Source organism: Sorghum bicolor, chromosome 2 (assembly GCF_000003195.3).
Source record: "Sorghum bicolor cultivar BTx623 chromosome 2, Sorghum_bicolor_NCBIv3, whole genome shotgun sequence".
NCBI lineage: Eukaryota > Viridiplantae > Streptophyta > Magnoliopsida > Poales > Poaceae > Sorghum > Sorghum bicolor.
The window spans coordinates 75142225-75210920 of record NC_012871.2 but is presented as its reverse complement, the minus strand read 5'-3'; the positions used below and the strand labels follow the sequence as shown (position 1 = coordinate 75210920).

Below are 68696 nucleotides of genomic sequence, written 5' to 3'. Positions count from 1 at the left end.
ACTGGCTCGGGGCCATCTTTTTGTTCCTGATGAGAAGAGATCAGGTGCACTGCAAGTGGCAGCCAGCGTAGAGCCGAATCATGCCTGCCTGCTCCAGCGCGAGGTGGCAAAGGCTCCTCTTGAAACTTGCACTCGTCGCTTCACCTGATTGTTTTTGTTTAGCATTCCGAGAGCTATTTTACACGGTCCAAAACACACAGCTACTAGTAACATTTGTGTGTGTGTGTGTTGTTTTGTATCCAACGAGCACTGTAGAAAGAAAAGATTGGCATTGACAATGTGCAGTGCAGGTTCGTTCATTCCTGCACGGAATGGAAATCAAGTTCTGAAAGTACATTGGACATGCCTTGCTGGGGCTGCTGCAGGTCGTCCTGTTTGACCCTTTTCTCAGCTCTGTTTGTCAAGCATCTATTATATCTTCAACATTAGTATTTTCTCTCTCCGTACGGTAGTAATTAAACTGCTTGACCATCCAATCCACCAGTGAGATTCCTAGATATTCATTAGATGGCTAGAATGGATGGATCATGGGGAAGGAAATCCAAGTGCCATTACAATAGCCGTCTCCTCCAAGCTGCCGCATGTGGCCTTCATGTGCCATCCATCCATCATCAATCCACTGTGGTAAGGCCTTGTTTAGTTCTGAAAAATTTTGGGAAATCGACACTGTAGCACTTTCGTTTGTATTTGACAAATATTGTCCAATTATAGACTAACTAGGCTCAAAAGATTCGTCTCGTCAATTCCGACTAAACTGTGCAATTAGTTTTTATTTTCGTCTATATTTAATATTCTATGTATGCGTCTAAAGATTCGATGTGACGGGAAATGTGAAAAATTTTGCAAAATTTTCTGGAAACTAAACAAGGCCTAAGTGCATCTGCAATTGCAACGACGCCTCTGACAACCTGACACCATGTTAACCAGCATATGAGAATTCCTCAAAGATTGTTAACAAGTCAAAACTGTACTACCACTCGCGCTTAACTGCTTTGGGATCCAGGACTTCACTGGAGGAGGGAGGGAGGGAGCACTTTTGCTGCAAGCAACCGAGTTGTTGGTGTGCTAAACCTAAAATATTCTCCCCGAGCAGCATGCCCGGCTAGTACTGTGTGGTACTGCCATGCCATGCCAATGCCATGCATGGCCATCAATCTGCCTGCTCCGCTGCAGCTAAGCATCACTGTTGGGTGTTTGTTACCAGCTACTACAGCTGATGAGTGCCCAGGTTCTGCAGCAATCCAGTATGGTGAGGTATGGTAGGGGCAGCCGGGACCGGTGGTTGAGCTGAAGCCAAGATGATAAACAAGTGTTGTACAGGTTGGAGCTGAGGAGGACGAGGAGATCAGGATTATTCAGGAGCCCGATCGAGAGGAGATAGATAGATGATCCCTGTGGCTGTGACGTCACGCTCATCATCAATGCTAATCACGATGCTTATTATTAGCGCTTGATGCTGGAGCATCGTGTCATGTAATAAAATAATGGGCGGCTATACTCGGAGGACGGAATATTCATATTACACCGTTTAGAAAACACAATTTGTTAGGAAGGTACTCCCTCAGTTCGAAATAGAATGCATTGTGACTTCTAAAATTTGTATTAAAATACAATACATTCTACATAATGACTATATTTTAATTTGGCAAAGTTTATTAAAAAGGAAGTCATAATTTGAGGAGAACTCTATAATTGAAATAATCTATAGATGCATACGTCATTTGAAGTTATCTTAAAATTCATAGAACGCATTGTACAGTACAAAGCGAGTAGAGTATTATTACAGATACATCCAACCATCCAAAAAAGAAGAAATTCTAAGTTTGGATTGAATCAAACTTTCTTAAAGTTAAAAATATTTATTATTTATGACTAGCGTAATATGAAAATATGTTTTATAGTTACTGGTTTACTGGTTACTTGTCTAGTATTATGAATGCCAGTGTTTTAAGAATTCTTGATTCTCAAAAAATAAGAATCGTTTTTTTTTTCTTTGAACAACGAGGTAGCAGTATGAAGCTGGTACAGTGGTACTAGACTAGTTCATGGGTTTGGATGGGGCTGATGACACATAAACCTGATTAGAGAGAGCCGACCTAACGCTGCCACCGGTGAGGCCTGGCCTGCACTGTACATGACATGACATGGAAGCGGGGGGATTGGATTGGATTGCACCATCTGCCTGCAAATAATTGGCTGTGGGGATCAGGATAATCTGGTGGCTTATTGGGTGGTGGTTCCTGGCTGGGGGTTGCTAAGCTGTTATTAGTAGATGATGGCTTGGCTGCTTGTGCTTGGCCCAGTTGGTTTGGTCCCCCCATCGCTTGGATTTGGATAGGTAGGAGACGTAGGAGGACAGTTGAAACCACCGGCGAGGTCGCAGCAGCTTTCTGTACTGCTCCGGTGGCCGGTGGGGGCTACCGCTCCTGCTGGTGTCTGCCTGCCGGCGGCTGCAGATTCTCCTTCTCCCTTTTGGCTTTTGTTGGCATAACAATGGTGCAATGCAACTGAAAGACTGTCCAACATAGCAATCAGATCAATTGATGACTACATACGAAAATGGAATCAGAGAGTATATATATAGTAGCTGACAGGCAGCTGCACTTGCACTTGCAGTCAGCAGTGGTGGTCTTGTGGTCAATGGATATTCACAGTCCAGTTGGACAATTATCAGGCCAGGCCATATTAGCATTGATCAGAAATGAGAGCCTGATGTGGATTCATCCTTCCTCCTTATGGTAGGGGCAAAAGAAAAAAAAGAAAGATGAGAACATAGTTTAGATTCTAGATCGGATCATTACGAAATTATGGTAGCAAAGCAAATAGAGAACTGGAGCCCCCTATCAGTGTGTCTCCCGGCCTACGACTATCTGCATCATCGTCACGGGTATCTGCATATTTCTGTTGCCGTTAAGCACCAGACAGCAGCCAGTGTTTCCCTTCACAGGTGCAGGTACACCAACACGAATAATGCCTGATGATGATGATGATAATTAAGCACAGGCGGCCAGAGTACTAGGCAGCTCGGTCATGGCATGGCATCGGTATCCTCAACGGGTAGGGAATTGGCTGTCACTAACCGACTAATCTAACGCAAGTGCATTAGCGAAGAATGCCAGACTGAATAGGCCAACTGGCAGCTAGCGCACATGCTATGCCACGCTAGCTCATGTAGCTACAGCCTACTGACCTACAGTACAGGGGTGCTAACAGAAACTTCTCTGAGCTGCATCAAGCATCGAAATCGCTGGGAACGCGTTTTATGATTTGCAAGCAGCAGTAATCAGTAAAAAAAAAGCTACAGTTTTTGCTCTTGGAGCAGCGGACGGCGACTTCCTTTTGCATTGGGTGCTTGGGCCTCCCGGGTGGTTCGTTCGTGGAGCAGGGAGCAAGCAACGACGCGCGCACGCCGAGGGCCGAGGCGGTGGTGGCCCGGTGGAAGGGGCGCCAGCGCCATGTGAAGCGGCCGTGGAGGACGGCCGGTGGTGGTGGCCGAGGAGAGAAGTGCCTCGTGCTGTCGGAAGTTGACCGGAGCACATTCGCGACGCGCAATCATTCGGCAACTCGGATTTGCAAATTTAACGGTCATTTGCTCGTGTGATGTGACGCCCGCAGGAAGTCAACGGCTGCGTTCTGAGTGAGAGCAGTCAATATGTCTGTGATCCGAAGTGGGAGTCTAACGTACACCTCTAGCAGTGGTGTAAACGAACTTTTGAACATCAATTCATCTAGATTTGAAATTGAACCTATACATTGAAAAAATGAGCAACAAGAGAGAAGATTATGGGCACTGTTAATCGTCAGGTTATTGCAGGGTTTTTTTTCCCTGGACCACCAAACTCAAATTCGCAATAGTGCAATTTGATTAGTCAGTTCGGCTTCGGCAAGCTCTAATAACCGCAACTAAAGAAACTCCCTTGCCGCAACTGAAAGAACATTCACGGAATAACAGTAAACCGCCGGGACCATGACAACAACACGCGATTGGCCAGAACATGTAAATAAACCAGAAAATGGACTTAAGAACACAATCCGCACGTCCAACAGCAATACTGATTCAAGATTACAGAAATTTATTCGTTTCTGTTGACGGTACAAAAAACAAGCCACTGTCACTCGTATTAACCATCAAGAGTTCTTTGAATGTACGAACTGACGAATTCTAAGTGAAAAAAATTGATAAAGGTGATCCATCAGCTATAACAGACAAAGTGGCCTCTTACAATTACCATTCAGAATAGAGAACAACCCAGCAACAGGTCACCTTACAGCAGAAGTCGAAAAACAAAACTATTATCGAAATGTATAAGAGAACCGAAGTATCAGGCCAATTTCACCACCGCCACTAGGCAGAATCAATCAAGATCCGAGAACAAAGAAGCAGGATAACACCACTGTGCTGGCGAACCCTCTGAACTGCTAACGCTATCATTCCTGCCAAGTGGCAAGCAGCAGAAAAGGTGTGTACAGAACTGGTGCTGCAGGAGAAGGCCACAAGGTTTACATTCTGAAATTCTGCCTTGTATTGATCATCCGCTTCAATGCCGCAAGCCATAAGTTGCACTCATCCCAGTCACTTGTTGTTAAGAGTACCTGACACCAACATTGTGCAGTTGCAGATAGTTAGAAGTCAAGGAAGAACTGATATCCAAACTTTCAAAAGAACATGGAGAAGACAGACGCTACAGAGCCTAAAAGATCAACCTCCAATCTACCTGGAGGTGCATCGCAGTGGCAAAATCACTAGCATCAATTGCACTGCACAATTGGTTTTGATCAAACATTTGGCGATATGTCGCGCCACTATTTAGTTTTGAAAACAATGCCCCTACTTTCCTTGAATTGTCCTAGATTTCACGCTTTTTTGCTTGAAAGTAGCTTGTGATCCTCCAAGAGTTTTTTGGACGTCGCATCGAATAGTCTGGTTAGTGTGAGACGAATGCAACTCCAACTTCTGATGACGATGGATGCAGTAGTAGTGGTTCCACAATCCAGATTCTCACCTTTCAGTGCATGATCGAGGCTGTTGTTCGCAAGGTATTCATACACCATGATGCTGTTTTTCCTTTGCACGCAGCAGCCCAGCAGCCTAGAGGTCCATTCCATGTGCCTCACTTCGCTCTCGATTTCAGCTAGGACCTATGAATTCCTTGATCCCCTCCTCGGATTGCAAATTAAAGACAGAACCTCTAATTCAGTGCTCTCTCAAAACTCACAAAAACAGGTACATGGTTTCAGCAAAACGTGCACCGGACACACGCATTAAGCACATGCGTACAGTGCGTACAGAATTGAAACAGTCAATTCGGTATACAGATCCATGTAGAATCATTCTTATCTGCATTTGTACCATGTGTCGGTCTCTACTAGTCAACGAAAAAAATCTAACCGAACACGAGACGCACCCAAACAATGGACCATCCGGTAAAAAAAAAAGAAAGAAAGGGACGGATGACAAAAAAAAAACAATTCCGCTCCTCTACCCAAGATGGCACCAACAAAAAAAAAGGAACCTTTCCATCAACACGGTAGCTCAAACCATACCTAGACAAGTCATTTTATTCCCTTGCATCCAAAGGATGCACATTACTGCAAGTAGTCCTTGCATCATGCAAAGTAGTTCATAGCAAACTTTTTCAAAGACAAGATTAACTTGCAGAAGATCCACACTACAGAGAATATATATGCATTAAGCACATGTGTATGAAAAATTTCCATCCTGACAAACCAAATTGTTTAGCTGCAAGAGGCTCTAGCCACATCAGTTGAGCATGGACAGTCTTGGTCCTCAGGCATCTCCAGTAGTTCATCAGCTTCATGCGCCCCTTTATGAACCTCTTTATCTTTCTTTTCATCAGCTTCATGCACCCCTTCATGAACCTCTTTATCTTTCTTAACCAAGGAGGACAAACTAGGGCCTTGTTTAGATGCGAAAAGATTTTGGATTTCACCACTGAACAGCCAGCTCTACCACTGGACCACAGTTTTGTTCCCTGGAGCCCCAAACTCAAATACGCACGAGCACGATTTGATTAGTCAGTTCGGCAAGCTCTAATAACCACAACGAAAGGAACTCCCTTGCCGCGGAACTAAGAACGCTCACAGAATAATAGTAAACCGCCAGGACCATGACAACAACACGATATAGGCCAGAACATGTACACAAGAAAATGGTCTACGCTGAGAGCAAAACCCGCACGTCCATCATGCAATACCGATTCAAGATTACAGAAATTTATTGATTGCTGTTGACGGTACAAAAAAACAAGCGACTGCCACTCGTTTTAACCATCTAGAGTTCTCCGAATGTCCAAGGTGACAGAATTCTAAGTGCAAGAATTGAAAACGGTGATCCACCAACTATAACGAACTAAGTGGCCTTACAATTACCATTCAGAATAACCAACCCAGCAACATGTCACCTTACAGTGTCAAAAACCAAAACTATTATCAAAATGTATAAGAGAACCAAAGTATCAGACCAATTTCACCAACACGCCGAGGCAGAATCAAGAGCCAAGAACAAAGAAGCAGGATAACACCGCTGTGCTGGCGAACCCTCTGAACTGCTAACACTATGATTGCTGGCAAGCAGCAGAAAAGGTGTGTACAGAACTGGCTGCATGAGAAGACCACAAGGTTTACATTCTGAAATTCTGCCTTGTCTTGATCATCCGCTTCAATGCCGCAAGCCAGAAGTTGCACTCATCCCAGTCACTTGTTGTTAAGAGTACCTGACACCAACATTGTGCAGTTGCAGATAGTTAGAAGTCAAGAACTGATATCCAAACTTTTAAAAGAACATGGAGAAGACAGACACTACAGAGCCTAAAAGAACAATGTCCAATCTACCTGGAGGTGCATCGCAGTGGCAAAATCACTAGCATCAATTGCACTGCACAATTGAATGAGTTTAGATGAAACATTTGAAGATATGTCGCCACTATTTAGTTTTGAAAACAATGCCCCTATTTTCCTTGAATTGTCCTCAATTTCACGCTTTTTTGCTTGAGTAGCTTGTGATCCTCCCAGAGCTTTGGATGTCTCATCAAATAGTCTGGTTAGTGTACCAATAACAGGTCTCAGCTCAGCTGCAAAGACAACAAGAGTGTAAGATATTTGGTAGACTTCATATGAAATCACAAGGAGTCAGTAAAAAAAATCCTTGGAACCAGAATAGAACAGGTGAGACAAGATAGTGTAATAGCAAAAAGATGGAAGCCTTTTAGCCTTGCATTTGCAACATACCAGACACTTTTGTCGTATCAGCTGTCTGCACAGTCGGGGGAGGTGCAGGAGGAGTGGGCTGTGCCTGCACCTGCGTCGGACTTGAGGGCTGTGCAGGACTTAAACCTGGCCTGGGAGCAAAGCTTTGATTGTTCGATGGCATAAACCTAGAAGTTGAGTTAGTAGCAGCAGAATGGGGAAACATCTGGTTAGGGACTGTTCCTGGTACAGGGGCGCTCGGACCAAAAGAAGATACTGGTGGAGCAGCAGGCTGATATTGAACAGGCGATACAGGCTGATGAAATGTTGTTGGAGGTCCGCTTGGATAAGGAGCAGATGGTCCAGAAGAATACGGTTGATTTGCAGCACCCTGTTAAGACCAGAGAGACCAGTTTGGAACAAATATCATAGAAAAACTAGTACATATAAGTCACCAGTATACCTACCGTGTAAAGCTGGGAACCTAAGGTATTAGGTTGATGATATTGTCCAGGATTTTTTAGACCAGTTGGGTTCGCAGGAGTAAATGTCTTCACTGTTTGCTGAGGCACTGGTACAGGTGAAGGGCCTGGCTGTTGCTGCAAAAAAATCAAAATAAACAGTGAGTGTAATAATTTTGCATTGCCTTAAATGGAAAAGGACACAAAACACTCATTAATTTCAGATGAGGCAAAATTCTGCTGGTCAACACTCAAAAGTAGCATATACTTGAGCAAGAAAAACTTCAAATACATGGGGGAGGGGCTACATGTTCAGACATACCACAATATATCCAACATTACATTTTTTTTTCAAACACAGCACCAAAACAAGGGAAACCAAATATGTGCTATTTTGAATTTGAACTGTCATAACGGCACAAGGGCGTGCAAGTGAGGTGGTAAGTTCAAAAAATTCCAACATAATGTACCAAATACTTGCTGCAACAAACTGGGCACTCAAACTACAAACCACTGAAAAGCTTCTCAAAGCACAACTGGCCTATAGTGTTGTTCACGTACATGTGATGCTAAAAAAAGGACTTCCTGAATCACAAATACCTGAGAGTTGGCAGGTGTGCTAGGTGGAACAAACATATTGGCTGGTTGTGGAGGTTGATATGCATTGTTGTATCCATAAGGTCCAGTAGGTTGTGGGTAAGCTTCTGAATATGTACTTGGTACATTGTATGGTTGAGGTACCTGCTGTTAGCAGTGGTCAGAACATTATACAACAAAACCAATAGAGCAAAAATGCCACTGCCATTATCACAAATGATAGAGGTTTAAGACATTGTCACGGTCTTACAAGATGACACTGACTTTAGTTTTATGATAATATGACATTTTAAATATGTTCAAATATTGTGAAATTGTTTTTATGATGACCTAGCAACATCAATATTACAATGTAAATCTACTATAAGCAACTCTATAGGTTTGACAGAAAGAAAACCTAAAACGGCACATTTGTCAGGGAGTATTAGTTTATTCTGACAAACATTGAACTGGTAAATCAAATGGCAATTTTAAGTATGAAATGATGGTACAAGAGGGAACCTGGTAAACATTCTGAGGATGTTCTGGGGTAGTATATGGTTGATTTGGGACATAGGGGGAAGGAGTGCTGGTGTTTTCAGAAACAGAACTCCTAGCATTATCATTTTCTGCAAAACAAAACTCTAATAAATACTACGGTATAAAATCCATGTGTAATTACCAACATTTTCGGACAGCAGCATGAAGAAAAGTGATTTTACTCTGGATACAAAAAGGCAAAACAAAAGACAGTTGCTGCAAGTTCAAATGTGAATATTCACAGCGTACATGCTAAAGGACGAATTAAATCGATACACCAAATTTAAACAAAGGAATACTTCATTTACATGTAAGCAACAACAACAATGAAAAGTTAATTAAACAAAGATAGGGAAAAAAAGGATAATATAATGTTGCTATACAGATCTTAGATGTACAAGTTCTGGATAGAGGCTCAAGGTTATTGAATATTTGCATGGAAGAGTAGCCAAAAGCTGAATGTAGTTGCGAGATATTTGGTAGTAAATAACAATTAGAAACATCAAACATAACAGGATAAAAAACTTTACTTTGTTACAGTATTAAATGGGATTGGTGGTGCAAGGTGTGAGATGGCCAGTACTTCAATATGCACAGGCACCAACGGGAACACAGAACCCATTCAGTTCAACAATGTGTGGTCACATCATAGCAAACAAATATATAGACTGGAAAAAATGGATCAAAAGATTTCAAACCAATGAAAGACAGAATAACGGAAGACAAAATTTTGTGATGTAAGTTTGGAGCAACCTTCTGTAGAACATGCAATTCGATCTCTCAAAATTGCCAGCTCTTGCGAATGTTCATCTGATCCCAACAGTTTTAAATACTCCATTGCAGTTTTAAGAAGACCTTGACTAGCCAGCAATTCAGCATAGTTCTCAACAAGCTTAGACAGTGACGCGCTAAATCTCTTGTGGCCCGTAGCAAGGGCAAGAGTAATGGTTTTTTCCATCAAATCCTGCATTTCCACAGTGGTCAAGAACTGTTTGGGAGCAATGCTATAGAATGTGAACTACTATTATGCAACCGTACCTGGAGAAGATCAACATAAGTCTTCCCACCATCTTCAGATTTCAAGGTGCGGGACCATATTTCAACAGCTTTGTCAATATTTCCAGCACAAATATAACAGAGAGTTGCCGCTAGTGTATCTCCAACGTTCACAAGTCTAGACGCAAGTGTGTCACACAAAATATGCCACTCCTCTTTCCGTGCAAACTGTTTTGAGTTCACAGTTAAGTTAGATTTCATAAACAAGCTCATATCAAATTTATACATAGATAAGGAATATGAGAAGACACCAACCCAGATAAAAAACAGTTTCACTGGGACAACAGCCAGTCCACTGGTTAGAGAAACAGTTTTCTAAACAACAATCTAAGAAAATGCAGGTAATTAAAGTTTGTTCAGTAAGGTTCTATTACAGCTTGACGGATATTGGACAAAGTTAAGTTTTGCGAGCTGGTCAGATAATACAGCTTATCCTCTGAGACATCAGCATGAGTTCAAGCATCCAGTCCCCAACAAAAATACATGGTGGTCAGCACTCATGTGTGCAATATCAGATTACCTGTTATGGCTCTAACTCTGCTACTCTGGTTTGATCCTTTGAGGTCACCCATTACATGGGCACCCAAATAATGAAGCAGGCCAGGCCTGAGCAATAAGTTTCAAATGGCAACTATATTTCTATTGAACTACCACTCTACTAGTCCAAAGACTGGACACTGCGACCAAATCAGTTCAGTCTATAGTGAATATAAACAAGATATAACAAAGAATAAAAATCCAATGCCACTTTAGGACCAATGTGGCCATGTTAGAGTACATAAGGGGCCTATTGGGCCTGGGCTGGCCGTATAGCCCGTTAGTGTTAGCGTTAATTAGAGATAAAGGTCGCTTGCTTAGGGGTCAAGTAAGCCTTGCTTGTAAGTTAAGTAAACCTCTCTATATAAGGAGAGGAGATGTATCAATCTAATCAAGCAAGAATTAAGAAGGAAATCCTTCCCTTGGAAATCAGTGGCTCGTGTAACTTCTGTGCTGAACAAGAATCTATTTGCCATCTTTTCTTTGATTGTTGTATTGCTATTAACACTTGGAAAGTGGTCTCTGAGCACCTGGGTATTGATGTAGGGTCGGATTTTGTATCAGTGGTTCATTTTTGGCTTGCTCATAAGAGATATATATACTGACGAATGCCATTTCTTCAGCTATACTGTGACTGATTTGGAAATTACGGAATGAAATTTACTTTCAGGGAGTAAGGTGGACAGGTTTGTCAATGTTGCTCCTGAAGATTGTCAGAATGCTGCAGCAATGGATCCAACTGTTCAAGCAGGAGATGGGAGCACAAGTGAGGACTTTGCAAGGCGTTTGGAGACTCAGCAAGCTCTCCGCCTCAACTACAATGGAAGACGGACATGGCGATATCATCATCAGAGTTGGCACCATCGGCTGCTCGGCTTTTGGATACAAATGTTCAGTTACCGCAGAATGAAGTAGTTTCTTCTGGGAGATGTAATGTTGCAAGTAGTTCTTCCATGTTCCTGGATGGCCATACGGCCTGAATTTGCTGGCACTAAGCCAATATTGTGCTGTAAAACCGTATTTGCTTTTTGAGATATAAAGGCAGGGGAAACCTTTATGTCAAAAAAAAAAAACTTCCCTCTTGCTCGGCCACGGGCAAAGGCCCTGCGGCCAGCCCTCTCTCGCCCTCGCAGCCAGCCCATGAACAGTACCCGCGGGTACTGTAGCACAGCAGTTCCGCCGCTCCCTTAACTCTTCCTCCTCAATCCCAATAGGCCCCTTACGTACTCTAACAACCCATCTATCAAAGCTTGAAAGTTAAACCAGTCGAATCACCATCAAGGTAATCCTAGATTAGAAGACATGGAAAAAGAACACACAAACTGACTTTACAAAAAGAATAGAATTGTAGTTTTCACTTACTGTGCAAAGCAGAGCAAGAGTTTCCTTCCATGAACTTAGTGGCCAGGTACTCACAAAACTCATTAAATCATTGCCCACCATAGCAGAGACAACCTATACTTGAAACAGTACAACAATGAATAATGGTGATTATAAAAATTACTATGTACAAATAAATACATATATTCAAAACCAGAAATAAAATGAAACCTTTAAGTAGGGCGAGATACTGTTCTTAAGATAATGATTTCTTGTGCTTTCCCAGAGAGCAGAACCACCGGCATGGGCTATAACCAAAGCATCAGCCATACGATTAGCAGCAAGACACTGGTTAACTGCCCCTTTGTAGTCTCCAACCACCAGTGCATGTTGAATGCTTTTGTCAATGGATGGATCTGATGGCACAACATCTCCAGACACTTCCTGCTCTATCTGTTGACCATTTGTAGAAACTGGTTCTTCAGGCAAGCTAGCCTCTGAAGGTTGAGGATTGTTGAAAAAATCATCCCCATTATCAATAAGAAACTGGGCATCCGTATTATCAGTTACTGTGGCATGATCCAGATTAAGTGTATCTGCCAATGTTTGGCTCAATTCATCAGTTGAACTTGCAGGTGGTTCCTGAGGTGGTTCGAAGCCAAGATGAGTAAGCAATTTTGTCCTTGCAAAATCGCCGTCCTCAAACATAACCCTTAAGAAGCCCCATGTTTCTCTCTCCTCGTCAGATCTGATCAAACATGCATCGCATAAAGTTAGTCTTCATGCAAACACCAGGAGTAGTTCTACTAAAGGAGAAGTACATACAAAGATTCTTGTGATTTTTTTTCACACAGAGCACGAAGCGAACTTTTGTCGCCATTCTGAATAGCAGCTTCAAATTCAGTTGATCGGCTCACCAGACTTTGCTCAATCACCAAATTGTGCACATGCACCTATAAAAAAACATAATATAAACACAGGTACTTGAACAGTTGCAGAAAGCAGGGCACTGATAAAGGATACTTACCTCAGATGTAGATGCTTGTGCACCTTGGGTGGGTGCCACCGGATGGAAAGAAACAAGTTTACCACCGAAGCCAAAAGATGCACCAGTGGGGCATTTCAACCATTTTGGAGCCGGAGCCCTTGGACGTGCTGAGCATAATTTAGTTCTTATCAGACAAATTGTATCAGAGAAAAGGTGCGCACACTAGTGTAATTAGTGACTAACTAGTAAAGTTGTTCAATTGGTACTCTAAAGTGAAGAAATAGATGTTTGATCTAAACAGCAATCTTAATCAAATGGTCACCACAACTAAACCACCAGTTCACCATATACAGACAAGATAGTATCTAGATAACAGAGTGTAACGCTGCGGGAAAATAAACCAGCTAGTAATAATCTCAAACATAAAACAAATCCGATATAAAGGGCATTTTCATAGAAAGAAACATCACATTTGTCCTTGTTATGAAATGGAGGTCAATATTGTTGAAGAGTAATTTAAGATAATGCAAGGGCTGTACATAAAACCAGAGGCAACAATCTAACTGAATATGTAAATATGTATCAAATCTAATTATCACAGAAACTTGAGCAAGAGGCAATATGGTAATTCACCTGGGGCACCAACAGCATCACCAGCAGCATAAAGACCAGAGAACTGTAAAAGATAATAAATAAATAAATAAATAAATAAATAAATAAATAAAGGGGTTAAATACTTTGTATGCATTATGCAAGCAGTAAACATGAAAGTGTGGAACAACATATACTAGTGATGGGTAAAATAAACCTTGTGCAACCAACCAACTCATTTTATAAGATGCAAAGGACCAAGCATAAAATTTAATTCACACTGAATAAATAAATGAGGAAATTTGATTTCCAAACATATGTGCACAAAAGATATGATTATAATGAAGCTGAATCAGTCAGCCTAGTCCTGGCTCAACTTTTAGTAACAAGTCCCATAAAAAAGAGAATCTTAAGATAGAGCTTAGAGGCTTGAGGACCCATTTAGTCAATCTTAAACGCACAATCATAATAGTAGATTAATCCTTCCAATTCACATTGTTGGCTAACCTGTGCACCACCACCCCCAACACAAACACACACACACACACACTCAAATCATAAGGTTGATCTGGATCTCTAAATATCTTCGGCTGTTCTCTCCAGGCATCCATGGACCTTGCCACATGTTCTCACCTTACTGTACGATCTACATTCAAAACAATATGTAGCTCTAACCCACTATGCAAACCTCATTCCTTCCACAGGCACACACATTCACGGATCCATTTGACTGCTCCACTGGGGCATCAGCACCTTAACTTCTGAGCAATTCAGAATTCACAACCTCACCGGTCACCAATTCCCGGCTCCTGCTTAAGTGGTCGCTGTTACCACAAGGTTGCGCTTAAATATTACTGGATAATGCCTCACAATACATTATGTACTTCCAGTCTGATAACCAATTCTAATAGTGAACTTTATTGCCCTAATCGCACATTTTCCAGGTCACAAACTCTGCCGAAACAAAAACATTGACATGCTCACTTGTTGGCTGTCAAGAAGTCAATGACAAATCAAAGTGTCATGTGCTCTTTAACACTTTATAAAAGAAACATATACCATAATACTCTCCATCTGAAAGTTGAGACAAACAGCACTAGAATGTCCTACTTCAACGATACCAATGACTTCTATACCACAATCGACCTATATGACAAATATATGTTCAACACAGTTTTTATAGGAAATCCTCGACCAGGCCTCAAAAGCTGGATGACAGTTCTGAGTGCAAGGAAGCTGAAGTACATTCAAATCCACATAAATTTTAACAAACAGTATCCAACATATATTCTGAAGTGGGAAAATATAAGCATCATTACCTCTAGGTTGTATATGCCAATTTTCCCATCAAATGAGGATGCTGCAATGACACCTGGTATTTTCCGGTACCAGTGAAGGTCAAAGTTCCAATTAGCACTTGCAGGTAGTTCACTAATAATCTGTAAGATAACACGATGAAAAGGGCATGATAAGAAAAAAAAACATGTTTCAGAAAATAAGAACATAATATATCTCTGCAGTTTGCTTTTAGATGTTTAAGTTATAATATACCTCTCCACTAACAGTATCCCAGCAAATTGTTCTATTGTCTTTTGAACATGTAAGCAAGAATGAACTATCATAGGGGCACCACGACATAGCAATTACACCTGCTCAAAAGAGAATACATCAATATAATAATAAGTACATGCGATTTAAGTACATTGGCAAGCAATAGATAGGAAACAAACAAGATTAGGAGAGAAATGAAACCTTTTGAATGGCCAACGAATTCTCTTACTGGTGAGATGGTCTTCCTCACATCCCAAACCTGTGAAAATAGTGTATGAGCAGTGATATTGATAAAAATGAGAAAAAAAACACTTAATAGAATGAATGTGTGATGTGAACTTGATGGAACATCACTGTATAACCACCCTTTTCTTCAAAAAGTACTGATTGTCGTATTTAAAGAAGCCTAAAACAAAAATGAACAGCTTTGTCTATGTAATTATAGGTGCTATGATCTTACATAGAGAAACAAGTAAACTAGATTGTTATTTTGGGGGATTGGGTGTGTAGAGGTAAGGGGATTTAGAAAAGGTAATTACTCTCAGTGAGGGAGAGTTGTCATCATCTGATGCAACAATCAGCTGGGTGGACATATCTGGATTCCATTGGAGAACAGAGCATTTCCTTCGATTTGAATCTGAAAAACTGTTCAACAGTTGAAAATTAATCAATCCAAATCACAAATTGTATCAAAAGAGATCCTGAAAGTGCATAACTAACTCTAGCAACTACTGTAATTACCTAGTCAGTGGTTTCTGATTCCTTAAATCCCAAACAACTGCAAGGAAACAGAATTAGTCAGACAGAACAATCAGAAGTCCAAGTGATGGTAACTGATAAGCCAGAATCAACCAAAATTTAATTTACCTGTCATCCCATTACTCGAAGTTGAAGCAACTATATGTTGAAACTTGGGATTCCAGGATAAACAAGAGATTTCAGCTTGAGCATGGGACCCAACACTCTGTGAAAATTCTTATTTTAAAAAATGATTACATACTATAAAAGGTTGAACAGAAGAATGTAGCCAGAACGTAGTAACATAACTGAAATATCCAAATACATCCTGCTTTACAACTATGTCACGTGCCCTAAACCTCAACTTTATTTTTTTCATTAACAGCAGCTCACATCGATCATATGAAAGAACAAGCATGGAAACGCAGCAAGATAACATAAAGGATTCTACAGGGGAAAAACTTGGTTTGCATTCAACGGACTAGTGTAGCACAGGCACAAACATCCAGATCATAAAGGACGACTATAATCTTACACAAACATCTAAAGTCCCTCAGTTTCATCCCTGCATCAAATAGTGTAGCCAGTTCTGCTCATACTGAATGAAAATTAAAAATGAGAATGCACTACACTCAAAACATGACCCTCTGGAATGGCAAAAAACATGCTAGGGTCATCGTAGGCACACAAGATGACAGCATGTTTACCATGGAATGAAAAGCAGCACTGAATCATTACAGGCCGTGAATAGTAGAAACCATGCATCTCATGAATAACCGTTAACCAATCAAGCAAATCCTTTAATCCTCTTGTATGACAATAAGCTCTCTGTACAGAACTGCAAGTACCTTGAGTGGTGGGTACACAATTGGCTCAATAGGGTTCTTGAGATCCCAGATGCAAAGCTCCCCCTGCTCAGCCCCAGAAGCGAGCCGATTCGGCGTGAGCTCACTGAACTCCAGTCCACAAACCTGGCAGACCGAACACAGACGCAATCAGCACACGACACCAACCCCGTCAGAACGCCAGGCGCGTAAAACTAACTAGCCAACCCCGCGCCACTCACCGGCCCGGTGTGCTTCTCCAGACGCGCGACCATGGCGTCCTCCGCTTTCCCCTCGGAGCTGAAACAGCGGCGCAATTCAGTCAGAACGGGAGCAGATCTCAAGTGCGAAGCGGGGCGAGGGAGGCGGATCCGGACCTGATCATGCTCAGCGGGTTCCACACGGCGACGGAGCCATCGCTGAGGCCACCGGCGAGGAGTCCGAGGGCGAAGGAGTCGCCCTCGACGGCGCCCGGGCGCGACCAGGAGAGGCGGTTGAAGCGGTCCGGGGCGGGCGCCGAGGCGAGGAGCGGCAGGTCCGGGGAGTCCGACTGGAAGTCGAGGCGGAAGATCTCGATGTTGGCAGAGTTGGAGAAGCTCAGGTCGACGGCGCCGGTCATGGTGCCCGCGGCGAGGTACGGCGCGTCCGGCGCCAGCGCCGTCAGCGCCGCCCGCTGCGCGCTCTTGATGCACGCCATCGCCGGCGAGACCGCGCAGATCTGGGCGCGCGCGCTCTCTCTAGCTCGCCCAGGGCAGGGGCGCTGCACGGATGAATTGGAAGGGCGATCTGGAGATCGAGGGAGGGCAGAGAAGAGAGGTGGTGGTGATGCGGCGGGAGAGGGGTTGGGGACTTGGCTGAATCGCTGCGGATCTGATCGGGTTAAAGCGGGGGTTTGCGCTTACCCTGCTGCGTGCCAGCGTGCTGGCACGCGTGATTTGGAAGCCTTCGGCCGCGTCATTACGAGAGATCAAGGCCGTTGTTTACTCGAATGGGATTAGTCTGAACCGTTAGATTTGAACATGCAATAGCGGATGTGTGATATAACTTCAAACAAAAAGACAGATTAATCCAGTTTCTAAGTGTCTTAATCTAGAATCCAGATATAAATTGTTATTCCAATTTACTACCTTCATCCTAGAAAAAATATAGATTTGCTGAAAGTCAAACACTTTTAAGTTTAACTATGTTTATAGAAAAAAGTATATCGCTTCAGAAAATATACATGGAAATATATTTCGCAACGTATTTACTAATACTTATCTAGTATAATGATTTAGTGATTAGTATCATTTTATATAACTTTGGTCAAATTTCAAAATCATTTGACTTAGCACTATTACATAATTGCATCTCTCCTGGGATGAAGGAGTGCGTTTTTATACTTTATACTTAGATAAATTGGTACTTCTTTCGTGGTGTCTCACCTTCATAATTGTGGGTGGAGGCCGGCTACAAGACTTTGTCAGTTGTTTGTATTGTTTGATCACAAAATTTGTCACCTTTGTAATAGGAAACTTTAGACTCCATGATGGTGTCTCATCTTTGTTTTTGTCCCGCCGTGTAACGTTTTACCTCTTTTTTCTCTTAATGAAATATGGGCTCAAAGTGAGAAAAAATAAAAAGTTGGGCTGATGTATGTTGTAACCAATGCCTCATCAAACACGTTTACAAGATTAGCATGAAGTCTTAGTTCAGTTTTTATAGAACCATTGTGCTATGTACATGTACTATGGCATGCCACTACCGATGGGCAATCAACCCTCTCTTTATAGATTTGTTGTTGTCCATATAAGTAACATGCTAGCATATATTTGACACTCAAAGTGTAGTTGATTTCGAGCATGTTTGGATATTTAGCCAGACATTGCCAAAAGCAAGGAAATCAAATGTAGTTAAGTGTTTAGATCTCTGGCGCATTTTCTTGTTTTGCTACCGTACGTAGGTAGCCAACTTGGCTCTTTGACCCTGGCAAGGTAAATCTATCTCGGACTGGCAAGGTGAGGCAAGGCAAGCAAAGGAACCAAATTGACTCGAATTGTCATCTATTTATTCATCGATGATGCAACTATAGAGACACCTAATCATGGCACTAGGGCGCCAGAGCTAAAATGCAAACATCATTGATCTCAAGTTTTGTCGGATCGGCCTTATGCGGAAAAAGCTAACATAAATTAAAAGCTAAAATATTACAATCCACATCTCTAGATAAAATCCTAGCTCCACATCTGTCCATGTCATCTGAGGCCATATCTAATGGCACCGCCACTGTTGATGCCATGTGTCACAAGCTGTGCGAGCCTCTACTTTTATATGCTCTTTTTTGGTGAGAAGATCTTGACAAATAGAATAGGACGAAGGAAAAGGCCATTTAAAGAGAAAAAAGGACTCGAGCTCTATATAAAAATAAAACAAAAAGAGAACAAAGAACGACCGAGCCCATTTCGATAATTCAGGCCTGCCATACGACACGTTGACGAGTACAGCCCGGGCCAGAAGCCCACAAACTGCAGGCCTTCCTGGTCGGGGTCCGGCCCATTATTCAACCATCAGTAGCACTGTAGCAGAACACAAGGCGCTGAACATGGCGGTGGCGGTGGCACGTTTCCCAGACTTCAGTTGTTGCATCAATGCATCTGCGTTGCACCGTGGCGGCATGGCACAAGCTCAGCGCGTGCATTGGGTGGCATGGCGGTGGCGCTCACAAGTCACAATTCACGCATGTCCGCTCGGACTCCAGGAGCATGCATGCATGTCTGCGCAGCAGTCAGCAGAGTGTAGCAGACAGCGTCAGCATGCCACCTCGCCGGCCACAGGATGGACGATGCCGACCTGACAGGGGCGCGCGCTCTCGAGTCCCAGGCTACTGCCGTGGCGTGGCCAGCCGCGCAGCCGCCACGCGTCGGCCGGGCCGAGGCCACCCATTCATGCAAGCGGCGCACGGGAACGTGGCATGCCGGCGCGCCGGCACGAGCGCGCCCCCGTGCCATGCGTCGCGCGGGCGCGCCGAGCCCCGCTCGCTTTCTATAAAGCAGCGCCGCGCGGGTGACCTCGTTTCTGGTCTGTGGCGGATCGGATCGAGAGCCAGCGAGAACTGACCATGGGAGAAGCGTGCAGGGACGCGGCGGCTGCGGGCCGGCAGGACGAAGCGGGCGGCGGCGGAGGTCGTCATCACGCGGAGAATGAGGTCGTCGGCGACCTGGCCGCCTCAGCGAAGCTGTACGAGGACGTGCCGGCGTTTCCGATGATGGCGCTCAACCACATCTCCCGCCTGTGCGAGTCCGTCGACGCTTCCGTCCGGTTCTACGTCAAGGCGCTCGGCTTCGTGCTCATCCACCGCCCGCCGGCGCTCGACTTCTCCGGCGCATGGTACGTACGTACGTTAGCTTCTCCGGCGGGCCGCCGGCAGACAGACTTGTCCGATCGAAACTCCTATGTTGCAGGCTCTTCAACTACGGCGTGGGGATCCACCTCGTGCAGCGCGACGACGCGCGGAGGGCCCCCGACGTGAGGCCGGAGACGGAGCTGGACCCCATGGACAACCACGTGTCGTTCCAGTGCGAGGACATGGGGGCAATGGAGCGGAGGCTCCAGGAGTTGCACATCCGGTACATGAAACGGACCATCAACGAGGAGGAAGGGTCGCCCATCGACCAGCTCTTCTTCAGGGACCCCGACGGCTTCATGATCGAGATCTGCAACTGCGAGAACCTCGAGCTCGTCCCCGCCGGCGCGCTCGGCCGCCTCAGGCTGCCCCGCGACCGCCACAACCCGCCTGTGCGCACCGGCACCGGCGGCGCCGAGTAGGCTAGGAGGCGTGCGCGCGTGTTCGTGACCCACCGGGGCCAGCAGCTCAACCAAGTTTGAGTCGCCGTAGGCCCGTAGCGGGGGCTTATGCTGGGTTTTGGCTCTTGTTTCGCGCCGAGAGTTCAAGTTTTGAATTCGAATTTGTACTAGTTTGGCTTTGATTTAGTTATCAGGAGACTAGTAACTAGGAGCGATCGAAGCAGTTTTGGTATGTGCGTTTGGCTTCAAATCTTGCATTTCCAATGTTAATTTCAATTCAGTATGCATCGCGAGTTTGTTCTTACGTTCCTATAGAATCTGAGGCATTGTTGCTATCTGAATCTGAACCTGATTGGGATTTAGTCTCCGTTTGAGAAAACGCGTTTACAATTTTTGCACCCCTGCAAAACAAATCACCTTCCGATCAGCGCCGTTCGAAGATGAAACATGCATGGAGCATGGTTGGTGACGCACACGATGCTCGTTCGCCATATACAACCGCCAACAGAATTTGTGCGAGGTGGATGGTTTCTTTTATTGAGGAAACTTTTTTTTTGACGAATTGGTTGATTGATTCTTCATTCCTTCCAGTGGGACCAGAGTCCAATTAACGGCGCATATATATACGTGTGCAATTCACCTGATTCCGCTCGGTCGTGCGTGGACCCAAAACCTCCCAACCGCCGCAGCCATGCAAACCCTCGTCCTCCCCGACGCCATGGCCGTGGCAGCGGCGGCGGCGGCCGACGTGCCATCGCGCACGCAAACTCTTCCCCGCCGCGTGTCGGTGTCGATGGCGCGGGCGCCACGGCGGGAGTCGGACCCAAAGAAGCGGGTGGTGATCACGGGGATGGGCGTGGTGTCGGTGTTCGGCAACGACGTGGGCGCGTACTACGACCGCCTCCTCGCCGGGAGCAGCGGGGTCGGCCTCATCGACCGCTTCGACGCCTCCGGGTTCTCCACCCGCTTCGCCGCCCAGATCCGCGGATTCTCCTGCGAGGGCCACATCGACGACGAGAGTGACCGCCGCCTCGACGACTGCCAGCGCTACGCCCTCGTCGCCGCCAGGAAGGCCCTCGCGTCCGCCGGGCTCGCCATCGGCTCCAGAGCGATGTACAAGGTCGGCAGATCACACGCCACGCACGCGGTTTGCCGACCCTACCAATCTGTTTTAACCATCGCAGCGGCCCCCGCAGATCGACAAGGAACGCGCCGGCGTGGTCGTGGGCTCCGGCATCGGCGGCGCGACGGCGTTCACGGCGGGGGCCGAGGACCTCATGAGGAAGGGGCCGAGGGGAATCTCCCCCTGCACGATACCGTTCGCGATGCCCAACGCGGCGTCGGCGCTGGTCTCCATCGACGCCGGGATCGGCTTCCTTGGCCCCAACTACTCCATCTCCACGGCCTGCGCCACGTCCAACCACTGCCTCCACAGCGCCGCGGACCAGATCCGGTTGGGCCGCGCGGACGTCATGGTCGCCGGCGGCGCCGAGGCCGCCGTCGCGCCCGTCTGCCTCGGCGGTTTCGCGGCTCTGCGGGCGCTGTCGCGGCGGAACGAAGACCCCGGCGCGGCGTCCCGGCCGTGGGACAGGGACCGCGACGGCTTCGTCTTGGGCGAAGGCGCCGGGATACTGGTACGCCTGCGCGCGCGGCTCGTGCCACGTTGCGAGTTGATGACGAGGATGGATGGATGATGCTTTGGTTGTCAGGTGATGGAGAGCCTCGAGCACGCGAGGCGGCGCGGCGCCCCGATCTTCGCGGAGTACCTGGGCGGCTCGGCGACCTGTGACGCTCACCACCTGATGGACGCGAGGCCCGACGGCCGTGGCGCGGCGGCGTGCATCAGGCGGAGCCTGGAAGACGCCGGCGTGGCGCCGGAGGAGGTAGTAGGGTGTGCCTGCCAAAATGCTTCGCCCAATGCATTGTTGTGAAAGGTGGATGCACTAAGATCTCTGCATGCATGCGCTGCAGGTGAACTACGTGAACGCTCACGCGACGTCCTCGCTTGCCGGGGACCTGGCAGAGGTGAAGGCACTGAAGCAGGTGTTTAAGAACCCGTCCCAGATCAAAATGAACGCGACCAAGGTGCACGGTTGCACCATATATGATGATTACTACTATCTGTTTTTGGTGCTAACAACTTGGCTGTGCATGATGGCGCAACTGATGTCTGTTGTGTCGGTGTCTTTCTTCTCGCAGTCCATGATCGGGCATTGCCTTGGCGCGGCCGGCGGGCTGGAAGCCATTGCTACTGTCAAAGCCATAACCACCGGCTGGGTGCATCCGACTATAAACCAATTTGTAAGGCCTTGTTTAGTTCGCAAAAATTTTGGTTTTTGGCTACTGTATCACTTTTTGTTTTTATTTGACAAACATTGTCCAATCACAAAGTAACTAGGCTCAAAATATTCATCTCACAAATTACAGATAAACTATGCAATTAGTTTTTATTTTTGTCTATATTTAATGCTCTTTTCGAACTAAATAAGGCCTAAGTTTGCATGAGAGTTTAGTAAATTTTACTTCTTCGAAGTTAATTGCCCTGCGATCGAGAAACTAGCTAGATTCAGCTTTGAATGAATTTCTCTCTTTTGTTATTATATACAAAAATAATGTGATGTCTGTACGTGACATGTAGCATTTTTTTTTCTTTGAACTGTCGACTGCAGAATCCTGAGCCGGCGGTTGGTGAATTTGACACTGTGCGTGGGGTGAAACAGCTGCACGAGGTACACGTCGGTGAGTGGCCAAGAGCGTCAATGGCTCAATGCCTGAAACGATCCTTCCCTGGTACAGTACTGGTAGTGATGAGTTCCTCCCTCTGGCATGCATGCAGGTATCTCCAATTCGTTTGGATTTGGTGGGCACAACTCGGTGGCAGTGTTCGCACCGTTCAAGCCCATATCCTGGTGAATGACCAAGACGGTGCGTCGCACGTTTCTGCAGCAACACCACTATAGTACATGTTTTGCTAGAACACGATATAGGCCTTGTTTAGTTTCGAAAAGATTTCGGATTTCGGTACTGTAGCATTTTCGTTTGTTTGTGACAAATATTGTCCAATCATAAACTAACTAGGCTTGAAAGATTCGTCTCGTAAATTACAAACAAACTGTGCAATTAGTTTTTGTTTTCTTCTATATTTAGTGCTTCATACATGTGCGACAAGATTTGATATGACAGGAATCTTGAAAAAATTTTGGATTTCGGGGTGAACTAAACAAGGCCATATATGCCTTCCTTGATGTTTTCTTGCCATAGCGAAAAGTTCCCATACAGAAATGCTTCTTTGTGTTTGTGTAATTCGTTGTGTAAAACGGCAAGCATCAAGGAAAAACGAAATTTTGGTCTCCCATTGTCATATCGCAGTAGACAACAGAGCTATTTGGGCCTTTTGTCATGCATGTATATAAAATATATGGACCGGATGCTTGGCAAGGTGCCACTGCAACCTTACTGGGCCTTTTGTTAGAGAAAAAAACGATCACTAGTGCCGTAGTGCGGCAGCGTTGTGGGATGATTTTTGGCCTGTTCCCACCGTTTTTGCCTGACTTTGGACGTGTTTAATTGATTGCCTTTGTATACCTGTATCGTATATCGACCCAAAGATGAGCAAAAACCTTAGTGCCACCAGTAACGCGACTGACCGTGTTTGTTGAACAAGCACTACATTATTCCATTTGCTTTTACGACGTGTTTGCTGGAGGGCGTTTGGTGGTCCTGTTAGCACAACTTACTATTTATATTTTTTGTTTGGTTAGGTTGGTTGGAGAGTTGAATGGAATGATCACACCTCACTCGCTTCTCACGTGCTCGTGATGAGCTTAAGGTTGAGCAATAGGTTCTCCATCCAAATTTCATGGAATCGTCCATGATGGATTGTAACAGTCGTTTCTCAAACCAAACAACCATTAATAAAATAAACAAATAAAAAAGTTTATATAAACTCAAGCGAAAAGTATTGTTGACTAATTTATTATGAGAGAAAAATAATGTTGAATGATTGGTAGATTCGGCTGATAATCTCAAGCGACCAGACTGAAAAATCATATTCTCGGGAAGACTGAAAAATCATATTCTCGAGATGACAGGAAGTAGATTACTTCATCATGGGCTGCATTTGTTGTTGGCCTAGAGGCCTACTTAGATATAAGGGTTTGCAATGCCTATGTAGACATTATTAAGCTAGCATGAATGGCTGAATATTGTATAAGGGGGGACAATCGTGATAATGCCTTCGTTTTCAACTCTAATCGCATATTTGAACTCATTTTTTTAACTTTGCAAAATTGCTCTCATTTTTTAATCCAAAGCTTCACATTGCCCCTAGTCCGCGAAGGAGACTTAACAGTGTTAAATGAAATTTGAAAAGACACAAATGGTCTTGGCATCAATGACCTAATAATCAATAGAATTTTCTATTTGCAACTTGTTATGGATATATTGTAGACAAAACACAGTCCAAATGTAATAGAATGCTTATATAGATGATCTAGACATTTACAAAATATTATTTGGGCATATCATATTAGTCTAGTTTGACACCCTCAGAAACTAAAATTTGTATTTATGTTTTAGTTTTTAACCCTTTTGTTTTTGCAGGTGCTTGACTCATATACTTGTTTAGTAACCGTTATACGCTATGTATTAGCTTTAGAGGGTTTTTTCTCCACTTTGGTATTTTTGAGAAACTGAAAAACCTTACTCTAATGGCTTCTACATTTTAAGTTGTAAAATAAAATTTTTATATTCACCTGTTCCCCCCTCTAGGTGAAGTCCTTTCACTATTGTAGCTAGAGCGATGAATTTTTGTGTGTCATTGTACAAGGCATGCATTTTTGTTAAAATCAAGTTTCAAGAAAATCTATCTTCTAATTTACCACAATTATTGGAAGTCCACAAAATTCTATATGCAGTAGATACACCATGATACGATTTAGCCGTTTGAGAAAAGTCAAAATGTCATAAGTTCTCATATATATTTTTTACGGAAAGCTTGGAGTAACTTAAGTTCCATTCTTCACAAGTCAGTACTGTCAATGTCCAAGATGCAATGAATAAAAAATAACATGTATCAGAATCCAAAAATCACGGGTCAAAAATAATTGGTATGAAAGAAACCTTGATCGATGGAATTTAATTTCAAATAGAAAGCTTGTGTGTGGAAGCATTGGAGGATTAATAGGAGACGTGAGAGGTAGAGGGTTGCAGGAGTTGTAAATTTATTTGTGGAGCTGAAAGGTGGTGGATTGGTCATTGGAGACTAGTATAAAAATTGCTAGGATTGGTCATGGAGAGAGGTTTTTATCGATTCATGAGACTAGTATAAAAATTGATAGTACTAATTTGTAGTACTACTAACCATTTTACTTAAGATAAATCGGGGGTCTTAATTTTTCGGAGGCTCGGTACGTCGCGCAGATTGAACTTGCCTCGTCTCCATATATATGTTGAGGTTTTCATCAATATGTGAATATAAATCGCTGACGGAAAAACACCTACTTTCAGTAAAAACATTGAGAAAATCATAAATTTGATAGCATGAGTGCATGTCACATGAGTGGAACAAACCTGAATAATTTATGTTAAATTATATTAGGACCAAATAGTATAATATCCGTGCAATTTGCCTGAATCACCTGAGTAGTTTTTAGTCGAACTGGAGGAGAAAAAACTGGAGGGAATGGAACGGAAGGTATTGATTTCTATGGGCTTGATACAATTTGAGATGGCGCCGGGATTGGGCATCAGCAGACCAGCTAACTGCCTCAACGGATTTCTAGAAAATCTCGTCGACGTGCGCCGCCAAACAGCAACTTGGACGTTCTCCTGTCCTGTCAAATCATACGCCTACCTCCTTCTACCGCCTCGTGTCTCGAAAAGAGATGCCGCCGGTGCCGGTCCGGTAACCACCGGAAAGTTTAGAGCGCAGGAAGCTTCCAATGTGCCAATGTCAATAGGACGGCCGGGAACGGACACGGCCGAGCCGACAAGGCCGCCAGCTTTACACGACGGCTCTAGGACGCTGGCTTCGTACCGCTCTATATGGGTGTAACGGTCGGAACACCATCCGATCCATAGCTGAGAAACGTAGGGGCATAAACACGAGTACCGTGTTATTCTAAATCTCGGTATGTTGGATGACACAACATATAACTCGTAATTTGAATCAGACTGGACTGGCACGACACGAAATGACACATAAGTATATCTACATTGCTACAATATAATTTTCAAATTGTAAGTATATCTACATTGCTACAATATAATTTTCAAATTTCAAGTATGCTACACTACCACTTACATGACTATTGAGCATACTATAAAAATTATTGAAGTTTGAAGAAAACAAACAAAAAAAATTCGATGGCTCAACCATTTTAACTTGAAGGTGTGATGATGTGCAATGGATCCTTTTTTTGAACCGAAGCAAAGAGTTCTATGACATGCTGTATTGGCACCAATCCTACTTGTCTAGTGTTCTTGTCAAAAAAAAACTTGTCTAGCGTGCTTAGAGATTATGATCTAGAGCAGCACAAAGCATGAAAGGGCTCGAATCTAAGTCCTACTTCTAGTCTCATCCGGTCCCAATGACTCTGCTTCTCGTGCTCCCTCCTCCTCCTCCTTCTATGCTCCATCGCCTTTACCATTGTCTATCCTGATCCTGGCGTGCCATCATTGTTGACTTGCATCTCCATGACCATAATTACCACTAATTAACAGATACAAAGATATCTAATTGTCCCACCTTCATTGTCGTTATCCCTTCTGATATGGTGGCGTCGTCGTCATTATATTTGCTACCCCTGCTAACTAGTACGATTAAGCTAGCAAGAACCATCCTCCCCTTCCTTATCATCCATTGCCATCGCCATCGTCCCTCCCAATTGGCGACACCGTCGCCGCCAAAGCAACAACCACCCGTCATCGCACGATTAACTGCTACAGATCTGATGCCCCCACCAACCAACCCCCTTTTCAACCGACCTCCACCACTATTCCGGTGGTGGTGCCAACGCCGACATCCGTTTTGCCCACACACCACCATTAGTGTGGGTCCATCCCTTTTAAAACCAATAGACACATATTCCTTACCCAACCCCATACTCGAAGCCGTAATTGATCCCCTTAACCCTAATTTAAACTGGAGTTTGCCAAAGTTGGAGGATCGTCAAAGCTCTAGCGACGTGGATTATGGTCCCATTTGTTACTTCCATCACCCTCACTCGTTATTCTGTTTTTAGGGTATTTGTTGGTTGTGATAGTTGTCTTGTTCTTGGCCAAATTGGGGGCCGTCAAGTTAAACTTAACTTGAGATGTAGGCTTAGCTTTTACCTTCTCATATATCTAGTCATTTTCTTAGATCTCGAATAACTCGGTTTGCTAAGGTGATATTAGATGTGGATAGTTCTGTTAGGATTGGACTAGGATGATTTTCAGCTAAAAAATGGCAAATCTAAAGTATATAGATGTATGAAGTATGAACTGAGTACAAATTCAACTTTGCTAAATTTATAATAAACTCAAAGTAAATTGAGAAAATGAAACCTAGCCGACACAATCCGGACATAATTTCGTGGCTCTAAGGAGAGAAATACAATATTCAATCCAATTACACCAAAATCAATATATATATATTCTTACCCTATCAATTAATCAGCCGAAAGCTAGATCTGTAGTAATGAATGGTTGGATGTAAAATTCTTGCAGTGGCCAGAATAAAATTTTATTTTATTTTATTTTAAAAAGAGAGAAAGCTTATCTGTCTCTCTCTACTCTTCGAACGAAAGCCTATCAATCACACAACCGCACAGAAAGCCAACCCGGATTATTGCATTGGGCTGCGCCAGAAACTGCCATGATCATCCGCGTCGGTCTGTCCGTCGCTAGTCGTCTATCTCTACGACTGTACCCCAACAACTGGAACCGCCCGGCGAACGCGACGGCCGTAGGTGTTATCCGCCGGCCGGCGCCGACCAGAACGAGACAAACTGCTGCCAGCAGGCTAGGTAGGCTGGTGGTCGTCGCGCGTCTCGCGTCGCGGTCGACGCGCACGGCCGGACAAGCGTACGTGCGGACGGTAGGCGGCGCAGACCCGCGCCGGGCCGAATGATTGAACCCGACGACGCCGACGGCCGAGCGTGGTGACTGCTGTCTGGCGTTGGCGTGGATTCTTCCAATTCCGGCCAGAGGATGTGGATGCCATGACACTGCAGACTACTAGTAGTACACCCGATACCCAAGAGCCGAAGACACGAATCGTGAGATGATGATGATAATGACGACTTCATGCGCATTATTGTTTGATGGGGCAGTCAAATTCCAGTCTCCGCATGCAGCAGTCTGGTGTGCACCAAATTAAGTTAGGCTGATGCCACTGTCTTATTAGCCAGTCAAGCTACTGGCTAGCTTAGCGAAGAAGACGATCCAATCCAACAAGACTATAGTGAATTTGCTAGCGCTCTACTCTAACCATTCTTCAGTCTCCGACGCGATTGCGCCGAGTGAAGAAACAAAAAAAGATACTGTATTTTTTTCCGACCAAACGAATAGAATATAGTAGTACTGGATAATCTCACCAACAGAACAAAAATATGCTCATCCACATGGAATGCAACCTGTTGAGATGATGCATGCAAAAAAAGGAAAACAAAAAACACTATCTAGCCAGCTGATTTTGATTTGGAACGACGACTGGGACCCTAATTTGTTGCCTCTCACCACACGGTCTAGTCGGCTAGTCGCCTCGATCCAGACTCCAGTGGGCAGCAGCATCATTCGATCTGCATGATGCCGCAGCCTCTGATAGATTGCACTATCTGCTGCTCCGGCCGGCCGGTTCGTGCGCGGTGATGCGACGGCATACACCCTGCACCGGCTCCACTCGCCACCACACCGTTCGACGTCGCCGTCGCCGGCGACGGAGACCGAATAATCTGGACGTCCGGCGACACACTGCAGAACTGCAATTAATGTACCTGTCGTCGCCACTGCGAATTCATCCAGCACAAATCGGGCGGGCGCGCATATGCGTTCTGCGTGTGCATACGTACGTGACTCACGCCGCCGCACCTCCGCCCTCCCCGGGACCCTTGAACGCCCCTCATTGTGCGGCGACTTCACCGAGCACTGTAAAAGGTGTCACTTTTGCTCGTTCACTTGGCATGTAGCGCGTGTGCTACGACGTGCACCCATGTAGGAGTGTATACTCCAAATTTGTTGACGACGTACTTGACGTGGGTACAGAAGAGAGCTTCCAGGTGAACGATGATTTCCAAGCTTCTTCGATGAAATCTTTGCATGGATCGGAGCAGCATTTGTTTTTGCACGCATGAAATCGCACGTACGGACTTCGAACAAAGATATGGAATTCAACGCACCAGCTGGCGAGGCATCTACTCCGTATCTGGCAGACTGGCACACACCATACATAGTTTCCAACGAAGCGATACAGCTTGTTCCTTCCGTCCTCGATCAGATCAGCTCCCTTTTCTGGACTTGGGAAACATAAAAAGAACCAAGAACTATTGCTCACAAAAGTGTGGGAGCTTGTACTGAGTCAGCCTAACTCAACTGGTTAATTGTGATCACACATCTAACCACTTATTAGTTCGAACTACCTCTCCGGTTCAAATATAGGTGCCTATTTGTTATTACTGAAAAACCGTTTAAGTTCCTTCTAAGCGCTCACACATTTTTCAAAGTGAAGTTTGCGAGCAGCTAGGCAGCTAGCACAAGGTGAAGGTTCGAGTTAGGACCCATTTAGATCTGAATGATACTAAAGTCAAGTTTATGGATCTAGAAGTAGCATTTGAGAGTAGAGAAACTTTAGTTGACACCTTTTGCTAAGTTGAAGGACCAGCCTTACATGTAGGAGCCACATTAATGGACAAATAGCGTGCCACACCTCTTGCAAAGTTGAAGGATTGAACATTAATTTTTTCTCTAAATATAATATCAATATGTAGTAGTATATACATCGGTAATGATACTGTGTGGGTGTCCAGTTCGGGCACCGCACACCCGGGCCTGCGGCCCAATAAAATGATGTTGCCGAACCAACTCATCTATCTCCGTCATCCCTTTCCTTGAGTCGCACTCCTGCAGCGCTCGTGATGCTCTCCTCGCCCTCTCCTCCTCCACTCCCTCGCTCTACTTGCGCGTTGCCATGCCTCCCCTCTCTCCATGACCTACAAGCCACCGGAGAGGAGGACGACATTGACGGCTTCCGACGAGCCCCCTTCCTCCCTTCCTCCCTCCATCCCTGCCTCTTTCGCAACCTCCATATCATCAAAGAAAAAGGATACGACGTCCAGTGAGCCACATATTTTCTTCCTCTACCGCTTCGCGACCTCCATGGAACTAAAGACGAGGACGACGACGGTGGTTCCAACGAGGTAGGTGGTGGAGGAATCTAGATCTGAGGTCTTCCTCCCCCTCCCTTCTGTCTTGGATCTGATCTGGGCCCTCATCTTCTTCTTCTTCCTCCTCCTCCTCCTCCTCCTCCTTTGGATCTAAGAGACGTGGTGGTGGCTACAGTTCCGTTGAGTTTCAGCTCTCTCATGTGTTGCAATGGTGTTCTCCAGATGTTGTAGTATGTTTTCACCTGTTGTTTTAGTAGGCTAGGCTTCTTGTAAGCTCTTGGGTTCAGATTTCACCATTACTGCAATAATTCTCTCTGGATGTTGCAGTGGGTTTCAGTCATTGTTGGAGTACTATTTTTTGATATGTTGTTTCGGTTTCTTCAATCTACATGTTGTAGTAGTTTGTTGCCTGTTGTTGCAACAGTTGTCGGATGTTGTTGTATAGTATGTTCATTGTGTTTCAACAATTGTAGCCAAATGTTTTAACTGTTTTTTCTTATTTGTTGCAATAATATGTTCAAGGTGTTTCAACTTCATCATCCCAATGTTGGAACTGTTGTCCTTTTTTTTGTTGTTGCACTTTTTATACATTCATGGTGTTTCAACTGCTACAATTTATTCTTGCAGTAGTTCGTCGGGCTTATTGCAATATCACATTTATGGTGTTTCAACGTCTTCATCTTTATGTTGTAGCGTGCAGGCGGGGGAGGGGGGAGGGGAGCTGTGGTGGCGACTTGGCAGTAGGTGGATGTGCTGGGGGGCCAGCAAGGCTGGAGGCGGGCGGAATCCGTGTGTGCCGGGGAGCGGGGCGGGTCTAGAGAAACTTCCAGTCCACGTGCAGGGGGCAGCGCGGGTTCGAAGGAAGTGCTTTCTCCTCTCGTGTGGGGCGAGTGGGGCAGCACGTGTTCAAAGGAAGGCTTTCTCCTCCCGTGCGGGGCGAGCGGGGATTGGGTGGGTTCAAACTTCCCATGCGGGATGAGCAGTGCTGACATGTCCTTTCTTCTTTTGCGATTGAGGCGAGTGGGGCTACCTAAAGCACCAGCGTCCGGACACACTAGTGTGCCAGACATCCGAGCGCTAGCACGACCATATATACATACATCAAACCGAAAAGGTGGTAGACGCATATACTTCATGGCCCCGCCTTTTTTGACTGAAAAGGGTATAAACCTAAAGCGCGCATATACGCGGGGTATCCATGGAAAGGGATGTAAAAGTGGTGGCCATTTTCTTAGTGGAAGGCCCTAATTAATATAATAAAAAGCTGACCATGCTTAGCTCTCAATCACGTGGTGATTACTAGTACCTAACTGTGTACTTGCCTAACCGGATTATGGATAACATAGCAGGAGCACCACCACAATAGAGAGGCCAAAAGGTGCTATCCACTTTCCTCCCCGGTCCTCATGCTACTTTTTTCCCCACACAATTGCACAGGGACTGGATGGTCATAAACACACGTATATACTTGCTTTTAACGCACACACAAAAAAAATGAGCATACCTGAAAGATCCAATTGATAAATTTTGAAGTCACAACAAATATCTCATTGTTGACGAACATATTGTCTATCATCGATGAAAGTATAGCGCATCAACGCCATTAAATCTTAAAATGATTGTTAAAAAAATCTATGAGCATCGTGCCAAATCGATAATAGATAATTTTTAGGACAAGAAATCTAATCGAATGTTTGTCCTGTCCCTATGTATTACAAACAAGAGAGAGATAGAGAATAGAGAGGGGAAAACCCTCAATGCATGCCGGAGGCTGAGGTGATCCCTCAGGACTTGTGGATCTGATCTTCTCTCTATCTTGAAGGAATCAACTTCTAGATGATTATATTCAACTCGCTGCTTTAAGTATTGAATTGGACATCAATACACATCATTGTCATATCAAGTGCACACATGGTAATTTTGACAGAAACCTGTCCATATGTAATGTTTAAATTAACCCATAGCCATGACAAAGTACATGATGGTTTCTCTGTGTCGATCGCATCGCGCCCACATATTTCACAAACAAACATGTGAGAATTTTGCGGCCCTCGATCGTATTTTGATTCCCTTTTGTTTTTGTGTCCAACCGATTGGACACTGTGTAGAACCAGGAAGCATTTTTCCAACGTTAGTTTGAGCCAGTTAAGGCCTTGTTTGGTTGGTCGAGTTAAAGTTTTACTCCTATCCCATCAAATATTTGGATACAAGCATAAAATATTAAATATAGACTATTTATGAAACTAAAAACATAGTTAGAGAGTAATTTGCGAGATGAATCTTTTAAGCCTAATTAGTTCATGATTGGACACTAATTATTAAATAAGATAAAAATGCTATAGTGCCTTTTAAACTTTTTTTTGAGAATCAACGGGGGCCTTTTAAACTTTAACACCCTCAATTAAATATCCTCTAAGTCTAGATAGGTTGATGTCGTTTTCTTCACACTTACGACACTCCCTCTGTCCCTAAAAAAGGGATCATTCTTGTTTCTCAAAAAGTCAATAACTTTTAACTTTAACCAAATATAATTAACAAAATATTAATATCTAAGGTACATAAATAATATCATTAGGTAGATGATTGAATATACTTTCATAATAAACTTATTTGGATATGTAAATGTTGTATATATTTTTATAAATTTAGTTAAAATTGAAAAAAATTGGCTAGCATAATTGTCATAGCGACTCTTTTTTAAAGATGGAGGGAGTACTCATCAAGGTCATATCATAGTGTAAGCGTGCCAAGAGAAAGTCTACTACTGACGAAACAGCAGGAAAAGGTTCATTCCTAACCCAACTAGTAACTTGGAATTGGCCACATCTTTATCAAGTTATCGAAGCAGGAGAATGGGGACGGAGAATTATCCGTTCATCACCTTTATTTCTCTGACCAAATCCAAATCCTTGACAGCTTTGTAGCAAAGCGACCGGTAGATACAGTATTACCTCTGGTTCCGAACGCAGGTCGTTTATGACACATTAGCACATTCTAACGTTGCGACATTTGTGTTACGAATAGATAACTTAACTTTTCATATTGAATGGTCCATGCTAAAAAAGTTTGACCCAATAGAATACTAAGACGACTTACATCCTGCTTACGTGGTGAGCAATTCCACCATATATGTTATATGGGCCTGCTTGGTACAGGCATATAAGCCCCATATGGCTTATAAGAAGTTTATAAATGGCAAAAATACGATGTGATTAAAGCTAAACGGCTCTGGCCACGCTTCTCTCCATAGCACCATGATTTTACTAAGAACATAAAAGTTGTAACAGACTAGCTTATTTTGATCATGTTTTTCTCGTAGAAGCATTTTTTTACCACTCTAGTGCACTGAATCATTGCATCTCCTACAAGTTGTCTAAAATCAATTTAGGATATAAGAGATCACTATTTTAACATATTAAAATTTGTCTCCTATACTTCTTTAGGGATAGAGAAGCGGAGGTTGTCTCCTTTACTAGGAGAAAAGAGGATGTTTTAGGACAATCTCTTATAAAACTTATAGGGACACAAGATGAGATAGGAAATCTCTAGTCTGTTCGCTTGGCTAATAAGTTATGACTGAAAATATTGTTCGCTGATTTGTTGTGAGAGAAACATTATTGAATCACGGGCAGATTTGACAGCTCAAGCCAACTTTATATCATAAAATACTACTTTTAGAAGACCAGATAGAATATTGAATGGAGATGTTGAGGGCTTCCTTTCCCAAGTAAGAACAGAGTAATGGACCCTAGACAATAACGGAAACATTTGCATTGGCCATTCGTTGCCTAGCCTAGTGAGTGATTCTCTTGATAGCAATTTTTTGTTAGAATATACCATCTCGAATAGTGAAAACATATGTTGAGAAAGTATTTTTCATGATGAATATAGTAATATCAACCATGTGCTGCAAATCTAAATAACTTATTTTTTCGAATACTTATTGAATAATGGTCCCCTAAAAAAAGTTTGACCTAACAGAATACTAAAACGACCTGATCAGGAGGGTTAGGCCAGTCTCAACGCATAGTTTCATGACACGGTTACCAAGACTAGGTAACCGAGCCATATGAGTTTCATAGGGATGAAACTCCTCTCTCATCTGATGAAACTTCTTCATTTAATGATCCTGCCAAGTCAGCAATTTTGCTTATGTGGCATCCTATTTAATGTGCATGACATTCTCATGAAACATGCATTGAGACTGGCCTTAGAGCAACTCACCCGATCTCTTGTCCCCAATTTTTTACAATTTGACCCTTTTTTTGAAGAAAGTTCACAATTGGACCCCTGGAAAACTTAAATGCAGAAATGGACCCAGGGGGTCGACGCCATGCATCATGGCGCCGAGGTATCACGTCTCGACGCCATGGATCATGGCGCCGAGGTCCCTGGCCGTGCCCAGCGAGGCTTCTGACGTGGATCTGACGTGGCAGGGAGCTCGGCGCCACAGATCACGGCGCCGAGCTCGGAGCCACAGATCACGGCGCCGAGCTCCCTACTACATACTGGCCGACGCCCTCCGCTACCCGTGGACGCAGTTCATATTTTCATCTCCCCTCTCGGCTCTTTCTCTCCAAAAATCGAGCACGAATTTGGATTCAATATTTCGACCATCAAAAGTTTGATTTGTTCCATAGATCTTGAAGAGCCAGGTATACTCTTTCACATATTAGTTTTTGACACATTGATTTGACCTATATTACACATATGTTGTAGACTTAGATAAACCATTTCTAGAATTTTGAATGGATGATTAATATTTATATTATGCAATCGTAGAATGCCACGTCGTGGAAAAAGTAGCAAACCAAGGTAACCTTTCGACATGTTTCGATAAATTTCATTCATTATTATTTATCATTTGGTAAATTGTAGTTTTTGGTTGAACCGTTATTTGCTATGATTTCTTTGAACTATAGCTATGGCCGGACGACCGGGAGTCCGTACATCCACAAGCCGCTTCCTAGCGGTGTTCCAGTACCTATGTGCTTTTGTGGTGATCCTTGCAAGGTAGAAATTTCGGAAGACGAGGAAACCTATCGGCAGAGGTATTGGATGTGTTCCAATTTTGCCTGGGAGCCTACTCCAAAACAACGCCGCAGTAACTTTATTGTAAGTTATTATTTCTATTGTGCACATAGTATTTTGTGTCCTATGAAGCATGATTTAATTTTTTGAACCAATATATTTGTTGCAGACCCCTCCACCATTGTGTGATTTTGAGCAGTGGATCGACACTGAGATTAAGGAGTCCGACAAGCGGCTTCTACAAGGCCTAAAGGAGTGGGATGCAGAGCGTGCAGAGATATTAGAGAAGAGACGTAGAGAGGAGGGTCAAAAGAGGGAGCACAAGGAAGAGGAGGAAAGAAGACGTGTTGCTGCGGCTCGAGAGGAGAGGGAAAAGAAGCTTGAGCGTGTGCGCCGAGCGAAGGCAGCGATGGATGAGAATCCAGATGCCGGATTGTCCACTAGAGGGCCAATGGGTGGTTGCCAATTAAGAGGAGAATCCACTAGAGGACCTGGCTCCTTGGACAAGTTGCGCACAACCAAATCCAAACATTTAAACTCACTCTTCATGACAGTTTTGACATATTTGTCCCATTGAACCTCGGATACAATTGGAACCAACCGCCTAAAAATTGTCCCTGACCCGCCATGGTGAATGACCCCCTCAACTAAGATTTCTTCTTCATTCGAATTACATTTAAGCTGATCACGAGCACTACCCATCAATTCAGAAAACAAGGGCCGCTCATCAAACATCAAAGGGACCGTTTCCATTCCAACAAAATCAACATTGCCAAACTGATCTTTCTCCACACTTCCTCCATGATATAAGGTTACTAAATTGTCCATCTAATTGATATACAAAACAACCATATTACTAGGCATATAACTAATACAACTACAACTATAGTACACATACGAATTATTATGTATATGTATATCTATTTTAATAATAATCTACCTACCCAACTATATAACTATATTATCTAATTTAATAATAACTACCTACCCAACTATATAACTATATTACCGAACTACATTTATTACATATAGTACCTAGCTAAATTAACTAAATTAACACCAAAACTATAATTAAGTACAAAAATGCTAGATGAATCACCGAACTAAACTTGTTCCCGGATAAAACTAATAACTAACTAAATTATAATTTAATAATACCTAACTAAAATTAAATTCACAAACAACCTAAATTACAAAATGAATAACAACTACAAACTACAAATTTAAAAATTACCTAGCAGCAAATGTCGCAGGGAGGCAACGCTCGGGTCTGGGCCGGCTGCCTGCCCACCACCGCGGCAGGAGAACCGCGCCGCCCCGACCCACCACCCAGGCCCAGGCCGGCCACGGGCCACCACACCGGGAAGGGTGCCCGGCCGGCGGCGCGCCCTGAGGCGCGGACAGCGCGTGGGCCCGGGACGAGCAGCGCGTCGGGCGTCGGGGGAGCAGCGCGTCGGAGCCGAGGGAGCAGCGCGTGGGGCCGGCCGCGAATCGCGCGGTGCGACGGCAAGCAGGGGAAGGAGAGGCACGGGCGGCGCGACGGCGAGCAGGGCGAGGCAGCGTCGGGGAGCAAGGAGGAAGAAGGGAAAGGAGGAAGAGAGAAAGGAAATCGCGAGCCACGGTTGGTTTTGGATTCAAAAGGTCGGCGCCGTGATCTGTGGCGCCGAGGTATTTTTTTTTGCCACGTTTTGCCACGCGAGCGGCCACGCAGACGCTACGCTGGGCACGGCCAGAGACCTCGGCGCCATGATCCATGGCGTCGAGACGTGATACCTCGGCGCCATGATGCATGGCGTCGACCCCTTGGGTCCATTTCTGCATTTAAGTTTTCCAGGGGTCCAATTGTGAACTTTTTTCAAAAAAAGAGCCAAATTGTAAAAAATTAGGTCTCTTGTCCTATAAGTTGTTTTAGAAGCATACCTTAAAATCAATTTAAGATATAAGAGATCACTGTTGTAGCTGGTTATCTAGAACTTGTCTCCTATTATTTAGGGACTGGGGAGAAGAGTTATCTCCTTTTATTTAGAAACAAGAGGCTATTTTTAGAATCTCTCTCAAAAAGTCATAGTTACAGAAAATAAGATAGGAGATTTACTATAATTTATTTATCCTAAAATGCTGGACTCCCTCTATTCTAAATAATAAAATATTTTGGTATTCCTAGATACATAGTTTTTACTCGGTATTTAGGCCCCGTTGATAGGAGTTTTTTTAGCTTCGGCTCCTTCAGAGAAGCCTTATCAAACGGTTTAGCATGAGAAGATAATTAGAGCCTTTTTAAGTGAAGAAAATAGAAGCTCTCCCAAATAAACCCTTAGACACAATTGTATATCTACCAACACAGTGACATCTGAGAGGTAGCTGCAGCAGCAGCAGCAGCACCAACCGCTGCAAAAATAAGCCACTGAACAAGCTGTATGAAGGTAGAAAGATTAAAACGTCTTATAATTTAAAATTAAGGGAATATTAATAGGATCATCATGATTCATGGCAGTTTTCCCTTCCCGAGTAAGAACAGAGCAATGGACACTGGACAGCAAGAGAAGCATTTGCATTGGCCATTGGGACCGAGCCATTCATGCACAACCATGCCTGGCCTAAACGCCTAGTGGGTGATCCTCTTGATTGATGAAATGGGGAATCCTTCCTGCCACCAATTCCTGCCTGTCATCTGTCTCGCCCGCCCCACTGCTGCACATCGAATTCAGCAAATCCATCCTTCTCCTTCAAAGACATAAAGAGGAAAAAAAAAGAAGAATCCAGCTCGTAGTGGCAGCCCATCCATGTCCATGCCTATATATACCGGACGCCCTCCGGCCCGACGTGCTCGTGCTCGTCCTCGCCCAGCACCGTAACCACCGGACAGAGCACGCACGTCACCATGAGGACCACCACCACCACCAACACTGCGCTGCCGCTCTTGGCAATGCTCTGCCTCGCGCTGCCGCTGCTCCCCGGCGCCACGGCCAAGGCGGCACGGGCGCGGCAGGGCGACTACCTGGCGCGCCTGCGCGGGTCGCCGCGCCAGTCGCCGTGGCCGGCCGAGTCGGCGTCGCTGGCGGTCGCGTCGGCGACGGACAGAGCCGCCCGGCACGCGGCGTCCCCGCCCGTGGGGCGCAAGGAGGACGACCGCGTTGACAAGCTGCCCGGCCAGCCGTCCGGCGTGGACTTCGAGCAGTACTCCGGGTACGTGACGGTGGACGCCGCGGCCGGGCGCGCGCTCTTCTACTACCTCGCCGAGGCCGTCGGCGGCGGGTCGGCGGCCAAGCCACTCCTCCTCTGGCTCAACGGAGGTATGGCTTGCTTGCTCACTCCACTGGTCATCGGTCACGTCACGTGCTGATTGCTTCGATCTCTTCCCCTGATTCCCGCCATGGACGGACAGGCCCCGGGTGCTCATCGCTGGGGTACGGCGCCATGGAGGAGCTGGGCCCGTTCAGGGTGAAGAGCGACGGCAAGACGCTGTACCGCAACCCGTACGCGTGGAACAACGCGGCGAACGTGCTGTTCCTGGAGAGCCCCGCCGGCGTGGGCTTCTCCTACTCCAACACGACGGCGGACTACGGCCGGTTCGGCGACAACAAGACGGCGGAGGACGCGCTGCAGTTCCTGCTCAACTGGATGGACAAGTTCCCCGAGTACAAGGGCCGAGACTTCTACCTCGCCGGGGAGAGCTACGCCGGCCACTACGTCCCGCAGCTCGCCCACGCCATCCTCCGCCACGCCGCCGCCACCGCCGGCGGCGGCAAGCCGTCGTCGTCGTCGCCCATCAACCTCAAGGGCATCATGGTATGTACGTGTAACGTATTACGTGACCCGGCCGGGCCGTGCAGCGAATAATGTGATGGTAAGTACGAGCCGGCCAACTAATTAACAGAGGTTTCGTGTCGTGCCGGGCGCTTTCCGAAGATCGGGAACGCGGTGATCAACGACTGGACGGACAGCAAGGGCATGTACGACTTCTTCTGGACGCACGCGCTCATCTCCGACACGACGGCGGACGCCATCGGCAGGTACTGCAACTTCAGCGCCGCCGCCGCGGGCTCCGACAAGTGCGACGAGGCGACGTCGGAGGCCGACGAGGCCCTGGAGGACATCGACATCTACAACATCTACGCGCCCAACTGCCAGTCCGACGACCTCGTCTCGCCGCCGATCACACCCTCGGTGCGTCTTACATACGTCAGCACGCCGTCGATCTCATGATCACTTATCAGATAATAATAATGTGGCATACTACTGTACGAGTATATATAAATATATAAATGATGCTGCTGCAGATGGACAACTTTGATCCGTGCTCGGATTATTACGTGAACGCGTACCTCAACGACCCGGCTGTGCAGAGTGCGCTCCACGCCAACGTCACCCGCCTCGACCACCCCTGGTCCGCCTGCAGGTACACCCGTCCGTCCGTACATACACCCACTAGCTACTATACTCCCAAAAAATTTCAAAATCGGCCTGTTTAATTTGGAAATCACGAATTTCACCATATTTTAAACGGAGTATCTATACATATATATAAATAGACATATACATTTCTGTATAGTTTTGCACATGATTTGGTCGAAATACAGCGCAAAGCAAGCATCCAAGTGGTCCGCCCGGCCGGCCGGCCGGTGGACTCATCTATACATCTAGCTCATGTTCACAACAGCTAGGCCCGGGGCATGATTGGTTTCGTGGCTGCAGATATTTTTCCATGCTTGTTTCACCGGTCTCCAGTCTACTGATGATAGATGACTAGCAAGCTGCTGGGCTGCACACAACGCAGGCAGCAGTCAAGCACAATCATTCAGACAAACCCTGGCTTACGGCATACGAAATCCACGCTGATTTCGTTCGTTACGGTTCACGCTATAGGTTCGATCGAGCTGGATTACGGCATAATTACTCATAATAACATAATTGGATTAGGTTCGGCACATGCACACGGAGAATAGAAAGTGGCGCCGTGCATCTGCCCTGACCCTGAATAATTCCCACAGATCTCGTCCGTAACAGTATGATATATAATGGGCGCTATTGTGTGTGTGTGTGTCTAAATATTTATATATATGCATCAGTGAACGGTAGGTTTAGCACATGAACAACGCAAAAGATGCAGTAGGTGGTTGCATGCTCAAACAAAAGCTTTCGAACTTTTTTTTGACTGGAAAAAAGCTTTCGAACTTTCACCAACTGCACAGCTTGTTTCTTGTTTCAGTAGCTTGTTTCAGTGAGTTGGGCAAAGCGTGTGCAGAAATTGCGTGCTGCTCCAGCTTCAAGAGTCCAAACCAATGGGGACGCAATTAGCGTGTTCCTCGTAGAGCTGGCAAAGAGGCCATGCATTTCCGAAGGACCTTAGCTTTTTTTCCCAAGGTAACAAATGAGACTGCAAGGAATGCATGGCAATAGTTTAGGGTTTGCTGATTTGACTCTCTCTACTCGGAGTATATAATTGCGTATTCCATCTCCACCCGGAGTCCAAGATCTGATAATGCTGTCTGCCTGCATAGCTTTCATGCACCATGATTCATGGAAGGCGTGATCCAACGCACATGACGAATACGCCAGTATATACCAGCATTTCCCCCCATAGTACATGTTCTTTGGGATTATATTACGTACAGTATAGTTGTCAAATTCAAATATATTCATGGAGCAGTACGCTCCACATCTCAGCCTTGAGAAATACATGCACGGATGGATCTATCTACCGGAATTGCTTTGCGCATCTTGGAAGTAATCTGTGATGATTGATCCACTTGTTCCAGCCCATGCTGCGTGCTGCGACAATTGATTGGGCCCATGTGAAGCGGCAGTTATCGTCTGCAACAGATGAACATGGTTTAATATTATTATTTATCTTGCCAAATAAAATTTCCTGAAACAAAGCTGTTCAATCTGTTTTCAGTGATGTCTTGAGACGCTGGACTGACAGCGCCACGACCGTGCTGCCAATTCTCACGGAGCTCCTCAAGAACGACGTCAGGGTCTGGGTGTACAGGTACGCCAGCACAGCATCTCTCTTTCAGCTCTCCACTGCAGCAACTGGAAATCGAAACGTAGTAGTAGCACTCAGCACGATGTCACTGTGATTTTTCCAGTGGAGACACCGATGGGAGAGTGCCGGTCACTTCCAGCAGGTACTCCGTGAACCAGCTCCAGCTCCCAGTCGCTGCAAAATGGAGGGCATGGTTCAGCAGCACTCAGGTGCTCTACTCAACACTCCCCTCCCCCTGTTCTCTTCATTGCAATATCAAAGCAAACATAAGCACAATGCAAACATTTTTAGTCTGAATAATATAGGATTGTTTGCATTTTGTGGTGATGATTTCAATGTTATGGTAGTATGAACTAACTGAACTTTTCAGGGCGCCGGAGAGGTGGGTGGCTACGTTGTGCAGTACAAGGGCAAGGAGAAGGGCAGCCTGAGCCTGGTCACCGTGAGAGGAGCCGGCCACGAGGTGCCCAGCTACCAGCCAAAGCGAGCGCTCGTGCTTGTCCAGAATTTCCTTGCAGGCAAAACGCTCCCTGACTGCAAAACATGCGAGTCGGCTTAGCATTCCCAAAAGTACAGAGACTGCACCGGCAGCATTACAAAAACATGTATCCATTTGATCCAGTACGAGAGAGAGAAAGCGAAAGCAGATCAAGTTATTAGAAATAGAAACATTAAACATACGCACCTGCTTGCAGATCATGTAACTGCAGGTCTGCAGAAGGCAATTATATAGTCATATACTCCTAGAGAGAAATCTGTACACGAATGAAGATGGAATCAAACAAATCTTTTTTAGAGTGATGAAATGAATCAACATCACTAGAAAAGTGTGCTAAAAAAAAGTGGTGCTTCAATGTGTAATCACACAAACTTCATCCGTCCCAAAATAAAATAAATTAGCTCCTAATATCATTCTAAGTCAAGCTATCTTAAGTTTGATGAACTTTATAATGAACAATAATAATATTTACAACACTAAATAAGTAGATTATAAAAATATAGCCCATGGTGTATCTGGTGATACTAATTTGAAGTCATAATTTTAGTTTCACTTAATACAACTCTAAAGTTGATCTATTTTAGGACTGATGGAGTACCAATTTATAAGACGATAGAACAAAAATATATGACAAAATGTTAGACGACGATACTTATGTACTGGAACCTTTTTTATGAGACGATATAAAAAACATATGACAGAAAATGTTAGACGACGAAACTTATGTACTCGAACCTCGAGGAAATAATGTAACATAAGTTCCATGAGTTGAAAGTATGAAAATAGCATTTGAAGCATGGCGTAATGCCCAAAAGTCTCAGAAATCTCAATCGTGCGTCAGTGCTAGCAAATCTTGCAGAATCAAAGAATTTCAGTTCCACGCCAATTCCTTTCTTCCAATAAAAAAATTCTCTTCCTCGAGTGCACCAAACAATTCAGTTTTGCTTTCCAAGATGATACAGAAAAGAAAACAAAAGAAGACAGCTGTTGCACGATACATTGGCTTTGACTCCCGGATTCGTACAGCTTACAAGATCAGTAAAAATATACATGCATGCAATGGCACGCTTCCTACATTTGGATGGCCATAACAATGGTGGCAACATCGCGTCATCTGATCTTGTATATAAATCATAACAATCCACAAATCTTGTGGGGGTGAATCAGCCTACAGTTTATTCTTCACCTTGACTCTCTATGTGGTTTACAGTTGGGGAACCTGTCCCTGTTAATCCTTGCATCTTTTTGCAGACATAGACATAATGGGAGTCAGGATCCTCCGGAACAAATCCATCAGGGAGTCTACCCCTCTCTGTCAGTGGAACAGGATCCAATACACGCCTCCTGATCTCTTCAGTGAATCCAGGTCTTGCTGCAATACATTAAAACAGCAATGATGAAGCCAGCATAAAGGTGTTCATTTTTTTTTACTCAGCAGTGATTTACACAGCTATCTGTTTTCATTTTATCATACCATTATTTATCCTCTTTCTGTACCACTATGTGGGGTAGTATGGACCACTAATTCTACTAAAAGATGTCATTCTTCTGAAGAATAAAATAAAGAAAAAAAAAGGCAATGTTCTTCTATTAGTAGAACTCTTGCAGTACTCCAGAATTAAATGAAATGAATGACACATATTAGTAACTTCTATGTAACGGAACAGGCAATATTCTTGAGAAAAAAAAGAAAGAACAACTCAGTTCTTAGTGCAATTGCATTATACATGAAAAACAAAGGGTTGAAGCCTTCTCGTAAGCATTGTACGGCTGTACCACCATACAAAAGGAAAAGGAAACATACCACGATATACAAACTCAAACCGATGGATCACCATATATGTCTCCAAAACAAGGGGTAAAAACTCAAACTAAAGTTTTATACGTACGTAGAATGTAAAGTACAATTTTCCAGTCGCATGCTGATTGATTCAAATGAGGCACTCGTACCGATGGATCACCATATGTTATCTACAAGTCCAGACACGAAAATGGATCAAAATATACATCAGGGTTTCAACATTTTAATTACTGTTGATGCTGGGCTGTGTATGTGACTAAGGCCCATAGGCCCATGACTGAGAGTTTGATAAAAAAAAAAAAATCCGCAACAGCACTACTTTCAGAGCAAATGTACACAGTGCTTACCAAAATAAAGACTCCTCCTGGTTTAAGAAGCCTGCAATAAAAAGTAAATAACTAATAAGGCTGCAGGGCTGTTGAAATTTACGAGATATCTTGGTGCAGATGACACTGCAGAGTGATACTTCAGAGAGGCAGCAAGACACTACAAAACCTGTCCACTTCCAGAATCATCTGAGCTGCACTGAGAGGAGCATCCACACCACACTATGAAAGCAGCAAGACGGCATTGTTGAAGAAGTCCAGAAATAAGCAAAGGGACACGGTGACTTATGTTACCTACTTACCATCAATGAGTCCAGAGTACCTAAGAATTTAAACAGAGCTAAGTAAGTGAAGTTACAAATGCGTGTCAGTAATGGCCACAGTTTGTACAATCATAGCAAGATTGCATACCTTTATCAATTGCACAATCAAACGACTCGTCAGGAAACATACTCATATCTCTAACATCCATGCGCAAGTCTGCAGGTCATAAGGGTATCAATGGAAGGTCGATTGCAGCTCTGAACAAAGGGAAATGATAAACAGGCAAAGGATACATTGCAGCTGCGGAAAATTGAAATATTTCTTTCTCATCATCTCAATCACAACTGAAGAAATGTCAATGTTCACTATCTCCACATAGCCGTCATTGACCATATCCTCCGACATGACTACAGACAGCAGAGACAGAGAAAGGGAATTGGATTAGTCGATTACAACAGAGAATGTGATTAAGGAAAAGAAGAAACACCTCCAAAGATTATGAACGCATGGAGGTTTGCCTGGCAAGAACAAAAACAAACTGCAGAACTAGCCTGACCAGAGCTGATTGAGACAATCGATTATACATCTCTGTTATTTTTTCCCCTCAACGGATAAAAATAAATCATACAGCCAAACTGCTGGTTCCACAGGTGTGCGACTCTGCATTCAACATAAGGTCAAACAAAGAAACACTGCTGCTGCTGGCAGACGAGTAACATGACATGCCATTTCAGTACTGCTTCACAAGTAGCCTAGCCGTAGTCTTTTTTTTTTTCTTGATCGGATGGTTAACCCGTATTTCATTAAGAGGAGTGTAACAATGTGTACAGAGTTTTTATGCTACTGGCGAGCAGCCAATAGACCAAAGCAACCTAGCTACTTGCATGGAAAAAATAATCAACTGATTACATTGGAACGCCGATACAGAGAGACAGCATCAACAGGATTCAATTCAGAGTAAACAACACTACAACTACAACAGATGAAGCACTATGCCAACACGTGGACTGAGCAAGAGAATGACTTGACGGAAACAAGTAGCGCGACAACGCGAGAAAGACCCTGCCCCGTTGCCATGATGATACGTAATTAAGCAAGGAAACAAAAAGAAGTGCAGCCAAATCGCCACGGACGGACACTTTTTGCAGAAACTATTGCGTGGCTAAACCTGGCTTGGCTTCTGTTCTATTCTACCGGTGCAAATGCATCCATTCCCAGCTACTTACTATTATGAGCAAAAGAAGAAGGAAAAATTGACCTGAGCTTTCTACTTTTGGGAACATCGAGGAATTAGAAGAAAGCGAAGCAACGCCGTAACAACGGTAACTCCGCTCGTCTGCTATTAGCCTATTACCGGTGCTGACAGTATGATGGATGGGTAGAGTAGAAGAAGGGAGCAGGTTGCGTACGCGCGGAGCCGCAGCCGACCATGAGGATCCGGGACGCCGGCGGCGCGAAGCGGCGGACGAAGGGGCGGAGCGCGTCGTAGCGCTGGTACCAGTCGTACGGCGCGCCGCCCTCCTCCACGTACCGCGCGTCCCAGTACTCCGCCTCGCCGTAGCCCAGCGACCTCCCATCGCCGCCGTCCGCGTCGGCGCCCACCTCCCGCGCCCCGTCGTCATCGTCAGGCGGCGGCGGCGGCGACGACGACGACATCGCGGGGCAAGGGGAAGGGCGGGGAGCGTGCTGCGAGCGGAGCGGATGGGGGAGGACCAAAGGAGGGCGGAGAGGGGATGAGAGGTAGTAGTTGGGTGAGGAGGGCAGAGGAGAGGGCTGGAGGGGGTGGGAGGAGCATCGGCATCGGTGCGGTGCTCGCGCGTCGCGCCCCGCCCCGAGCTTGGGACCAGCCGCCACCACCCACACGTCGCCGTCGCCGCCTGCCCAGTTGATCTCTCTCTCTCTCTCTCTTTTTTAAAAACAAATTCTTATTGTTCTCTATATATAGAAAAGTCCTTTTAGGTTATTTTATTTATGAAAATCGTTTTGTGATTGATTCTGTGGCTGTGATGTCTCCCCAGTCTCTTCCACGTCTTCGGCTCGGTTTCACTTTTACATTATTTTTTTTCGCAGCCATTTGAACAGGTTATTCCGTTGTCAGTGTCAAATATTGGCACGTGGGTCGAATGGACGTGCGCAGCTCACTCGAGTGGCAATCATATGTGTTCGGCAAGTTGCAACAAAATGTGCAGCAGGTATCCATATCCTATCGACAAGTTGCAACAGGTACTTCAGAAGCCAACAGTCCACAAGCCACCATCTACAAGTCACACAATTTCATATTAGGCAAAGAAATATTTTAACAAACAAAATGAACAGTTTAGAACAATTATAAGCTGCTAAAATAAAAAGTTCAGAGTGCTTTGAACAGTTCAGAACAATTATAAGCTGCTAAAATAAAAAGTTCAGAGTGGTTCACAGAACTGTATGGTATTGATGTTCACTTACATTCAAACAAAATAAGCAGCTGTTAATTAACCATACCCTTCACTTGAGGCCATGGGAGACGAACTTGTCCACCATGCAGGTAAACAACCAGCTTCAAGATTTGGAAGAGTTGGGGATGCAGCTGCTGTCTGACTGGATCCATCATCGGTAGGAGCTGCGGCAGCACCTGCAACCGCACCAAATCGGCCAGCCAGGGCGGCTGCAGGAGCACCCCTGCCGGCGGCGGGAGCACCCCTGCCATGCTCTGCTGTACCCTTCCCTACCCGTCCATTGCCTGCCCTAACTTGCCTAGAGCTTGAGGATGGCGGCCAGAGTGGGTTCATGGTCGCCAGATCGGGGAAGATTGGGGCAGGATTTGGAATTTAGGGTTCCTATTTGGCTGCCTGCGCGGGCGCTCGCGGGAAGCTGGCGGCTGGGTGTGGGAAGCAGGCAGGGGGCGCGCGCGAGAAGGACATGCTCGTCTCGTTGCGCGTGGGAAGGAGCCGGCGGCGGAGCATCTGATCCAATCCTGGGGGCAAGAAACGACTGGTTTCTCCCCAGTGCGTTTCTGCTGGTTTCGACGGCCCTCGTTGCTTGCGTCGACGCGATTTCGTGAACAAGAAACGGTTTCCATCTTTTACCCCCTCTCTCTTCATTAAATAAGCTGCCACGTAGGATTTTTGCTTAGTTGGCAGGATAGTTATTGAAGATAGAAACTACTTATTAATTGTCATTGGGACTGCCCTAAGAAACTAAGGGCAAGGGTGGTGTGTGTGTCTCCATCGTGTGGATAAGACACCAGCCCTCACTGCTGCTCTCAAGTACCTTCTCACGGAGGTGTTTGGTTGAGGATGTTAAAGTTTAATAGGTATTGTAATATTTTTGTTTATTTGGCAATAAGTTTCCAACCATGAACTAATTAGGCTCAAAAGATTCGTCTCACAAATTATTCTCTAACTCTGTTTTTAGTTTCGTAAATAGTCTATATTTAACATTTAATGCATGTGTCCAAAGATTCGATGTGATAAGCGGTAAAGTTTACCAGTGTAAACCAAACATGTCAATCATCATCGGTTAACTCGCTTGTCGTGTGTTCCTCTGTCGTGAAATTTACAAGATCAATTTGTGAAGGTAAGAAAAAACTACAGTAGCCCACCCACTGACGGTTGGGATGACAAAATGGAGTGAAAGGAGAAGGCTGAAAAAAGGTGCCCAGTATCAGGTGTTAGTATTTCAGCCTTGTTTATAGACTTATATAGCCGTTATAACTTATAAGCATGCTGACAAGGCTTGTTTTAGAAGCAACAGGCTCTAAGAAGGTACTCCTACCTTGAACAACGTCTGTATCAGATAGGGAACTTACAACGTGTGTACCATAAAAATCCAGTATTGAGCACCATCAGTTTTTTATCCCCTCGAATACACCAGTACCGTCAGTTATACGACACCAAAGCAATACTAGCTATCGTTCATATAGGCGTCAGCACTCAGCAGGTCTCTTGCTCTCTTACATTGAAAACAGGAAGTCTTGTAATTCCATTCAAACAAGATAAACAAAAATGAAAGTTTCCTCAATCACTCCGAAATAAAACCATAGTATATACAGACCATAGAGAAAACATAACCTAATTTCTTTGGTAGTCTGAGTTCAGGACCAGAACCTTAGAAAGGGCATGTCAGGTGACACCCTTTCCCACTGACATTTTGGTCCAGGGGGCACATGGCAGCTGAACCAAAGTGACCAGTATCTCTTTTGTTTTAACTGAAGCAAGTGACGACTATGCTATGATCATGCAGAAATCAGAGGTTAGGAGATCGATAATCGAACACAAAATTTCAAGTTCCTTCAATAGCTACAACAAATCTGATCTGGTCACAATGTTAAGGAGTTACAAATTTGGCATTGCACTCTCCTCAGTCCTCAGGGTCGCCCTTGTGGAGCATATGCAGTATGTACAGAGAAGCTGACGACAAGAAGATGCAAATCGAGTAGCTGAGGAGGTCCAGCCCCGTGGCTATTGTCACCATCTTGCTTCTCTCGAACATTTTCACAAGCAGAATCATCACGATGACATGCCCCACTTTTGTCTTGAGCTCGTCAAGGGAGGTGATCTTCATCCACTTCGGGCGTTCCTGCATGAACAAAAGATTTATCGTATTGCCAAAGGATTTTTTCCCCCATACATGTGCCTTATTACTGTTTATCAAATTTGAAGAAACAGTAGAAATGACGAGTGCAGTTCTCAAACCAGGAGTAGGAAATGCTATGAGTTCATGTGCAGTTGCTATGTTTGTTTCAGTTGCCGGTCGTCTGAATGTTTCCCTAGTAGTGGAGTTAATCTGAATTCAGCAGTAGACTGAAGAGCATGCAGAATAAGCAATGGGACGGCATTCGAGGTACTGCATGTCTGTATTTTTTTTTTGAAGGTCCTGCTCCTGCATGTGTGTCTCCAACAAAAGCATATAGGATACTGATAAATGATACCAGGCTATCAACTAAACTTATAAACTATTTGGGACTATAAGTAGTCTAAAATTTTCAGTAGTAGTGGAGTAGTATGAATGAGTAATTCACTTGCCAGTAAGCAGTGTACAAACTGTTGAATGAAACGAGCAGTTGACTGAAAATGGATTTAATCTGATTTTTCAGAATAAGCAACAATACTTGAGACATGAAACATGAGTGCTGAATATGGCTTGATAAATATATTTGAAAAGGTACGTACCAACAGAACATAAAAAAGTGTTTGAGATTTCAAATTCTGACAAGTACCTTCAAAGCGAACATCCCGAACAGAGACGATCCACTCAGCGCACGGTCAGATGCAGAAGGAACATCTGAGGAAGCGTTGCTGATGAAGAGACCGTAAAGACCCATCCCAAAAATCAACATGACTGTTCCAGCAAGATACACATCTGCGGAAGATTGTGCACAAGTGTGCCGCAAAGCAACAGTTTAGCGAGGTGGCACTGACAGATATGAATTGTCGTAGGCTTCGTAGCAAGTGACATTATTGATGATGCTAATTGGCTGAACAAATTAGCTAGAAGAACATCTCACCGATGGCCTCGACGACTTTGAGGACCATCTGCCCCGTATGAATCCCCTTAACACAGCTCGACCAATAAACCTGGTATGCCTCTTTGATGAAGACACAGCCCTGTTCACGAGTAGATGTCAGATAACCAGATCCATGAACCTTGGTGTGGAGTGACAGTAGAAAAGCATTCGCGCCTAATAATGGCAATAATTAGGCATGAGCTTGTGTGTGTCACATTGAAAATTTGAACAGATGCAAAAGTGGTGCTAAAACTTGTGGCCAAAATTTGGTAACAAAGTTCAACTTGTCATGTCAGTTTGCAAGAAAGCTCTGTCCACGTAAACTATTTTCAGATTCCAGCCTGGCCTTGTTTAGTTCGCAAAAATTTTCAAGATTCCCCGTCACATCGAATCTTTGGTCGCATGTATGGAGCATTAAATAAAGATAAAAATAAAAACTAATTACACAGTTTACCTGAAATTTGTGAGATGAATCTTTTGAGCCTAGTTACTCCGTGATTGGATAATGTTTGTCAAATAAAAACGAAAGTGCTACAGTAGCCAAAAAAGCCAAAATTTTGCGAACAGGAGCAGCTAGGAGAGAATGCCAATTTGAATTTGCTATCTTACATGACTGCGGGCATCGTCCAAGACGAGTACTGTGTGTTAGGTTAGAACAGGAGCAGCCATGGATGGGAACGGCGCAGGCAGAAATCCAAGATCGCTTACATTGAGGAAGCACAGGAGGGAGCCGGCGAGTGACCCGGCGACGGCGAGGAGTGCCAGGAACCGGAAATCGAAGATCACCTGCGGCGAGCACAGCAGCAGCGACAGCGCGTGGCGTCAGATCGGTAGAATAGAAGACTCTGGAGGCTAGCGAAAGGCGATGGAGCAGATCGAAAGTGAGCAAGCGTACCCTCTCGACGGTGGTCTCGATGACGGTGGACTTGGTGGCGGTAGCGGGAGCGACGGCGTTGCCGTTGGGCCCGCCCACGATCCCGTACTCGCGGCCGTGCTGGGACGACGACGCCACCTCGCCGGACGGCGCGGAGGAGGCTGTCGAAGCGACGGCCACGAGCCTCCGCCGCCGCAGCGGCGGCGGGAGCAGCCGGGACCCCGCCGCCGGGGCCGCGTGGACGGCTGGCGTGGCGCAGCCTCGCAGCACCAGGAGCGCCATCGGGTTGCTTGCTGTGCTCTGTGCGCTCGCGCGCGCACGAGAGGCTGGGCGGTTGCGCGCCGCGGCGTGCGTGCGGTGCTGGTGCCGGTGCGATGCTCCGGCCTCCGCGCGGGCTGGGTCGCTGGGACTTGGAGTGGTCCGAGTGGAGCGAGCGACGATCTGAAGGAGAGGTGGGCAGAAGGGGTGGGGGAGAGAAGATGTACCTGGCATCGCGCGCGCGTCGTCGCTGTCGGGTGACGCACCCAGTCCCACTGTTAGGTTTGTTTGTTCCAGCGCGTGGAGCACGAGCACCGGTGCCGTGAATCGCGACACGACGGTGTACTGGAGCGGGGGGTCACGGAGGAGGCGAGGAGTCTGGACGAACGAAAGCGAGAGATGATCAGATGAGACGCGACGAGGACGACGTAGATGACATCGCCGTGCCATAGTTTGGGCCAGCACAACACATGCAGGCGGCCCCAGAGGGCAGACCGGCAGCCAGAGCCTAGCCGTCGACGGGACGGGAGCAAGCTGGCCCTTGGATACCCTACCATGTTGGCATGCAGCATGCGTGTACAGGAAGGACGATACATGTACAAATGCGGTCCGGAACACGCGCCGCGCGCGAACAGCCCATCGATATCCACGGACCACGGTGTGTGTGACTGTGTGGGGTGTGGGGTGGCCGTGTGGCCACCTAGAGCAACTCCAGCAGTAGCCTCCAAAACTAGGCCCCTATTTTTAATTTGGGTGCTCTCCCTACTTCTTGGGGCTCAATTTTTTTGCTTCAACTCCAACAGTAGCACCCAAATTTGACCCCCAAACCTATTCCAGAGAGAATGACATAAGGGACCCACTCGTCAGTGTCTTTTTCTTCTTCCTCTTTCTTCTTCCGTTGGACATGGACACAATTAGAGCATCGAGCCGGTTACCGTAGGGTGTCATGCACATACAAGGGTAGAGAGAGAAGGAGCATGCGCTGGGGTTAGGACACGCGATGGAGCATGGGGGCTGCCCTGTTGGGCCAACAGGAATGGGGTCTGGGGGAGAAATATGGGTGCCCAGCCAAATATGGGGTCTGGAGTAGGGGCTCTGCTGGAGTAATATTTTTAGCCTGGGCACCCATATTTAGCTATTGGGGCTTGAGTAGGGGCCCTGCTGGAGTTGCTCTTATCCGTGTCCAAACTCATTCATCCAGCGTACGTGTAATTTTTTTCTTTCTAGTAAATAATTCCTCCTAAACATGTGTCGCATGCAAATCCATGGAGAGGGCCTATGCCTCAGTGCCATGTCGTGCGTGTGTGGGGACCGTCTGCACCCAGCAGCATGCGGATGTCCAACCAAACTACACCATGTGGCAAGAGACTTTTGAGCCAACGCACGGTGCGACACATTGTTGGTCTTCAAATTCCATTCTGCAGCTTTCTTTCAGATTCCCAGCAACTTGTGCATTTTCTCCATCAGGAGAACCAACAAAACCCACCCCAGTGGACAATCAAACCGTTTACACAAGTTTTCATCAATACTGCAGCCACTCTTCAGACTCAACTCTTCAAAATCAACCGAAGTCAAAATCCTACAGCTGATACTTTAGCAAAACAGGCCCGTACCTCCATGATTACATTCCAAAACTGTAATTGTTTCAGGCTCTACTCCAAGTAGACCTTAACTCTGTAACCATCTTAGCAGCTTCTTGCTGCGGGTAATAAATTTCTTTGCAATCGTCAAAAAAAAAAAGCGATCAGATCAGGAGGTCCACTAGTCAGAGTACGCTGACGCCGCAAGAGATTCAATTTGGGCCTTGTTTACTTCCACCCTAAAACTTAAAATTTTTCAAAATTCTCCGTCACATCAAATCTTTAAACGTATGCATGAAGTATTAAATATAGACAAAAATAGAAAATTAATTGCACAGTTTGGTCGGAATTGACGAGACGAATCTTTTGAGCCTAGTTAGTCTATAGTTGGACAATAATTACCACAAACAAACGAAAATGCTACAGTGTCATGAAATTTTTTCGAGTAATTAAACACGGCGTTGGCTCACCGGAAACATCTGGTCTTTAAATGAGCCCTTTTCCTTTGTTATTATTGAAGTGCATTCTAACTATATATTATATATTTTTTATGTCGATAGAAGTAATTTTAGTAATAATCACGAAATCAATTCTTTACTTCTATGGAAACATGCATGATATAATTTTGTAAAAGAGCACAACAAACAGCATGTTTTTAAAAATTTTTTGAGACATGATTATAGGCATCCTTCATTTCCGGAATGAAAACTAACGAGCCCGTTCGCTTGGCAGAGCCTATTCACTTAAGCTTATCTATCGAATCTACCAGACACTCAATAGTGTTTTTTCTCATAATAAATCAGCGAATAATACTTTCAGCCATCAATTTTTCTGCCAAGCGAACATGCTCGCCAAAAGTGCTTTTCTCTAATTTATTGTAAGAGTACGAAATGATGCTCAAACGAACAGACTCAAAACCAGACGGAGGTCCTACATACACTCAGCGGGCACAACATAGACCGACTTTTCGTGGGTGATAACTGAATCGTGAATTCTAAATAATAATAATGATAAAAAACTTCTACAACCAGAATGCTACAGGATAAAAGAAATCTGTATGCCTAGCTACTCGGTAGGAGACTGATGTCTTGTGATTCGTGAAACGCAGCTCCCCCTTATTGTTGTATTTGAGGCCAAACATAGTCAGATGGAGCACACAGCTATCATCATCGCGCAAGAGGTGCTTATCTTTGGCTTCCTCACACATGGCACTGCGGATGAGACAGAATTTGCTTCTTCCCATGTAGGTGAGAGAGGCCACCAAGTGCTTCTCAGTTTCCCTGCGAAACAATTTGTCCTCAACCAGTTGCCAATCCAATTCCTCTGTGCCGAGCTCTATTGGAGTTTCGCTGCCGGTGTCGGAGGGAAGTTGGCAGCAACAAATATACCCATCCCAGCGAAGACCAACCCATGCATCTAGCTCGCTGTCAAAGTAACCTTCATCTTCGAAAGGTAGAGCCCAGGAATGCCACCTCCACACAGAATACTTGGTGTTGAAGGAGTAAGTGCGCTTCTGGAGACCTGGACGATCTCTTGGGGATGTGGTCATGTAGATGGTGTATCCATCTGAGTGCACAGCATATGATGTAATGGTCTCATACTCGCTGAACGGTGGCGGCAATGCTGGGAGACTCTTCCAGAACCAACCCAACTCAGATGGACCGCGCGAGTCAGTCAGTGCGCATGACATCACATCAAAGGAGTGTTGTTCGTTACAAGGTGGAGGTGAAAATGCATAGAACATTCCATGGGCAGCCACGACAGTGTCGAAGCCACATCGCAGATGAGCAGGAATGGCAGGACCAAGTGCCAGCGCCGCTGTCTCGGTGTCGTAGATGAGGGCAGAGGTCTGTCCATAACGTGCATCAGTAACAATGAAGATCTTGTTTCCCATGGCGGCGAAGAGCATGTTCACGTCCCGTGGCGACTCTAACCGTAGTAGAGGAGACTCGAGGAGGTGCCCTGCAACACCAACCCTGGACCTGGAGGAGTCCTGGTTGTCGTCGGAGTCGGAGTCAAAACTGGCGAGGTCAATCTTGTGGATGCTGTATCCTTTCTCCCAGTCATCCAAAACTAGATAGAGGTGCTTCCACCGTCTTGCTGGGCGTGATCTTTTGCAGGCCAACTCTCCGTTGCGACTCAAAATGGCAATGGGTACCCGAAATCCGAGTACCCGACGGGTTTTACCCGATAAGGACACGGGTATGGAATGAATTTTGTACCCGCGGGTACGTTATTGGGCGAAATCCTTTACCCATCGGGTATAGCGGGTACGGGTGTGGAATAGTAGTACCCATACCCGCGTACCCGTGGGTAAGAAATACCCGCAAAATGAGTAAGTAACCTAAGCAATTTAGCCCATATAGCCCATGAACTGATTGGCTGAACGTGGGAAGTGTTGAGCGGCTTGTGTGCTACTAGTGCTGCTATTAATTTGCTGGAAGTTGTTATGATTAATTTTCTAAAACTTGTGATATTTAACTTGCTGAAAGTTGTTATATTTATGTTGAACTCGGGTATATTTTCGGGTACGGAATACCCGTCGGGTGCCGGTACGGAATGAATTTCTTACCCGTCTGCTTTCGCGGGTAACCCGATGGAATAGATTTTGACCTAGCGGGTGCGGGTACGGGTGGCCAGTACCCATCGGGTACGTACCCGTTGGTTGCGACGCTGGTTCTGATAGCCCTCCACCCGACGCTTAGGCATCTCTTTCCTCCAAATCGTAGTTTCGTTGCGGGTCGGCGCCTCCCCTCCCTTTGCGTATCTGGATCTATCTATGGATGCAAAAGAAAGCCTTTTTAGAATATAATTTATAGAGCGCAGACAGCAGCATCATAGGTTGCAATCGAAGAGAAGTCGGATTCCGAAACTGAATCTGGAACCACGAGTCTGTTGTGTGTACCTGGCTGTCTCGGACCCGTGGAGAGGACACCGTAGATCCTTCCAATTCCAAGCTGCTTGGTGGGGCGGCTGGATCGATTGCTGACACCCGATCGATCCAACCTGCTCAGCCTCAGCGGGGCTGCCGGATCGATTAATCAACTATGCCAACCTCTTCTCCAAACCCTACCAGCAATCCAGGCTGCAGCTCCTCGTCTCTGTTTATTTTCGGCGCTCCTTGCGCCGAGACTCGAGAGGATTTCCCACCTATAAGGGCAAATTTGGAAGACCAGAGGACTCCTCGCGCGACACACGTGTCAGTTCTGCAACGGGTGCTTGGCCATGGAAACGGACGTTGTGGGCTCTACTTGCCGCCTTGCCCTTCCTCGTGTGCTTGATCACATCAGTAGAAGAAAGGAGTGTCGTCGTAACAGTATCATCCTTAACTGATTCAACAAAATAACACTAGAACTTTGGAAATTCTTTTTTTTTGTTGTTGTAACAAATTAAGCTTGCATTATCTGATGATTGTACATGTAAAGTGAGATCGAGTTACATTAGATTATCCTCATCCTCAGCTAGAAGAAGGGAGGTCAAAGAGGAACCCAATTATCTTCAACATTATTTTGCTTTCTCTCTCCAACCTGACGCATTAAAAAATTAGTGAAACCCTAGATCAGACCAATTCCATAAGAAATGGATCTCCTGAAGACATAACCCTGATTAGTTTTACAAAGTCCATCTCATTCTGAACCTTCACCGGGTACACTGCATGGGCTTCAGCAGTATAAATTGTTGAGAGTGTGGTATTTGATGGCAGATCTGCCCTATAGACAAGTTTTGTCAAAGCTTTGGATTCAAAGTTGCTCGGTGAATCCATTGCAAGGAATAACATGGGGACTGCAAAACTGTGATGAATGTCTAAGCTTCCAATAGCTTTAACAAGATTTGAAAAGTCACCGATGTACCGTTGAGGTATGTAAAATATCTCACTGCTGCAACGAATTAGATTATTTTCACCTACATTTCTCCTGTAGTTAGCTTCATACTGAGATGGAAAATTGCTGACTCCCTTTTTAACCATATCCCCTTGGTTCACAAACCACTCGATGTTGTTACCATGGAGAGGCACATCCGACCAAGATTCCTTCACCTGGGGATAAGTTAATTTTATCTCATCAAAAACTTCAGAAGTTCTGTATTTCACACATATATGTTCCAGAAATCATGATGTGGATATGCACCTGGTTGGTTATCCAGAGCTTATCTTTATCAGCATTCAAGAGGTTCCAGTAATTGAAGACCATGTGATCTTGAAGGAACAAAAATCCTTGAGCACCTCCAAACCGAGCAAACACCTTCGGCAAGTACCTGCAACAAAAAAATACCAGTACACAATTACAGAGTAGCATAGTTTCGATACGAAGCAGACAAAGCTTTACTGGATGCAGCAATCATTAAGATTTAGGGTTTTATTAATGTTGCGAGAATTTTATTGACCACGTAAGACATGAAGCTATTTTTACTCACTTGTAGGCTTGTGCCAAGTTGCTGAATTCCACAGCAAGATCAGAATTGCTTTGCTCTGAAAGAATAACAACTGCTCGAAATATCCGACCGTAAAGCAGCCTCCACTCTAGTGCAGTTCGGTCCACAAGTTCGGTGCAATGCACTATGAGCACAATATCACCAAAATGCTTCCTCCATTTAATTAGATTGCCAATCTCAGTGCTTACTTCCCCAATCTCTTCAACCCCAAGATGCACTGAAGGCAGCTTCTTTGGTGCAAACTCCTTCTTGTCCCCATGTCCAATGGTTGCCCTAGGCCGGTCAATCTCCAATGACATCAACCGTGGCTGCCGGTACCCGATAGCAACAAGATCTTGGAGCCAAGAAGTCATGAAATGCAAATCCTTTTCACCCCAGAATCCCTCCTCTGTCATCGCATAGCTTAGATCAAGAATCCGCTCGAATAGTGTCCTCTTACTGGATCGCCACTCCATTAGGAACTTTATCAGCTTCCCTACATTGACATGGAGATCCTTCTCTTCATCAAATGTGTGAGCACGCACATTATCTATGCGGTGCACAGTTGGTGGGTAGACAACTAGGTACCCTCCAATCTCCCATAGTATCCTCTGCGCCCAGTATCCGCGTATGACATCCGATGCCATTGGACTCACTGACACTGGCAATGCAAGCCCCCAGAACGCCGGCGAGTGGAACAATGTGTTAACAGAGTTGACTGGCGTCATCGTGCCCTGTGGTAGCGCAACCTTGGGTGCATCCGCGTCAAACCGGAAATCAAATGCCTCCATCTCCAATGACTTCCGGGTGAAGTAGAACACTGAGTCAACATCTGGAAGGCCATTACACATTCCTTGCTGCATGAATTGGCCACCACTGAATATCTCAGTGTAGAACTCCTCAGCATCCAGTTCCCCTGCCTTCTCCAGCGGCAGCCCCCGTGGCCAGACCGACGGCTGCCCAAAGTGCACGAACGGGTTCACGACCGTCCGGTTAGGATCGGCATGGCTGTACTGCAGCAGCACGGCGCCTCCCTGGCGCTGGTCCAGATCGACATCGAAGTGACTGGTGAGGTTGCCGCCCAGGACGGCGTTGCGCACGTCGGCGTCGTAGATGACCCGCGCCCCGCGCTGCACGGCGAAGAGGTACGCCGCGGCCTTGCGCGCCGGGCCCCGGGCTGGAAGGAAAGCGACGGAGCGGAATCCGAGGTGATCCTGGTCGGCGAGCGTGAGCAGGACGGCGCCTGGGTGGGACCAATCCGCGGGGGTCGCCTCGTCGGCGACCGCGAGGAGCTGCCACCCGGGGACCGCGCGCAGCGGGCGGTGCCGCGGGGCATGCGGCGACGCGATGAAGACGATCCAGCGAGAGCCGCGGAGGTCCGGGTGCGGCGAGGAGAGGAGGACGGGGAGCGGGGGCACCTTGGACCAGAGCACGGACGGGTACGGGAGGCGGCGGGGCGCGCGGTAGGCGGCGGGGCAGAGCGCGGAGGGGGAGGCGCCGCCGTAGAGGAGGAGCAGCAGGAACGGCGCCGTGGCAAGCGCCGCGAGGAGGACGTAGACGACGCGCCTAGATGCGGGTCTGGAGGTAGTGGGCAAGGCGTTCGGTGGCATTTGGGCGTTGGAGGAGAAAAGGGGCTGGCTCGACGACGCCGGGTCCGCCGGTGAGATTCGGCACTTCGGCCGGCGAGGGGACCGGAAGGGCGGACGGCGTGGAGCCGTGGACTGCGTGGTCTTGGGGGTGACTGGGTGAGTAGGCTCTAACGGATGTTGGACTTGGACCGAACTGCAGGCCTCTTTTCTGGGCAATTCTCACTGCCATGGGCCGGATTCGAATCTTGATTCGGCCCATCAATTTAAGAGGCGAACCCGGACCCGCACCGGCGTTCCGGCTTCCCCCAGACGCTCGAAATTTCAAAATGGCGCTGCTCCCCTGTCAGCCTCACGGCCACGCCACCGAAACTTTTCGAAAATCCCCCACAAAATCCCAGCGGCCAGCTCCCCGAGGCCCCGGCAACCGCTGCCTCCGCCACCACCGGGCGACTGCTCCACCTCTGCCGGAGAGCGCGGCGGGCGGCATGGGAGCGGAGTATCCCACCTTCGAAGAGGTCTCCGCGGCCCGCGTCCTCCTCCTCCTCGCCGACTCCACGCCCCCACCGGCCCTGCCTTCGCCTCCTCCCACGCTCAGGTACTTTCCTCGCCTGTCTCGCGTCATCTGCTCATCGCACCACCGAATTGCACTTCATCATCGCAAGTTAACCGAGCCTCCGTTGCGGCGCGCTTCTCCGCATTACAGCGACGAGTTCTTCTGCTACTCGGGCTCCTCATCCTCCTACTCCGGCGTGTCGGCGAGGTCGTGCGTCTCCGACTCGGCGCAGCGCGGCCGCCCCGTCGACCCCCTCCGCGTGCTCTCTGTCGTCGCCTCCCTCCGCCGCCTCGACCCTAAGGTGTGCAATCCGGTTCCTCGATTGATGATCAGCACGCGGTTACGAGCAGCCTCCTCTGCAGTTACGCACTGATGGCTCTGTTCCTTGGCTCCAGGTGCTCGTTGAGGCCACAAGCGCGCTGTTCCATACCGACAAAGAGAAGAAGCGGAAGGGCGTGTGGATCGAGATCGACAGCGGCGATGACGAGGATGACCAGAGCGAGAGGAGCAGCGCCGTGGCCAGCGAGGGGAGCACCGTCACGGCCGCCGCGTCCGCGGGCTCCACGGCCACGTCGGGGAGATGCCGCCAGGCTCCGCGGGTGGGTTGTGCTGCTGGTGGGACTGGGAAGGGGCTGAGGAGGGCGGACGTGATCATGCAGTGGTTTTCACGGCCGCAAGCTGGGCCAGCCACCGAGAATGACATCCGCGCCGCCGTCGGCGACAACTCCGGCACGAGCAAGGCAATACGCTGGTGAGCTTGACTCTGCCTCTGACTTCCATTTTAAGCGGTTTTGCAGTGGTTGCCTGATTGCTGCCTAACCTGTGTATCTGCGTGCTTCCTTTCGTGCAAAATTTGCAGGCTGCTGAAGCAGGAGGGCGGCTTGCGGCGTGCAGGCACTGGTGGTTCCCTGGATCCGTATGTTTACATGGTATGTTAAACTCGTGCAGACTACTTGAATTAGGATGGTAGTTGGATTTGCATTTTAAAATCCACAATGTGTAGTGCACACACAGCTAAGAACTTCAAATCAGTGAATTGAAATGTAGAATTCCCATAACTGCAAAGTAGGATTTAGGAACTTGCCGGACGCACGAGAAGTATATCTTACCTTTTCTGATGTGCATTACAGTTATTGACTCGCATGATATGTCATGTATACTAACTTTCTGAATAAATTTTCAGGTCGCAGACTGATCCGATGAAGTTAACTAAGTTTTGTTTATAGCAATGGAGATGTTTACTGTAAGGCTATTGCAGACGCCAAGTTATCTTCTGAAATGTATCTAGTAATTTCTACCTGCTGTTGTCTTAATGGCCGGGTTTTGCCTTCACACAGAAGTATAGGATAGAAGTTAAGTTGTCATGTTAGCACGATGAAGATAAGCTCTTGGACAGAAAAATGGCAAGATAGAATCTCATGTATAAATTTAGTATAGAAAGTACAGCAATGAAGATAGCATGCTTTCGCTGTTGATTTATGCTGAGACGATATATCGTATAAATTTAGTATCGAATAAAATGATATCATTTTTCAGCTTATTGAGCGCAATGTAATTTTATTTCGTTCTTTTTCTTATGGCATTTATGTTGTTGAACTTGTGTGTCATTAATCTGTGATCCAGTCATTGTGCTTCTACTTGTTCTATTATGGAGGCTCAGGGTTTTCAAAGATACCAATTTATTGCCTTGCAACAATTAACAGAGCTAGAGTTGTCGAGTCTTGAGACTCAATCATCTGCATGGTCTCTTAAGCTAAATCTGACATACTAAGAGGATATGCAGAGTGAACTTTGTATGACACCTGAAGCCATTGGTCCCCTTATCTGCAATTCTAGCTCCTCTTCTTTGAGAGCATATGCTTGAACCAGAAAGCAGAGTCCTTGGGGTACCTCTTCAAAGTCTTGTAGTCCACGTAGACCAAGCCAAACCGCGAAGTGTACCCAAGCCTCCACTCGAAGTTGTCGAGCAGCGACCACGCAAAGTAACCGATGACTCTGGCACCATCGTCTATTGCCTTCTTCAGCTCAGTTATGTAGTCTCTGTAGTAACGGATCCTTATTGTGTCATGCACACCCTGAGTAATACTGATATCACCAGGTTGGTCCATTCCTGCAACAGCATAACGTTTTAATTAGAACGAATCCATAGACCATTTTCCTTGGAAATTTGGATTTTTATTCATGAGTACCATTTTCAGCAAGGATCATTGTAGGATTTTCATAAGTTTCCTTGACATAGTTGACAGCCTTGTTGATTCCCCACGGCACAATGTACAGCCAATAGGAGTTTGCCTGCAGAGCTCAAAGAATTTACATTTGCATAATCAGAGACAAACCAATTTTGAGTTCTCCATGCTTTTGATATTTGTAGACATCTAGCAGTACACTTACATGAGCGCCAATAGGAATGCTGTTTCGCTCATCTGCACAAAGATGTGAAAAGCATATGACCAGATAAGTATATAGTCAGACTCACAGTTGACAGCAGCACCAGAAACTGCAGAGAATTCAAAGTTTTGTTTTTGTGGTGTCAGACTTACAGACGAAACCAACATGCCAATCATCCTGGTAGCTGACTGGCGTCAGGTTCCATGTCCCAGGGTCCTTCATGTAGAAAGAAGTGTAGTGGTTGATGCCAACGTAGTCTATAGAGCCTTTCACCATCCTGGATTCTTCATCACTGAACAACGGCAGCCTATCTTTAACAATCTCTTGCATCGAGTACGGATACCGTCCATTTATTATGGGATCAAGGAACCTGTAAGAACATTGTAGTATCAGTTTGTTCTTGGTAACGAGCTGTGTTAGTTTGTTTCTCTCCAAGATAAGATATCATCAGTTTGTGCCTATTTGCCTAGTACACTATAATAATGTCACTGATACAATGAACCTCTAATAAAGCCAGCAATGAATTTGGTCCTTAATCAAGTGTTTGTGTTTTCAGGCTTTTACCAGCCTAGGTGGAAGTCCCTGGCTCGCTGTGCTGCAGCCTGGTCAGCATTGCTGTCGCTGAAAGGTTCATACCACACGAAATCCAAGAGAATTCCAATCCTCCCCTTTTGGTAAAGCTGTTCGTTTAATGGAAAATAAATACAGATCATTTCCGGATGCCTGAACGCTAACATTTTAAGTTTTAACTGAACTAAATTTGCACTGTGCAATTCACAATTCTGAGTTCTGAGGCTTGAAATGGTTAGCAGATTTGCATTTCACCTGATACTTGTCGCGGTATCGCCTCACCGCAGCTGCATGAGAAAGGATGAGATGGTGTGCAGCAAGGTACGGCTCCGTCGTGGAGTTGCCTCCGGCAGCGCACTCGGAACACCTTCCCGGTGCGTGTAAGCCATTGTCGTAGCCAAGAGCAGCGACGCACCTCGGCTCGTTGAAGGTAAACCAGTTCTTCACCCTGTCTCCGAACGTCTGGAAGCAGAACTCGGCGTAGTCTGCAAACGCCTCCCTTCAATTGGGCACAGTATGCAGTTGGGTCAGAGTTAACACATGGTTAAATCAATTTGAACTTTGATTCTCGATGTCTAGTTTGAAATTCATACACAATCTTTGGGCTAAGCCAGCCCAAGTACTGTTCATGGAGTGCCAATGGGAGGTCATAATGGTAGAGATTTGCATACGGCGTGATACCTGATTTTTTAATGGGGGGAATAAAAACCTTAATCAGGAATTTGAATGTTTCCTGAAAGCATACATATATACTAACAGCCATATGGAGAAACTTACCTTGCTGAAGCATGTAATCTATGAGCCTGTTATAGTAATCCACTCCTTCCTGGTTCACCTTGCCAGTTCCATCTGAATATCATTAGTTTTGTATCAGAAACTGTTTGGGCCCAAGAAAAATCTACAAAATGGAGCACACCTACTTGGGAAAATCCTCGACCAAGAAATTGAAAACCGGTACGCATCAAAGCCCATGTTCTTCATTATGTTCACATCTTCCTGTGCCTCGAAGAATATCCATCAGGTATCACAAAACAAAAAAAGAACACCAAAAAAAATAAACACAGCATTCAGATAATAACACACCTTGTACCGATGATACTCGTCGACCGTCACATCAGCGGTGGCATTGTTAGGGATGGTCCCTTATTTTTCATTCCCCCAACAAAACAAGAACACAAATTCAAGCATCATCACTGTCACCACTTCTTTATCCTAAAGAATCAGAAGAAAAAAGGCCATGGTTGTGTTGCTGAAACTGCTCTGCTTACTTACCGGGTACCTCTATGAAGGCGTCCCAGATGCTGGGGCCCCGGCCCCCGTGCTTGGCCATCCCCTCGACCTGGTACGCCGACGCGGCCGTCCCGAAGACGAAGCCCTCCGGGAACGCGCGGCGGCTCAGCCCGCCGGCGTCGTAGATCTCTGGGTTGAGCCAGTAGCATAGCGCCGTCGGCAGCGGCAGCAGACCGTGGTGAGCTGCTGCCGCTAGCAGTAGAGCGAGCACCGCGAGCTTCACGGTACTCTGCATGGTCCCAGTGGAAGCAGCAAAGGCCGTGCTTTCCGAAGGTATCTTTAAAAGAGGGAGGGACGGAGGGTGAGAGCCTTTGCCTGTTCCTGTTATTTGTTCCACATGCTCTTGTAACCACATGGGTTTTACTGCGTGCCGATTGCGTAGCTCTTTGTCCTTTTTTAATACTACTATCTCCACTCCCATAATATGAGCAAGTATAACAGTGTATAGTCAGCCGGCTGAGAACTTGTGCAGTGCACGTCACAGAAATCTAATATGGCAGAGAGAGCGGGACGGCCAGACGGGCGCTGTGCGAAGGCCGCATTTACTGTTTGGTTACTAGCCACAATTTGCCACACTTTACCTTAGGTCTTGTTTAGTTCCAAAATATTTTGCAAAATCGACACTGTAGCTCTTTCGTTTGTATTTGACAAATATTGTTCAATCATGGACTAACTAGGCTCAAAAGATTTGTCTCGTCAATTCCGACCAAACTGTGCAATTAGTTTTTATTTTTGTCTATATTTAATACTTCATGCATGTGTATAAAGATTCGATGTGACGGGGAATCTGAAAATTTTTGTAAATTTTTTTGAGAACTAAACAAGGCCTTAGGCAAGCTTGACCAAGTTGGCAAGTGTTTAGTTGATAACTAAGTTTAGGCATGATTCTTTTGGACTCCACATGTCATAGAGTTAAAAAGTGTGGCAAGATTCCTTTAGGCATGGCAAAGTGTAGCAACCAATTTGCTAGCCACACTTTTGGTGGCTTGCCACACTTGCCTAAAGTTAGTTGTGGTAAACTATGGCTAGCAACCAAACATGCCTAGTTCCTAACGAAAAATTTCGCGACACTATAGCACTTTCGTTTGTTTGTGATAACCATAGACTAACTAGGCTCAAAAGATTCGTCTCGTAAATTCCGACTAAACTGTGCAATTAGTTTTTATTTTTGTCTATATTTAATACTCCATGCATGCGTCTAAAAATTCGATGTGACGAAAAATTTTGAAAATTTTTAAGTTTTTGGTGGAAGTAAACAAGGCTTAAGTCATGATCAAAAATACTATTCAGTGATTTTTAGAGAGACAAATACTAACTGATAGATTCGGCTCATAAGAAGCTAACAGGCCAGAAGAGCAAAAGCCTGCATACAGCCTAACGCCGGCGGTAGGACCGGCGCTTCGTCCTCGGCCGTACCTCGCTCTCGATCCCGCGCGCCGGCCGCACCGCGTTAACAACTGCCCGCAAAATAATATCGAGCCAGTGCAATCTTTTTGGCAGCGTAGCCGGTGCTTTGTTTCTAGTTTTTTATCGTCAATGTACTCCGGCAATCCATGATGTGGGATCCTTGAGTCGCGTCCACCGCAGCATGCCATCATGCTAGCTCATGGTATATTTGTGTTTTTACATGAATTTTATTTCAATATTGCTACTAGGAACTAGAAGTGATCGGTATTTGAAAGTTAATCTATTATAGAATATCTATTAACATTTCTTTATGTTGGTATGTCTCTTTGTTTGACCAAACGGCTTGCTTAGAATTCTAATCGATAATATCTACATACAAACATTAAATATTAAAATATTCTAGATAGCCAACCTAATAGCCTGCTCACTGATATGTAGTTTTGCATATGCAGCAGCTCGCTAAATTATTAACCGTGCTCTAATTAGATGATGGACCCACATATCTAGTAATCGCTTCGATGCATGGTTAGCAGCATGCATCTAGCTTTTTCCAGTGGTTAAAATATACTACCTCAGAAAAAGAGTGCAATTCTATGCATATTTATGTATTATAAATATATGTCTAAAGTTTGACCAGATACTATATATAGGTATATTTATATGATATGAAACAAATATAGTATGAAAATATATCTAATATGATTTAATTTATATATAGTTAGTCAAATTCGAGATATTTTAATTTTGCATTATGCTAGAATTCTATTATTTTATGGCTGCAGGAATTAGCTACCGGTTAGAAAACAAGTCCAGTCTAGATTCATTTTTTCCGATGGTTTTCAATTCATAAAATTCACATTAATTAATAATATTTTATTACTCTCTCTTCCTAAATGTGTTAACTTTTAGAATTGACTATAGTCAAACTATTTTAAAATTAAAAAAATTACATAAAATAGCACCAACATTTATGATCAATTTAATATCTAGATATATATGATCATAATCTACTTATTTAGTGTCATAGATATTGCTATTTTTTCTATAAAGTTGGATAAATTTAAAATAGTTTAGCTTTGGATGATCCTAGAAATTGATTTCTTTAGGCCGGAGAGAGTAAACTTGTAAGTTGTTTTAGCTTTCTCTATGTTTGACTAAATTTATTAAAAAGATACATAAATTTCTAGAACATCAAGCAATATTCTTTAGATATATTTTGATTTATGATAGAACTAGATCTGTCCTACAATTTGAAATGAGGATAGAACGATATTATTGATGCTATATTTATTATGAAAGAACTTTTATAATAAATATCACTAGCCCAACTCATCATTTTGACTAACAAAAGCTAAGAGAAATACTGCCTTTGCATCACTTAGTTTAGGTCGTGTTTACTTTAGCTTCTTAAAAGTGCTTCTGCTGTGAAAAAGCAAAACAACAGCTTAATAGGTGGAACCAGAAGTTATTTTTTAGAACCAACTACTTTTACCAATAGGTGGAAATTGTGGCGCATTTTACATCTGTTTCTGTGGAGATTAAGAGAGGAATATATTTCATAGTTGTTTCAACCAAACAAGTTATAGTTTTTCACGACATGTAGCTCACAGCAGGTTTTTATAACTCATTCTTCCTCCATCTTAAAATAAGTGCACATCTTGCAACCCGGTGAGTGAACTAATTTGAAGTTTCTTTACTAAATTTAAGAAAATAGTATTGATATTTGTATTGTATCTCTAAATAGGTTTACTATGAAAGTATATAGCATGATTAATCTAACAACATTTATTTGGCATCATAAATATCAGTATACATTTATATATATTGATGAAAATTGAGATTTGTTGAGTCCTTGAAAAACAAGATGCGTAGTAATTATTTTGGGATAGAAGGAGTAGCTCACAGCCATTCATAGCTCAAAAATAAACCAAACAAATCCTATGTAAGCTGTTTTCCACTGGTCTTTGCTCGATTGCTCATAAATATAGGCTGACGCAAATTGCAAATGTGGAGCACTGGAGCATGACAACTTCCTTTGAACGGACAAATCTCGTCTACATTAAAGGTCTGTTTGGATCGCGCCCTCGCATGCAACTGATTCTGGCCTAGGCGTCCAAAATGGAACGCCTGAGAGCCCTTGCTTTTATTTAGCAATTAGTATCTAATTATAAATTAATTAGGTTTAAAAAGTTTATCTCACATATTATTTTCTAATTATGTTTTTAGTTTTATAAATAATTTATATTCAGTACTTCATGTATGTTCTTAAAAATATTTGATGTGATAGAAATTAAGCTTTACCAACGTTAAGGTCTCGTTTAGTTCTAAAAAATTTTGCAAAATAGGTACTGTAGCACTTTCGTTTGTTTGTGACAAATATTATCCAATTATGTACTAACTAGGCTCAAAAGATTCATCTCATCAATTCCGACCAAACTATGCAATTGGTTTTTATTTTCGTCTATATTTAATACTCCATGCATACGTCTAAAGATTCGATGTGACGGGGAATCTGAAAAATTTTGCAAAATTTTTTAGAACTAAACAAGGCCTAAGCAAACACGGCCGGGCAGTTGCATTGGATCATCGTAACGGGATTGCGTGATACTGCGGAGGAATTGCTTCTCGTTTGAATATAGCTACCGTGTCACGAACAAATTAACATATCCGTACACGCGTTAGGGTGCTAGTGCTACAGAACAGAACAGTTCATTTTATTTTAGAAAATGTACGTACTCTTGTACTACAGAATATTTGTCGAGATAAAGAATAGGATAAAGCTTGACGAGGCAAGATCGGGCCGCGATATGGGCGCCCGCAACAAGAAACGGTTCTCGTGCACATCACCGAGCCTGGACGGCTAAACCCTTTGCGTGCAAGCTTCGTTGGGTCTGGCGACGTCTGTCTTGGCGTGCAACGGCAGCACCAGGTGTTGCGTCGCCAAACTGACGGCCGCCGTTACGCTAGCTATCCGGCCGCTTGCGGATCCTCGGATCGGCGGGTGCCAAAGCGAGAACCGGAGGACCCGGCCGAGGCCAAATGCTAGGACAAGGGACAAGGGACAGGTCCACGTGCCAACAATAGTGTACTGTTTCAGAAACAGAACAGGGACAGCACTATCTCTTCTCAGCTTCTTCTCCAAAAATAAATAAAAGCAACTTCGGCCTTGTTTAGTCGGCAAAAAAATTTTAGGAAACGCCTACTGTAATATTTTCGTTTGTATTTAATAAATATTATCCAATCATAGAGTAACTAGACTCATAAAAATCGTCTCACAAATTATAAATAAACTGTACAATTAGTTTTTGTTTTTATCTATATTTAATGCTCTATGTATGTGTCGTAAGATTCGATATTACAGGAAATCTTAAAAAAAATGATTTTTGAGTGAACTAAACAAGGTTGATTATTCTACGTTTGTGAAGGATGGAGCTAGGCGAGACCTGATTGGGTTGGATCGGACCAATAAAAGCAACTTGATTTCGACATGTGCTGTTTTTGGCCCAGCCTGTCGTCCAGGAATGGCGGAAGCCCGGGTGAAGCACGAAGCCTTACGGGCGGGCGGCCCAGCCCAGGAAACGGCGGCCGCCATCCGCGGGTGACTCGGACGGACGGAGCAGAGTCCACCCCCGACCTCTCGCGTCCGGATGAATGGTGATCACTCACGGCTGACGGCTACTGGTGACGGCGACGGATCCCGACCATGAACCACTCCCTCCCAGAGCAGATTGCGAGCATGCATGCATGTCCATCCTCGAAGCATCCCTCGTACGGCCGAGGATTCGTCAGAGCAGCACAGGAAGTCAGAAACCTCACCAGTGCTTTCTTCATGTAGGGTCCACTAGGC

General features: G+C 45.3%; 9 protein-coding genes and 1 long non-coding RNA gene across 11 annotated transcripts; 5 read left to right on the top strand and 5 right to left on the bottom strand.

The window, feature by feature from the left end:
* Positions 6184-17256, bottom strand: LOC8072241 (protein transport protein SEC31 homolog B). Of its 2 annotated transcripts, none has more exons than XM_021454755.1 (22): positions 16766-17256; positions 16631-16688; positions 16413-16535; positions 15694-15790; positions 15568-15604; positions 15366-15471; positions 15028-15085; positions 14827-14924; positions 14595-14714; positions 13318-13360; positions 12724-12851; positions 12522-12649; positions 11928-12444; positions 11739-11831; positions 9822-10007; positions 9537-9747; positions 8766-8872; positions 8268-8411; positions 7674-7805; positions 7249-7597; positions 6853-7091; positions 6184-6734 (listed from the first exon to the last, which is right to left on the bottom strand). In XM_021454755.1, the coding sequence occupies exons 1-22, from the start codon at positions 17083-17085 to the stop codon at positions 6642-6644; spliced, it is 3387 nt and encodes a 1128-aa protein (XP_021310430.1). In that variant the 5' UTR covers positions 17086-17256; the 3' UTR covers positions 6184-6641. The 2 variants fall into 2 exon arrangements, with proteins under 2 accessions (XP_021310430.1, XP_021310431.1); XM_021454756.1 differs by having other exon boundaries at positions 8268-8408.
* Positions 19456-20454, top strand: LOC8072240. The gene is made up of 2 exons (XM_002463268.2): positions 19456-19754; positions 19829-20454. Exons 1-2 carry the CDS (start codon positions 19486-19488, stop codon positions 20190-20192), a joined length of 633 nt encoding a protein of 210 aa, XP_002463313.1. The 5' UTR covers positions 19456-19485; the 3' UTR covers positions 20193-20454.
* LOC8072239 (3-oxoacyl-[acyl-carrier-protein] synthase I, chloroplastic) lies at positions 20522-23213 on the top strand. Its single transcript, XM_021454757.1, has 7 exons — positions 20522-21291; positions 21368-21805; positions 21881-22054; positions 22143-22256; positions 22371-22472; positions 22841-22910; positions 23008-23213. The coding sequence occupies exons 1-7, from the start codon at positions 20863-20865 to the stop codon at positions 23082-23084; spliced, it is 1404 nt and encodes a 467-aa protein (XP_021310432.1). The 5' UTR covers positions 20522-20862; the 3' UTR covers positions 23085-23213.
* On the top strand, positions 35122-35865 carry LOC110432455. The gene is made up of 4 exons (XR_002449900.1): positions 35122-35190; positions 35318-35350; positions 35458-35650; positions 35736-35865. It is a non-coding gene; the product is annotated as an uncharacterized LOC110432455 (long non-coding RNA).
* Positions 38129-42397, top strand: LOC8073129 (serine carboxypeptidase II-3). The gene is made up of 7 exons (XM_002463266.2): positions 38129-38859; positions 38952-39355; positions 39476-39733; positions 39847-39965; positions 41466-41558; positions 41659-41764; positions 41926-42397. The coding sequence occupies exons 1-7, from the start codon at positions 38448-38450 to the stop codon at positions 42112-42114; spliced, it is 1581 nt and encodes a 526-aa protein (XP_002463311.1). The 5' UTR covers positions 38129-38447; the 3' UTR covers positions 42115-42397.
* On the bottom strand, positions 42924-46318 carry LOC8073128 (methyltransferase-like protein 13). Its single transcript, XM_002461100.2, has 8 exons — positions 45855-46318; positions 44739-44852; positions 44593-44661; positions 44484-44503; positions 44351-44403; positions 44203-44233; positions 43944-44025; positions 42924-43426 (listed from the first exon to the last, which is right to left on the bottom strand). Exons 1-8 carry the CDS (start codon positions 46099-46101, stop codon positions 43230-43232), a joined length of 813 nt encoding a protein of 270 aa, XP_002461145.1. The 5' UTR covers positions 46102-46318; the 3' UTR covers positions 42924-43229.
* On the bottom strand, positions 48420-55347 carry LOC8073127. Its single transcript, XM_002461099.2, is given in 7 exon segments — positions 48420-48785; positions 48787-49002; positions 49643-49785; positions 49931-50030; positions 50639-50716; positions 50826-51440; positions 55215-55347. Coding segments are annotated over 7 exon segments (1254 nt in total). The 5' UTR covers positions 55290-55347; the 3' UTR covers positions 48420-48758.
* LOC8072238 (probable glycosyltransferase STELLO1) lies at positions 56009-58800 on the bottom strand. Its single transcript, XM_002461097.2, has 3 exons — positions 57056-58800; positions 56770-56896; positions 56009-56678 (listed from the first exon to the last, which is right to left on the bottom strand). Exons 1-3 carry the CDS (start codon positions 58660-58662, stop codon positions 56202-56204), a joined length of 2211 nt encoding a protein of 736 aa, XP_002461142.1. The 5' UTR covers positions 58663-58800; the 3' UTR covers positions 56009-56201.
* LOC8073125 lies at positions 58858-60734 on the top strand. The gene is made up of 4 exons (XM_002463265.2): positions 58858-59495; positions 59590-59945; positions 60054-60123; positions 60378-60734. Exons 1-4 carry the CDS (start codon positions 58869-58871, stop codon positions 60387-60389), a joined length of 1065 nt encoding a protein of 354 aa, XP_002463310.2. The 5' UTR covers positions 58858-58868; the 3' UTR covers positions 60390-60734.
* On the bottom strand, positions 60857-63776 carry LOC8073124 (beta-glucosidase 26). The gene is made up of 11 exons (XM_002461096.2): positions 63425-63776; positions 63236-63294; positions 63073-63148; positions 62930-63001; positions 62746-62833; positions 62408-62651; positions 62147-62262; positions 61735-61952; positions 61586-61617; positions 61384-61486; positions 60857-61304 (listed from the first exon to the last, which is right to left on the bottom strand). The coding sequence occupies exons 1-11, from the start codon at positions 63675-63677 to the stop codon at positions 61027-61029; spliced, it is 1539 nt and encodes a 512-aa protein (XP_002461141.1). The 5' UTR covers positions 63678-63776; the 3' UTR covers positions 60857-61026.

Bases quoted from the DNA above. Each gene is read 5' to 3' on its own strand.
- LOC8073124 (XM_002461096.2), bottom strand. From the start codon at position 63,677: ATGCAGAGTACCGTGAAGCTCGCGGTGCTCGCTCTACTGCTAGCGGCA. The intron at 61,618-61,734 runs GTAAGTCTGACA...ATCTTTGTGCAG, and splicing joins TTGGCATGTTGGTTTCGTCT to ATGAGCGAAACAGCATTCCT. The intron at 61,305-61,383 runs GTACTCATGAAT...ATGCTGTTGCAG, and splicing joins AATGATCCTTGCTGAAAATG to GAATGGACCAACCTGGTGAT.
- LOC8072238 (XM_002461097.2), bottom strand. From the start codon at position 58,662: ATGCCACCGAACGCCTTGCCCACTACCTCCAGACCCGCATCTAGGCGC. The intron at 56,897-57,055 runs GTGAGTAAAAAT...TTTTTGTTGCAG, and splicing joins AACTTGGCACAAGCCTACAA to GTACTTGCCGAAGGTGTTTG. The intron at 56,679-56,769 runs GTGCATATCCAC...ACTTATCCCCAG, and splicing joins AGCTCTGGATAACCAACCAG to GTGAAGGAATCTTGGTCGGA.
- LOC8073129 (XM_002463266.2), top strand. From the start codon at position 38,448: ATGAGGACCACCACCACCACCAACACTGCGCTGCCGCTCTTGGCAATG. The intron at 39,966-41,465 runs GTACACCCGTCC...ATCTGTTTTCAG, and splicing joins CACCCCTGGTCCGCCTGCAG to TGATGTCTTGAGACGCTGGA. The intron at 41,559-41,658 runs GTACGCCAGCAC...TGATTTTTCCAG, and splicing joins GTCAGGGTCTGGGTGTACAG to TGGAGACACCGATGGGAGAG.
- LOC8073125 (XM_002463265.2), top strand. From the start codon at position 58,869: ATGGGCCGGATTCGAATCTTGATTCGGCCCATCAATTTAAGAGGCGAA. The intron at 59,496-59,589 runs GTGTGCAATCCG...CCTTGGCTCCAG, and splicing joins TCCGCCGCCTCGACCCTAAG to GTGCTCGTTGAGGCCACAAG. The intron at 59,946-60,053 runs GTGAGCTTGACT...CAAAATTTGCAG, and splicing joins ACGAGCAAGGCAATACGCTG to GCTGCTGAAGCAGGAGGGCG.
- LOC8072240 (XM_002463268.2), top strand. From the start codon at position 19,486: ATGGGAGAAGCGTGCAGGGACGCGGCGGCTGCGGGCCGGCAGGACGAA. The intron at 19,755-19,828 runs GTACGTACGTAC...CCTATGTTGCAG, and splicing joins CTCGACTTCTCCGGCGCATG to GCTCTTCAACTACGGCGTGG.
- LOC8072239 (XM_021454757.1), top strand. From the start codon at position 20,863: ATGCAAACCCTCGTCCTCCCCGACGCCATGGCCGTGGCAGCGGCGGCG. The intron at 21,806-21,880 runs GTACGCCTGCGC...TTTGGTTGTCAG, and splicing joins GCGAAGGCGCCGGGATACTG to GTGATGGAGAGCCTCGAGCA. The intron at 22,055-22,142 runs GTAGTAGGGTGT...CATGCGCTGCAG, and splicing joins CCGGCGTGGCGCCGGAGGAG to GTGAACTACGTGAACGCTCA.
- LOC8072241 (XM_021454755.1), bottom strand. From the start codon at position 17,085: ATGGCGTGCATCAAGAGCGCGCAGCGGGCGGCGCTGACGGCGCTGGCG. The intron at 15,086-15,365 runs GTAATTACCTTT...CTATTTTCACAG, and splicing joins ACAACTCTCCCTCACTGAGA to GTTTGGGATGTGAGGAAGAC. The intron at 8,873-9,536 runs GTTGCTCCAAAC...TTTGTTTTGCAG, and splicing joins AATTGCATGTTCTACAGAAG to AAAATGATAATGCTAGGAGT.
- LOC8073128 (XM_002461100.2), bottom strand. From the start codon at position 46,101: ATGTCGTCGTCGTCGCCGCCGCCGCCGCCTGACGATGACGACGGGGCG. The intron at 44,404-44,483 runs GTAAGTAGGTAA...CTGCTTTCATAG, and splicing joins GTACTCTGGACTCATTGATG to TGTGGTGTGGATGCTCCTCT. The intron at 43,427-43,943 runs GTACGTATAAAA...AATGTATTGCAG, and splicing joins AATTGTACTTTACATTCTAC to CAAGACCTGGATTCACTGAA.